Genomic DNA, 72,089 nt, shown 5'->3' on the forward strand with positions numbered 1-72,089 from the left:
CGTGCATTTTGTTCTTCGATTGTGTTATAGCTTCATTAGGAATGTGTGTGTGTGTGTGTGATTAATTTTTGGTGCTTTAGTTAATTTGTGATGTTTTGTATATTTTTTCCTAAATTTGTGAACAAATGACAATGTAGTTTTGTGAATCTATAACTGCAGAGATAAATCTAAAATTGTAGGCTTTTATGTAATGTAAAATAACTATAACTATAATGAAATATGTTTTAACAATAATAAAAATAATAACAATGACAAAGCCTGGTTGTGCGGTATGCATCGCACTGCCGATCTATTGTCTTGTTGGTCATGGGTTCATACCCTTCCCACAGCCAACCCCGTCGTCCTGGGCAAGAAAGTAAATTATTTTCTTCGCTGAATGAACATCCGAAACATGTAGAACATTTTACAAACAAACAATGACATTAGAGCTAAGCTAAAAAATATAATATCAATCTATAAAGTATCTAGTATTTAATGTCCTTTTTATCAAAATGTATTCATATATATGTTATATAATAATAATAATAATAATAATAATATAATAATAGTAATAATAATCTTTACTGTCGGTATGGCAATTTGCCTTACAATTTGTGCATTACACCAAACAAAAAACATTATAACTATAAGAAACCAAAGTGTACATTCACACCAGACTCACTCATAATTTACATGTGAAAAAGTTTATACCAGATTGTTCTTATTTAATGATTTGATTGCCAGGGGAACAAAAGAGTGTTTGTGTCTGTTTGTCTTTGCCATCGGTGTGTTGTATCTCTTTTGTGATGGTAAAATCACAAAATCCTGACACAAAGGGTGATTCCTTATTTCGAGGATTTTGTTACCTTTTTTATAGATGTTTGTCCCAAACAACTGCCCAAATGAGGTTTGTTTTTTGCCAATGATTTCACCAGCAGCGTTTAGGATTCTATAAAGTTTATTTTTATTTTTAATGCTCAGATTGCCATACCGGGCAGTGATATTGAAACTTAAAATATTGCAGATGTGAACGTGATAAGACATAGCCTAGGCCTTTTCGCTAACATTAAACGACGACAGTTTTTTTATTAATCGTAATCTTTGCTGCCCTTTTTTGCTGATATAATTAGTATTTGCAGTAAAATTTAGTTTATTGTCTAGGATAGTACCGAGGTATTTAAAGGTTTGCACTATTTCAATAGTCTCTCCCGCCACAGAAACAATATCATTTTCCTTCTTTTCCCTACGAAAATCAATTACAATTTTTTTTTTACATTTAATAATAAAAAAATATCTTTACAGTAATTTTCAATGTGTTCTATTTCTCTGAAATACTCATTTACGTCTGAGCTCACTGAGAGCAGGGCATCATCAGCGAATTTTGTGAAGGAGCAAAAAAGAAACACAATGGCGATGTCACAGCCCCCTGGGGCGCCCCTGTGTTAACTATGCGTTCATTTGATATAACATTGTTTACCCTAACCCTCTGCGATCTCTGGGTAAAAAATTTATTAGCCCATAGTATTATGTATGGACTAATCTTCAACGCTTTCATCTTTTCAATGAGTAAATGAAGTTGTATAGTGTTAAAAGCTGATAAAGAACAATCTTACATAAGTGTTCGGTAAGTCCAGATGTTTGTAGACACAGTTTAAAATATTTAGGATGGCATCGTCTACACCTTTACCCTTTTGGTAAGCAAATTGTAAAGGGTCTAACTTACTACAAAGATCATTCAGAAGAAACATTTGAACCAATTTTTCTAAACATTTAGACACAATGGAAGTAAGTGAAACAGGTCTATAGTCATTCATTTCCTTCGGTTTGGAAACCTTTGGCACAGGTACAATTATAGATGACTTCCACACAGGTGGTATCTCATGGTTTAGTAATGAAGTAGAAAAAATATCTTGGAAAGGTTCAGCTAGTTGTTCAGCACATTCTTTTAAGATTCGCCCTTTTATTCCATCAGGCCCACCAGCTTTCATTGGGTTGACGTTTTTGAAAATGTTGCAGACTTGCTCTTTAGTAATCGCCAATTCTAAACAGTTGTTAACATTGACATCCTGAAGGGCTTTCAGTCTTAGATAATTAAAATCTTTCGTGTCGAAGCGACAATAGAAATCATTTAGCTCGTTGGCTAATGTTTTTTCGTCTCTTGTAGCAAAATTATTTTTAATTTTGTGTTCCTGCCATTTTGTTCATGATGCCCCACGCCTGTTTCAAGTCACTTGTATTAATCGAGTCTTCCAGCTTGGTGCGGTAGTTTCTCCTCCCTTCCTCAAGAACGACGTTCAGATTTCGTTGAGCTCTTTTCCTTGTCTGTCCATCGCCACTCATAAATGCTCTTTTCTTTTTTATTATTTCCCGTTTTATTTTTTGCAGAGACCCATGGTTTATTGTTGGGTTATATCTTGATGCTCTTAGTACTGATACACATGTTTTCACAGAATTTGATGTAATTTGTCACTGCGTCAATCCATTCTTCCAGATTTTATGTAGTCTCTAAACAAATTCCAGTCAGTGCAGTCTAGACATCCCTGTAGTTTGAGAATATTGTCTTGAGTCCATTCTTGTACGTTTTTTTGAATGATTTTTCCTTCTTTAAGTTTCGTGCGGTAAGTAGGCAGCAGTTGTATTGTTTTGTGGTCCGATGATCCTAGTGGTGGCTTTTCACGAGATGTGAATGCTGCTTTGATGTTACAGTAACATAAATCCAGAGTTCTGTTCTCTCTTGTCGGACATGAGATGTGCTGATAGAATGTGGGTAGGTCTACCTTCAAGGTGCATTTATTAAAATCACCCAGTATAACTACTGGTGCGTCCGGTGACCTTGTCTGAAACTCATGCACTACGTCAGCGATGATTGCAGCTGCAACTTCCTTCTTGGCTGTAGGCCAGGATTATGTAAATAACACCAAAGTCTCGTGGCAAATAAAAAGGTCTCAATGAGAGCGCCAGTAGTTCTAGATCCGGACAGCACATTCTCTTTTTAACCGTGTAGTTGGTACAGTATTTGAGGTTAATGTACACACACAGCCCCCCCCCCCCCATTTTCTTCTTCTTTGACTCAGTCGTTCTGTCAGATCTAATACAATAGAAACCATCAATAGCAATCAGGTTGTTGTCATCCTCCTCTAACCATGTCTCAGTAAAAGCCAATAGACACATTTTCCATAGCGTACATGGGCACATATCTCATCCACTTTGTTTCTTATTGAGCGGACGTTAGCTAGAATAATAGTAGGAAGTGGTGGGCGAAAACCTCTTTTCTCAGCCTTAGCCGTAATCCTCCTTTTTCCCTCTTTTCCTTGTACTAACAGAGGAAGGGTAGAGACAATTTATATGTGCATAACATGGTGGAAGAGGCTTCCTCTTTGAACGAAAATTGAGGAGTTGATCTTTTCCATAATGAATAGATCTAGTACTAGATCGGCCGCCATCTTGGGTCGCCATTTTTCATCTTTTATTTATAACCATAGACATATATATATATATAGACTGGACGATAAAGTAAAAATTATTATGGGGAACATTTGGGAAAAGATAAGTTTGTATGAGTTATACAGCAGTTATGAGCAGTGTAAAATTAAAAGTATTTATAGTGTTTTTTTTTCAGCCATAACCTATATAATTGATAGAACCCCTTCTGTATTATTATATCTCTAATCGTGCATACCGAATCTATGTCAGGCGAGCATTCGGATTATCTTTTGTTATAAAATGTTTTCATTTTAGCTTATATGGGTCTTCTGCTGAAACAAAATGCATTAATAGATGTATTCAGCGTTAACTTGAATATGAATTAACAAAATTACTAGCACACAATTATAAATAGTTTTGATTACTAGATTTAGATCTAGTGTATATAAATACTATAGTAAAAAAATACTACTTACTACTAGTACTATACTACTATACTATACTATAAACTATAATTGTAATCTGTATAGTCTAGTCTATAGTCTATAGTTGGTATATAAAAAGTCTAGGACTAGATTGTCACTAGATGTATAATCTATACTAATACTAGATCTAGTCTATAGTCTGCATGCATAGATGATAGACTGACTAGTTTAATAGTTAGTAGTAAAAAGTATGAAAAGTATTAGACCTGTTATTACAAATATTAGTCATATTTATTAGATTTAGATTTATCAATATTAAAATAGTCACAGTCACAGCGCTACTGAATTATCATAACTTACTGAAACTGAAAGTTATTGTGTATTATATTTAATTTTTTTTTCAACCTTTAGAATTTATCCCTTGGCCTATCGTACTACGAACATTAGAGCACGTTCTGCTCATTTTCTTTGACTTTTTTGACTAAAAACTAATTTTAACAATTTGAATCTATAAGACGACTGCCATACATTAATAAAGAAGCCATGTCAACAAACATAGATCTACATCACAAACCTATATATATTTGCCTATGTCTATGATTATGAAACAAAGGCAAAATATTGGGAATATGGCAGTTTTGTACTTTTCAAAACGAAAGATCATAGTTATATATTGGCTGAAATGTTGGTTCTAGAATTTATAGCTCAATTGCCGCCATTTTTTTTTCACATAGATATAGTACATAAAACATATTTGAGTTCCCCCAAATAAAAATAAATTCCTACTGCCAGTCTATATTTATTTATGTCTATGTTTGTTTATAACCAAATTACCAAAGTTGAACGTAAATACTCATTGTGGAGCCACCTTGAAAACAGAAGTCTTCATCTGCATAACTAATTACAAAAGAACATTCAATATACATCCAGCAAAGAAATAATAATGAATAATGAAAGCACAAATTGCATGTCGCCACAGTGCAGCGCCTTATACGTATGTGTGAGTGGTATGTGATCACTCCCACTATTTATTATTTATTCTTCTCCAAGACTAGGGAGGCCTTTGCGTTGCGTCATGTTCAGCCATGTATGCTGGTTCAAGTTCTTAATTTTTTTTAACGAAGATAGATCAAAACATCTGAATCGATGTTCATTACTTTCTGATCTCATGTTTAAAGAATATGTAAACGGGTACATTGATTCTCTGATGCCAATGTTAAACATGGAATTAATTACATATGAGGTCATTATTATTCACAAATAAGTCGAGTGTTCATTGAAGGTAATACAGAGCTTCCTGACAAAATACCAGAGGTCAATGTAGTCACATTATTTAGTTTGAGTCAAGAGGATCAATTATACAACGAAATAAATATTAACATAATCAGATCGTTCTTCTGTATCAGAAATGTAAGGATAAATCAATTCCAGATTATAGACAACAATCTTTCCAGAATTCAACAAATCTTAGTTCCGCATGACAAATCCACACAGACATCCATAAAATAAACCCAGGATGAAATAAAAAAAAATACATTTTAAAAAACGCAGGTTAGGCTAAATTAAGTGTAATTCTATTAATTAGTTTTGATCAGTCATGTAATTAAATGTATAATACATCTAGACTAACAATTATAAATCTGTGCGATTAGAAATATTTTTACCAATTGTTTTTGTTTAGCACAATTTCACGCATAAAGCTGAAAATAACTTGAATAACCTCCTTTATGTACAAAACAAAACTAGATATACCAATTATCACAATATAAACTAAAATAAATAGCTATTAACATATACTTTTATTATCTTGACTTTCCATTTCATTTAGTAGAAGCTTTCCCCTTCAACTCCCTTAGCCTTAGACCTTGCTGGGACACACACAAGGCAGTGCGGCTATTGACCTATGGTTTGTGGGCAGCAGGACATATCCGCACGCCGACGGGCTATGCCTGCTTCACATCTTGAGGCCAAACCTCCTCCAAAACACTTGCAGATTAGCTTGAGGCTTAACAGCCTCAGTTTCCATGAGTCACCACGAGGAGGTGCTGCATATGACTTGCTGTGGAGAGGCTATGTACTGGCAAGAGAGACTTACAAAAATTGCTCCACTTTTACAGATGCTAGCCAGCGGTGGCTGCAAGTTAAGCTACCACACTAGACGCTTCACACATCCTTTGGACAATAAAGTGCTATCCCGCCACAGCTTGCCGCACCACTGGGTGCTTGGTGCTAGACAAAATAAAAAGCAAGCTGCTCACCCGCACCTGACACAGACTTCCCCTTCAACACTTTGCTGTTAACTGACCCCTTTCTACACAGCCATACCTTACACACCTAATAGCTGTTTAGTAACCAAGTACAACAATAAAGGTAAACAAGTTTGTACATACACATTTACACACATTACAACACTAGTCACAACGACTTCGGACATTATGTTCTTCAAGAGTTTAATAAAGTAATGTTCATGACATAAACGAAAAATAATAAGAATATTGTAACGAGTCTAGATATCAAGACTCTCTGCAAACTACTACACACGACACAAACAATTCAAAGAACTTGACAACTCAGGGCTTAATAATAACGAAGCACTTTTATGTCCAATAAATCACGGCCAATACTATACAATTAGCAGCACGTAACACACGACTGTATAAATATCTGTGCGTTAACAACCTTACCGACGTATCAACTTTTCACTGACCTCTTCGTCTCGTCCCGGTCTTCCACTGACCTCTCCATTTCGTCCCGTACTTGCACTGGGTTCAACTGTTCAACTCACGTAAATCAAGTAGGTCAAGAACAAGACGTCGTCTCGTATTCATGAGGTGTCTTGACAGTACTCCATGGTAAAAAATAAAAATCCCTAAAAATTTTCCTCTTGAAAAAAAAATCAAATCTTGCGGGACACCACGTTGACTTAGTGGTAAATTAGCGTTAATATTTTAGTAGAAAAAAGTCTATTTGCTTAATTTTAATTTTCTAGGAACTACCTTATATAGTTCATGAATGAAAGGGTTATCAGCCAATTTTTTTTCTCACAAATATAAGAAGCAAGATCAACCATAATGATATTGAAAAAGAAATTTTTAACCAACATTTTGGTAGCCAGTTTGACAGATACTTATTATTTTAAAGAGAGGTGGGAGGAGGGGGGCGGTGCGGAAAAATAATAATATCTTCTTCTTATCTTATATGATACAGACGTTACTTCAAAAAAGAAGATGATTACGTCCTACGCGTCATGCATTTAGTCATGCATATAACTAATGACTTAAATTCTGCCAAGTCATTGGTTTTCCTGGCTAGCTCAGGCAACCCATTCCTTGCTCTAATAGCACTAGGGAAGAAGGAGTATTTGTACACATTTTTCCTAGCATATGGGACGAGGAATGTGCCTTTATCTTTATGTATTTCTGAGTATTTTATTAAATTTTGTTTTTGTATTTGAAGATTATGGTTCAGTGTTTTATGTCTGTCCTGAAGGCTTTCTAAATTTAGTGATTTTACTAAAGATATTACTCTAGTCAAATGTGAATATTCGTTTGTTATGAATCTCACTGCTCTATTTTGTGTCTGTTCCAGTTTCTTAATGTTTTCTTGAGTTGAGGGGTCCCAAACGGAGGATGCACATTCTATTATTGGCCTAACCAAGGTTAAATAACATTTTAGTTTTATGTTCTTATTTGATTTATAGAAATTTCTTTTAATAAATCCTAATGCTTTGTTTGATTTTTTTATAGTTTCATCAATATGTGGATTCCATGACAGTTTTTCATTTATTAAAACACCTAGGTATTTTGCGTTTTTAGTCTGTGTTACTGGTTTGCCATGAATAAGATAAGTGAAATTAATTTGTTTTAGTTTTTTTGTTACTCTTAACAACTGACATTTTTCTGGGTGGAAAGACATGCTCCAATTTGATTCCCATTTCTGTAATTTATCTAATTCTTTTTGTAAAATATCTGTGTCTTGTGTTGTTTTTATTGTTCTATATATTATGCAATCGTCTGCAAATAATCTGACTTTTGTTCCTGAAGTAATGCAATTTGGTAAATCATTTATGTAAATTAAAAATAGTAGTGGACCCAAGACTGTTCCTTGAGGTACACCTGAGTTTACTGTTATCGGTGTTGATTTAGAGCCATTTATTATTACAGTTTGTTCTCTCCCTATTAGAAAATCTTTAATCCACTGATGCAGTGGACCATTAATGCCGAAACATTTTAATTTATTAAGCAAACTATAGTTGTGAACTTTGTCAAAAGCCTTGGAAAAATCTAGTAAGATAGCATCTATTTGTTCACTATTATCTAAACCTTTTGAAAAGTCATCAATTAGTCCTATTAGTTGTGTTTCACATAATCTATATTTCCTAAAGCCATGTTGGTATGGTGTGAGGAGTAGTGAGGACATTATGTTTGTCTAAATAGTTTATTATGTTGCTACATATTAGATCTATGTGTTCTAGGATTTTACATGTGATGCTGGTAAGTGATACTGGTCTGTAGTTTCCTGGGTCAGATTTTTCTACTTTTTTAAATAGAAGGGTGACGTTAGCTTCTTTCCAGTCCTTTGGTACTCTGCCCTGGTTAAGAGATGCCTGAAAGAGTATTTTGAACACTGGGGCTAGCTCATTACTTAGTTCTTTGAGTAATCTAGCTGGAATACCATCAGGTCCAGAAGCTTTATTTGGTTTGGTGTTGGCTAATAGTTTTTGGATTACATTTTCTTGTACTACTATATCTTCTATGTTGTCTACTTGGTTCAAATTAAGTAATATGTCTTTGTATCCTGGGGCTGAGAATGCTGATGCAAAGTATTTGTTTAGGATGTTTGCTTTAGTTTCATTATCATTATGTATTATGTTATGTTCATCTTTTAATGGCGCTATGCCTGTTGTTTACATTTTCTTAGACTTAATGTAGTTCAATAGATTCAAATAATCTAAAAAAAAGTTGAAATATAAAAACATTACTATATATTATTAGCATATAATATAAATTCGTATCCATATTGTGTGATTTCTATACTAAAATTCGTCCGCCCTCCCCTAACGGGGAGGGGCGGGAGGGTGCAACCGAGGGGGGGCGGGCTATTGCCCCTACCAATTCCCACTTGATCCGCCTGTGCCTAGATACGCACCTCTTACAAACAATATCGCCACCACATTGTTTGACTCCATCAAAAGTAAGAGTATTTTTTTTTTATTAAAGTTGCTACAAAGTTACGAACAGTTAAAGACATATGAATTCATTAAGAATGATAAACTGAAAATACTTTAAAGGAATTAAAAAGAGTTGAACTATTTCCGGTTCTTCTTTAATTAGTCATAAAATATAAATATTAGAATATTTGTAAAAAAAATAGAATGAGTACAATTGTTTAGATAACAATATAACTTTTATTTAGTCTTTGTGTATAATGTTTCAAACGTGATTAAACTAGAAGAAAATATGGCTTGGATACCCACAAAAGCAAGTATAATTTGTTTAATTATACTTTTTTATGAAATTATCAAGAACTGTCCACTTTAATCAACTAAATAAATACAATAATCTTTTTTAGTATTTAAACGCATTTATTTATTAAAAGCCCTTATAACATTAACAACTAATATGATTTGATTCTAATTATTAAAAACTTTTTTTTTATATATTATTATATAATTAAATATACGAATAAAAATATTGAAACGATTCCTGTTGAATTGGTCGCAAGTTTCATCCTTTAAATTTGTACTGATGGTTTCATTCATGCAAAAAATATTCAATGTAGAAATAATTTATTTAAGCTTCTGTGTAGGCCACTAGCGGATCCAGAACTTTGGAGTGGGGGTGGGGCATTTTTTTTCCCAAACCCTAACCCTAACGCCCAGTAACCCTAACACTATAACGATCTATATAAGAATAAAAAAAAGCATTGTTTTTCAACCTTCGTCGAAAAATAAACCCCAAACATCATGTTGAGGATTTTCTTTTGCACGCTTGGGGGCCTTGGGAAGCGCTGTAAGCTTCCTCAGTGGGGCTCGGGGCTAGGCGCATTCTCTTGACATCTACAGCTTATTATTCATCAGTGAGATTCGGGTCAAAGCCCCGACGCCAAAAGCGTTTTCTTGCATAATTCACAGCTGTAACACATTCTGTTGATATCTACAGCTTATTATTCATCAGTGAGGTTCGGTCGAAGCCTCGATGCTAAAAGCGTTTGCTTGCATTCTCACTAAAGAAACGCATTCTCCTGACCCAAAGCTCATTATTCATCCTATTAAAAAGTACCTTTTGAATAATGTTGAAAAATATTCTAATATGAATTTATAGGCTCTTAATACATTGCTAATAAAACCAATTTGTTTCTTGAAGAGATAAGATACCCTACATATTTAGATTCAGGCTTTGAGGATCGCCGCCGAAAAAAAAAATATTCGATAAATAATATTTAGTAAAATTCATGCATACATTTATTTAACTAGTAAAATATCAGATTGAGGAAATGTTAAAAAGGCGACTAGGAAAAGATTATCTGGGTTTAGAACGTATCTTAATCGTGACTGTTATACTGAAAAATTTCGTTTGAATTAAAACTTTTCCAAAGCAAAGTCTTTTCCATTTTATATTTACTAATCATAAAATTTGAGATTAGATTGTGGTGCGATATAATATGCAATGGGTTCATTACTACGTATTATTATATAGATATTCGACTAATTTTGTTCACATACTATGATTTCTCCATAAAAATAGGACCGCCCCCCACTCAGAGGGCTAGAGTGGGGAGGGTAGTACATGCGATCGTCCCCCCTTACCCCACCGAATCGGCCAAAATACCAGAAGGGGAGCGAGATAATATAAAATTTATATATTGATTCAATTTATTTTGTTCACAAACTATGACATAAAAGTAGGATGCTCCCCCACTCAAAGGTTATAGGTGGGAAGGGCAGCAGAGGTAGTCGCCCCCCCCCCTCCAATTGGCCAACAGGGGAATGACATAATATAAAGAACAATTAAGATAGCAATGACAAGTTTTAATCATATAGATATTTAATTGATTCTGTTAGCAAGATGAGATTTCTACAAATAAATTGGACCGCCCCCCCACTCGTAAGTTTAGGGGGGGGATTAATGCCATCGCACCCTCCCGACAACACCTTATCGGTCAACATACTAGAGGGGGGGCGAAATAATATAAAAATATGTTTAAATATAAATAGTTAGTATATATTATTAACATAAGTAATACATTCGTATACAAATTGTGTGAATTCTATACTAAAATTCGTCCGTCCTCCCCCTTTTGGATGGGGTCGACCGAGTGGGGGCGATCGCCCCTACCGCCCCCCCCTGGTTCCGCCAGTGTTGTAGGCTTATGTTGCATAATAAGAGCTATTATAAAACGAAGGAGCAGATCGATTAAGTGTACATTTAACACAATATAATTTAGTATGAAATTAAAACAATGCAACCAGAACGAGATACAGTAATTGTAGTGCACTGTAAAAAACGACTTGTTTTAATGTAGATGCTAACGCTTCATTTTTACAGTTGCGTAGATGGAAAACATCATTAAAAAAGCATCAAAAAATCACACGCACATACCATATTTAAAGGAACTTTTTCAACAGATATGTCTAAGAAAAATCGCAGAAAACTTGGAAGATAACAGTCACCCGCTTAATATTAACTACGTCAAGTTGTCGTGAAGTGGGCGACTACTGTCAATCAACACAAAAACAGAGCGGTACAAAACTCGTTCGAACCTTACTCGGTCAGACTTTATCAAAACAAAGATGTCTGTGTAGTCGTTGAACGAACTCTTTATGTTGTGTCTGTTTTATTTATGTGAATGTTTCTGTTGTGTTGTTATTATGTGAGAAAAGAGTCCTTGTAATCACAACAAATTTCCCTATGGATCAATAAAGCAGTCTTAGTCTTAGTCTTAACGAAAAAAATGTTATTAAAGTATAAGTTGAAATGTCAGACCTCTAGACGTATAAACTATAGATATTATTCCAATAAAATGTTTAGATAATACGTTATTTTTTTTGTGGGCTATAAAAATTAATAGATTAGTTTTGTGATGTTTAATACCTGACTCATAGACTTATATTTCTATAAATACAATTAACTTAAAACCTAAAAACAAAGGGTTATTTTAGTGATACAGTAGGAAATATTAAACCTCTAGTCTAGAGACTTCTTATCATTGTTCCATTTCTCCTTTTTCACTTACAGATTTAAGAGATGCAAACGCTTCAGAATATATATTTTGCTATTATGGCCTTTCACTTTATTGTCAGTTGGATTAGTAATACAGATGGATCAGGTTAGTTCTAAAAGTTTTTGTTGAGACATTTTTAATTAAATTTTCTTTATATAAGCGTTGTGTCATCAGAAGCAAGCACTTTTACACCATAAAATGTTATTCATTGTAAATATACTAAATATAATATCATAAAGTGAATACGATAAGCACATGTATGTCAGGGTTTTAATTGTAAAGTAGTCATGATTGAAATTTTCAACTTCAAAAAGTCTATGAGATTGTCAATCCCATACGTATATGTGTATAGAGGGGCGGTGGCTGAGTGGTAAAGCGCTTGGAATCCTGGTGATAACTAGAATTTTTACTGTCTTGATCTTAAGGACGCCTCTGAGTCCAGCTCTAGTGGGTACATGTTGGGGAAAAGTAAAGGGGTTTGCCATTGTGTTGGCCACATGACACCCTCGTTAACCGTGATCCACAGACACTGATGACATTTAGATCATCTGTCCAATAGATAACAAGGTCTGAAAGGGGAATTTATTTTACTTACATATATGTATTGCAAGTACATATTTGTTGTAGATATACATCTTAATTTTTTATATTCCTGTTAGCGAGCTATGAGACTGTCAAGCTTTTCCCCTACAAGCAGTCTGACAGTATTACATTATGCGTCAAAGGCCTGATAAGTGGACAGGATAGACTCATTTTGTATGGAGAAGTCCTAGTTAATGACGAAACAAAAGATGAACTTTTAGGTTTTACATTTCAACTATCACAGGTACACAGGTTTAGAGATGTTTGTGAAAATAGCCATTTCACACTTGTTTTGTTATGTTGTTTTTTCTTCAGTTAAAGTTTTCAATGACTGTTTTTGATCATGATTTAATTCTTTTTTTTTTAATCACCTTTCAGAACAAGGTCATTGGGCGCTGTGTAGTAACCTTACGCCTGTGCCATTGGTATATCGATCGCAAGTGTTATTGTGTACGCAACAATAGCAAGAGAATGCTCATTGTATTAAACACTACAGCGGAATTATCTTTGAGCGAGCAACAAGTATATCTACACTTATGTACATCTAACACGGAAGTAGAAACGCCTTCAATAAAACTGCCTTTTATAAGTGGTAAGATTTTATTCTTTTTTTTTTTTTGCTTTTGCTTTGTATAATCAATCGCTGGACATAAATATAAAACAAAAAAGCAGTCGCCAAGAACAGGCGCAGACAGCAAAAAGATAACTTTTAAAAGATCGCAGTCACTAAATATCCTGGTTTAAAGTTAATATGGCTCAAGTCTGATATTACAATTATCTTTAATTTTCGGTAAAATAAACAATTCCTTTATATTAGTTCGTTTGATTATTTTTTCTAATATTATCAAGCTATGTTATATCTTAATTTAATTGGCATTTTTAACAAGTTGAGAAAGAATTCTTAGAAAAAAATTTAATGCCATAGTTTTTTTATATATTTTTTTTTATTAATAATTTAAACATTAGTATTTTAAGTAATATTGTGGAAAACAAAATGTTATTTAAGTACGTAAAATTATACAGTTTTAAAGCAAATATTAGACTTTTTATTCATCTTCGACCACGAATAAGGAGCTATATACAGTGAAATAACTAATTATATTGTTTATATAACTTATCCTTTAATTATATAAATTTCTTATCTAGTTTTTGAGAACTAAACGGGAATATTTTAATTGTAACTATAATTAATTAACATTTATTGCTACACAATAGAAAAGACTATTTTTAGCTAAGTTACTCTTTTGGTAGAATTTCGACCTTGCTCAAAACTAATACTAGACAACTGCTCCTTGGTTCTAGAAGAAGGACAAAATGTTTCTTGTCATTGTAAACTGGTTTCAAACACACACGTAGAATCAACGATTCATTGGTCAAGTAAATCGTTCAAATCTTTTAATTCTACACTCTCTTTACTTGCTCGAAGACCACTGTCAGGTAAATGTTTTTCATCAATATTTTCTTTTGGTTTAATTTTATAAAACTGGGGAAGTATTTCTTTAGAGTAATTTATTTAAAAAAAGACTCCGTCCATTATTATTTACCATTATATTGAAAAAGATTAAACAACACATAAAATGTATATTTATCATGAAGTTTCCCAATATATTTAAAAAAAAATATGGTAGGCTTATAAAGGTTGTCATGCTAGCATACTTTTAATATCATCTTCACCTAACCCTAAGTGTGTCACCACACAATATTTTTCCACAACTTTCTCCATTTGTCTTTGGTTTTTGAATTATATTGAGCATCTTTCAATGCTAAGCTCAACCATCTTCTCATCGCTTTCTCTGTCTGCCTCTTCTACATTTTCCTGGTACTGTTCGATGAAAAAAGGTCTCTGCAAGCCCCGAATACCTCGTAATATGGCCATAGAGTTATAGTTTGCGTTTGTTTACAATAGTTAGATCATGGTGTGGTCCAACCGCTGTAGTAACCATGTCTCTTATGTCTTCGTTTAGAATGCAGCTTTTACATGTGATACTTTTGATAAAGAACTACTTTCATTCACGTTTTCAGCACCAGAAAACTTGCAAATTAAAAATTAAACATTAATAGTAATAATTATAATTTAAAAAAAAAACATATATGAAGTCAGCGTAGTCTTTCAGAAACTTGGAATAAAGCTAGTCCCTTTTAAATGAAGATAAATATAATCCAAGACATTATATACACTAGCAACTACTGTACAACACTATAGCACATAATGTGTATCAAAGTTTAAAATAATTCACTACAACTTCCTATTCCTACTATAAACTAACATTACTTTAGGCGATTAATGTTAGTTGAAGATCGTTTAATAAGTCTCGTAATGTTTGTGAAAAATCATTATGAAGTTATAATAAGCTGGCGTTAGCCATTGATTCTACATTGGTTAGCTATGTAATATCATACAGCGGCATTATAAAAGATATTATATGGTTTAGAAATTGCAACGAATTAAGCAAATACGTGTAACATGTGATTAATAGTTAATTGCTGACTAAAATGGGTTTTTGTTTGGTATTAAATGACTTTCCATTTTACAAAGTAACTGTTTCACTAAATAAACTAAACACAATATACTTAAAAGCATGGGCGAAGCCAGGATTTTTTTTCGGGGGGGGGGGCGGTTTGGGGGCGTGGATTTCCCCCCCCAGAGATTTTTTTTTTTAAATATGTATTTATGTGTGTGTGTGTGTGTGTGTGTGTGTGTGTGTACATATTCTTTTTTGCATTCTGACCCTTCATTCTTTCGGAAGACGTTTATTGTGCCCTAGAATAGGTTTTTCCATGAATTAGTGGAAAAATTGTAGATTCCTCACCATTACTAGCAAGGGGGCCCCGCCGCCAAGCACTATTTCTGGTATTGAAAGCCAACAAAATGCATATTCTGAGGTATCTACACTGCATTTTCCTGCTATTAAAAAGTTTTATTTCAAAAACTTAATGTGCTATTCTTTCTGACTTAGACCCTCCCGCGCCGTTCGGAGCATTTGACGTCAAGCTGTTTCCATAAAAATCTGTCACTGGTAATGTCTGAAGCCTCTTCCCACCTGCCATGAGGACCTCCATGAATGTGTGGCGTCAAGTTGTCCTAGGATATCATTGCAACTCTTCCTATGCGTAATTCATTTTGTCGGAGAACATGTCCCGCAAACCTCATGCGTCGCTCTCTCACAATCTTACTAAGGGTTCGACTACCAGTTCGGCATAGGATTTCCTTGATTTAAACCCGATCACTATAACTGACTCCTAAAATCTATTTTAGCCATCTTTGTTGAGTCACATTTAGTGTTTTTCAATTTCGGCAAACGACTATTCACTGCAGTTTATTAAGGATGCCCTGCCACTGGTAAAAATGTGTAACCTCTCAGGAATACGCTCTTGGAATTAAGTGACTGTAGTTTGCGTTAGTATTTATATCGAAAAGAGAAGTTTTTTCGTCAAAATCATCTAAAGGGGTTTTAAACTTTAAAAAAAAACGCCATCTGTAGAAGAGGGGTTTAAACTCAAAACCCCTGATTGGATTGGCTACGCTCAAATAATTTTAGTGTGTAATTTGCTTTTTTTTTATATATTAAAGAGGTCTTTTTTAGCATCAAACCCCGCTGAATGGGGGTTTAAACTCAAAACCCCTTTTGGCAACGCTCATAGCATTTTGAGTGCGTAATTTGCTTTTTTCTTACACTGAAGATGTTTTTTTTTTGCCTCAAACCCCCCTGGAGGGGGTTTAAGCTCAAAACCCCTTTGGCTACGTTCATAGATTTTAGAGTGAGTAATTTGCTTTTATTTATATTAAAGAGGTACTTTTTAGCTTCAAACTCCACTGGAGGGGAGTTTAAACTCAAAACCCCCTTTGACTACTCTCGTAACATTTTGAGTGTATAATTTGCTTTGTTTTTATTATTAAAGAGGTATCTTTTACCTTCGAACCCCGCCGAAGTGGGGTTTAAACTCAAAACTACGCTCATAACATTTTAAGTGCGTAATTAGCTTTTTCTTTATATTGAAGAGGGGGTTTATCGTAAATTTTGGAGGGGGTTTTAAAATCAAAATCTCCCTTAACTGTGCTCTTGGAATTAGGGGATTTTCGTTTGCATTTTTTTTTTTTTTGTTTTATAGAAGAGGGGGAATTAACTGCAAAAACCCCTATTAGGGGGTTTAAAACTCGAAATCCCTGGTAGGGGTTTTTAAACTCGAACCCCCCTGGTAGGAGTTTTAAACTCAAAACACCATTGGTTGTGCTTGGGCAAGTGATGGTTTAGTATTAAAATAAACAAAATCAAAGCAAAAAATCATTCAATAAATTCAGATTCCCCCAAGGGGAGGGTTCATTTCGGGAGGGGGGGTTAAACCCCCAACCCCCCCCCCGGCTACGCCCATGCTTAAAAGTATTTTTGTCATACAAAAAATAATATGTTTTTTTTCAGATGAGTTCCTATGTACTGCTACAATCAATATAACATCTGAGACATTTACAGCAGCATATAAACCCTTTGTCATCGGTAAACTAAAGTGTATACATTCTTTTATAGTTTATGCATTGATTCAATAAAACTAATTTAAGTGTAGATCCTTATTCTAGGCATTAACACAAATATGTTTTTAAAACAGAAAATGTTTTAATAACCATTTAAATAAGGTTTTTAACGTAAAATTACACCATTTTCACAACTATTTACTATTAATAGTATTAAACAGGGAGACTATTTATTAAGGGATATCACTATTCACCACATTTGAAAAACGTTAATGCAAACATTTTACATTTTTTGTCAAAGAAATATTTAAAAAAAAAATTGTATTACTAAATTAAGTAATTCCTGTCATATTAGTTATTAAAATAAAAAAAAAATGTTTACTTTTTGGTTTTAAGAGAAAATGTCTATTTATTATGTAAATAAGTGGAATATAATTTTAAAGAATTAATAAGTAGTATGTAATAGCATGCACGTGAATTGTGACACGTGCCCCACGCACTGTCGCTGAAAAGAAGGGAAACGTTTTATTTCTGTTTTTTTAGAGAAAAAAAAATATTTGTTGAGGATTCGACTTAGAGATTCACAAAAGCAATTACATTTATTAGATAATCATTGAGTTAAACCAGGTTCACGCGTGGTTTCACCCATTCCTTAGTCTGTTGGAGCGCTCAAGATCTGTCTAACGTCTTTCTCCATTTCTCTCTTTCCTTTGTCTTTAATAGATTTTCATTCACTGCCTTCCCACGGCCTTCTCTGTCTTCCTCTTCATATGCTTCCTGGTACTGTTCTCTAAAGAAAGGCCTTTGCGAGCCCTGAGGACCTTGTGATGTGGCCATAGAGTTTGAGTTAAATTTTTTTTCACAATGTTTAGCAGGTCATAGTGGGGTCCAATAGCTTTGTTAATCCTGTTTCTAATCTCTTTGTTTATTATACGGTCTTTGTAAGTGATACCTAGGCTTTGACTTTATCGTTATAATTATTAGTTCATCGAAAACATATAAATATTGTTACGTATTTCTGATCTTCTAGCTAAATGTACTAGGCACACAAATTAAAAAAACACTGCAAAGAACTTGACGACTCAACTTTCAGCTTTATATAACTTTATTGAATTATAACTATAACAATTCATCACTGTAACATGTAGCGTATACGTCTTACATCGACTGTATCGAATGTAACGGCTCAAGTCCACTCTCTTCTACTGTCTCGCACAGTAGACAACAGTAACGACGACTATACTGACTCTTTTCACATCAACTCTATGGTTTATATACAGTCCCTAATCGCTTGTCTATTGTTGCAAAAACACTGCTAGTATCCTCTGGAACAACATGGGAGGAAACATCACATCCTGTCGTTGTTTATACATGTCGATTACAGAGAACACCTGCTGCAGTGTCATTTCGCTGAGGTCACACTTAGTGATATCTAACTGTCACTGTTCATTTGTAACACTGCCCCCTTCGTAAATCTGTTCGTCTTCTGGAACAACACGTGAGGGCACGTCACATCATGTCTTTGTTTACACACATAGATTCCAAAGAACACTCGGTGCTGTGTCATCTCGCCGGGGTCACACATAGTGACCTCTACCTGTCACTGTTCATTCGTAACAATATTAACAGTGTAATAATAATAACATTAATATCTCAGTATCATTTGGTATCAAGTTGTTAGTCGAATTAACAATACAAAAGCACATCTTTTCCTTTTGTATCGACGGGTTGTAGTTGTTGATAGCTTGTAGTTCATAGATTCTGATATTCTTTCTGAAAATATTAAAACCTGCTTTTTTATCTGCCTGAGCGGACCACTTCGGGGGCCGATTTTCTGTTTGTGTTTCCTGAAAAGGATGTATGTATAAGTTGCACTTTATGTATTTCTTCAGTACCTTGATAACAATGCTTGGGTATCATGTAGTAGTTTATTACTGATGCAAGTTCTATTGCTAAGACATACACCTTCAGGTATTGCAATAAACAATTGGATAAATGCCCAGTAACTAAGTTCACTCAAGATGAAATAGTATAAAGAACTTTAATACAGAATCGGCCACAGTCGATTTAATCACTAAAATGATGTTATCCCTTTCATTCTAACCCTGGAGGACCAACACAGACAACACAATACTAAAGGAAGCTTATCATCGTAGAGGTTTCAAGAGAAAAAAAAACCTTTTCAAGAATCAAGACTTAAGCTCGAGCCTCCTTGGTAGCAGAGTTTTGATTGGTGAGCGCAAATTATCCAGGTACACCTTCCTCAATCTTCCAAGATAATCTTTTTCCTGGTCTTGTATTTGCGTTTTTTCGACAGTAGTTAGCAGTTTTTCGTGGGGTCCATCACTGTTCTAAACCTGTCTCTAATCTGTTCTGTTGTGATGTCGTATTGTATTTAATACCTAGAATCTTCCTCTAGCATCTCAGTTTCATGTCTAGTATTCTCCTATCTGGTTCGACTGTCATCGTCCAATTTTCGCCATCGTATTAAAATGTAGCTATGACCAAAAAGCGCTTAGGTCTGATTTTTTATTGGAACAATGACTTCGTCATTCCTTATTGTTTTGAGTTTTGAAAGGGCTGCAGTGGACTGTGCAATTCTGGCCCAGTAGTTTGGGTTTAAATCCTTCATTTAAGACGATAGCTCCCAGGTATTTTAAACTACTGACAATTGTCAGCTTTTCACCTCCAATATGGATGTCCCTTTTTATAGCATAAGATACGTTAAGATGATACTGTACATGAAAGTATTATGGTATGTACAATTTGTTGGATTAGTAGCTTAATGATATTTAGGTTTTCTAGTTACACGCTAACAGCTTTATAAAGTCATATAGCAGTTCATGGAAGAAGAAGCGTTGGAAGTTGTATTGATAGCAATTTCTCTGTAGTAATGCTAGACTAATTTCTTAACAGGCAGATACTACATATAAATTACAATCTTTAAGCACAAATTTGAAAAACAAAATAATGAACATAAATCGTATTTTTCAGCTAAGCCCCAAGAGGTGTCTTGCTACGTAACAGTATTTCAGAATCAAGGTGTCAATATTACATGCAACATAAACAACGTTTATCCTAAAGCAAAATGTGAATTCAACTTCGATAGAGTAAGGTGATGGGTTGTCCTTCTCGTTCTATCTCTCTCTCTTTATATCTCACTCAATCTTATTCTCTTTCATTCACTCTTTTAATTATAATACCTATCTGTTTTTCTGACTATCTGTCTATCTGTCTATCTATTTATCTATCTATTTATCTATCTATCTATCTATCTATCTATCTATCTATCTATCTATCTATATATCTATCTTTGATATATACATATCTACAAAATCCTAGCAAAAAACACTCACTTACTGATTTAATAATTTTATTCAGAGATCTCTGTAACCGCCAAAAATTACAATCACTAATCTAAATTAGCTAAAAAAAGTTATGAGTTTAACCCACTCAAACACACACTCACACAGAAACTTCTTTTGAACCCAAAAACTGATGGTAATCATATTCCACAATAGTAGCCAAATGGCTACAAAGGATCCCTCTTTCAATAAAAAATGCAAGTAAAAACTATTTAATATTTTGTGACTGTACGCACCAGGTACGGCGTACCGTCACCTATTTGAATGTTTGGAAAATATATTACCTTCTTGTATTTTAACGTATATTATCAATTTATTAGTAGTTAAAGTTACACTATTAATTACAGAGTACCGGCACCTATTTTGTTTTACAAAAAAAAAAAGCACTATATATATATATATATATTTAGGGGGGAGGAAAAATCATCTCACAATCCCCATCCCAGAAAACAAAATTTGGCTACGCCTATGTATACATTTAAATTATTTTTCTCATCTTAAGCTACACGTCTTCTCAACAGCATTCACATGATGAGCAATCGACTAAGCAGCAAGTGCAATGAAAATACATCAATAGAACCGAAACAAACAACATTGTTTCTACAATGGGCTTTTTTGCGTTTATGCGTTTCGTTTCTTTGGTTTCAAACTAGTATTTGTAAATTTGGTGGAAGTGCATCTTTCCTTATATATCTTTTGAATTTTTTAGTGCTCATTTTAAATTAAACTGACATTATAAGGCTGTGAATTTAAGTGTACCCGATAGAAAAAAAATTCGGCAAAAACATATGGTAGTTGGGAACAAACCTGATAAAGGCTTTCAAAAACATAAACCTGAAACAAGCATGTGAAACTAAACATTTACAGTACTTTATTAGATGAGTCTTTTACCCAAGATCTATGTACTTTTTTAGGACTTTTTACTTCAAGTACACGGCATTTTCCGATACACAATTTCACACACAAAAATAATTGTAAAAAAATATTGTCGTGATTTTAAAACTTTTAATGATTTTTAAAAGGTGTTTTTAAAAATGTGTTGTTGTAAACAATTGTGAATATTACTTTGTTATGAATGTCACTGTCTATTTTGTGTCTGTTTTAATTTCTTGTTTTCTTGAGTTAAGGGGTCGTGTTTTCTCTCAACGTTTAGACCTGATTTCTCTTATCAGCTGTTGTAAAACATTGGCCCAAAATAATGCTAGGCTTAAAAATATATAAAAAAATTGTATGTGGCTATATAAATAATCTAGATAGTAGATGTAGGCCTATCCTAATTAATAAACTTTAGTTAGGTAAAGCACTAAGATCTAGACTAGTGAGAGATAGTGACTAGTTAGAATCTAGATTGCTAAATTACATTCCATCTGAAATGTAGATATACAGTCTACTCAATGACGACGCCATTAATCCAGAAGATTAATGATGAGTTTACTTTTTTTTTTTAATGTTTCACGAATCGCATGTGCCCATGTGGTGATATGACTACGCCTACGCGTGAACGGTATACGCAAAAACTATTGCAACTTGACGGTTTTTGTAAGTTTGTCTGTTGTGCTGTAGGATATGCTACAAAAATATGTAGATTATAAAATTCTAGAACAATAGATCTATTCCTTTTGCTTAATTTATTAACATAACTCTACTGATCTCATTTATAATATGTAGCTTGAGATCAATAGTATTACTAACGCACTCATACAGATTTTAATATATAGATTTAATCATACAAATAAAGAGATGTAATTTGGATCTATACTATGTTAGCAAATAGTGTTTTTCTCAAATCTGATACTTGGTGTGTAATAGTAAAACAGCACCTACCTAAATAAATCGTAAATAGAGAGCAAATACATATATTTATTAGAGTATATATAGTTCTGTGGTTTTATATTGTTACAAATGACCAGTGACAGGAAGAGGTTAACGTGTGACCCCGACGAGATAACACAGCAGCGGGTTTTCCCTGGAATGTACATGTATAAACAGAGACAGGATGTGACGTGTCCTTACGTGTTATTCCAGAAGGTACTAGCAATGTCCAGTGACAGATAGAGGTCATAACTTGTAACCTCGGCAAAATGAAAATGCAGCCGATGTTTTCTGGAATCTACATGTATAAACAAAGACAGGATGTGACGTTTCCTCACATGTTATTCCAGAGGATACTAGGAGTGTTTGTACAACTTTGGACAAGCGATTAGGGACTCTATATAAGCCAGAGAGTTAATGTGAAAGTCAGTCGTATGGAGTCGTGAGTGAGCCGTTACAGTCGATACAGACTATGTAAGACGTGTGCGGCTCTGTGGAAGAGAAATGTGTAGGACACGATGCAAGTTAACTAGGGTAAAGTTAACTTGAGTGGACTACTGTCGTTAAAGTCTATACAGCGAACTACAGTGGACTTGAGCCGTTACAGTCGATACAGTCGATGTAAAACGTGTGCGGCTCTGATTCGGTAGACTTGAGTACGACTTGGTTCAGCTTTGGGAGACCTGGAGCGACACTGGGAAGTGTGTCGTTGGTCTGTTCTGTGGAATACGGCTCGATGCAAGTTGAGAAGAGATGAATTGCAACGAAGTAAAGAGATGAATTGCAACAAAGTATAGCTAACTGTAAACTGACAGATATTGTACAGTCTTCTACGCTACATGTTACAGTAACGAATTGTTAGAGTTAATAGTCATTTAAGTTATATGAAGCTGAGAGTTTAGTCGTCAAGTTCTTTGCATTTTTTTTATTTGTGTGCCTAATAGTACATTTAGCTAGAAGATTCAGAAATACGTAACAATATTATATAACTTTCGTAACTTCTTCTATAGAGAAATGACTTTTGTATTTTCTGTTACTGAAAATTTGGGCTATTCGCATCTGACACATATATAATTTTTTTATGTGCAGCTACAAAGCCCATTAAACATTTTTTTTCTTTTTTTTTCTCTCAATACAGTTCCAGAACATCTTTACTTGTAATCTTTCGTCTCCGCCCAATACTATATCATTTAGTGTCCGTTTGAATTTTTATAAATGTCAATACTGACCATTATTTTAATTGATTTCAAATTAATAGGGTTTTTAAACATACTAAATTAAAATTTTAAGCAAAAGCATCACAAGTTTAGGTTACTTTGATTGTAACCTAGTAATATGAATTAAAAAAAATAATTTAACAAAATTGTAATCATTTTTTTTATTTTTCAGAACCTTTATACAAATGAAAGTAGTGTATCTTACAATCATGAATTAATAACAGAAAGTCCACAGTACTTTAACACAACGTGCATTACTTTCTTAAATCATTCTGACATTTCTAACGGCATCAATAATGTTACAATAATAATATACCCGTATGTAGGTGAAGTCCATGAAACATCAAGATATACTGTCCAAGAGTTTGTAGTATTTACTAAGGGTAAAATATTTTGTTTTATTTTCCTACATTTTTTTTTCTGTGTAGACACACTTATATTTATTTTTTTATTTTTAGTATAATTCGTCATTAACTTTAAAATATTTTTTAATGAATTTTTTATTAAAAATAAAAGTAACCAAAACTTATAAGACTTTTAGAAGTATATATATTATTAGATATAACAAAGCACAATTCATTTTTTATACTTTTACTCTTAATTTTATTAGATATTTTCAACATATATTATACGGTTATCGTTTCATCTTTTAGTTCAGTATTATTATAATATTTTAATTATAATTTATTATTATTAGGGTCGAAATAAATGTCGAGAAAATACTTTGTAAAATAATATATTTATAATTAAGTGTTCAATATGTTTGATATTTTGGCTTGTGCAAAAAAAACAACAAAAAAACTTCAGCACTACTAAAATTACAGCTATAAACATATTTTCTAATGTTATTTCATAGAAAGTGTCAGATTATAGACGAGCCCATTCAATAAAATAGAAAATGTTACATTAATTACATTTGGGTCACTTTTCACATCCTAATATTTTAATTTCAATTATCCATAGATAGGATGATTGCTCAATAATTGTTTCTTTACAGCTGTTTTTAAAGACTCCTTTTGTAGATCCGCCTCTTCATTTGAAATAAACATAACGTGCGATTGAAACGTAACTTATCCCAAGGCTGTTTGTTGTTTCAACATTTTACTAAATTTGGTAAGTTTCACAAAACTGTTACAAATTATTCTTTGTTACAAAAATGTTTTTAAATTTCTTCTAAGGAGAAAAATTAAAAATAGTGTACCAATATTTGAGAAAAAATAAACAAAACATTTCTTGCCCAAATACATTATGTATTATTAAACTGCTTGAAATATCAAAGCTTAAATAGTAAAGGCCTACTTTAATTTTCTTTTTCACATTTTTTTGAGAGTTTTGAAGACTAGATATAGTTCTGTACCTAATATAATTTTTCTTGAATTTTAACTATTAAATATGAATATCTTTTAAAATATCACTCACATAGGTCAATTTTTGTTTTCTTGAGTGACACTTGCAAATTATACGTTTTAAATTCAATCTACCAAACATTTAAATTTAAAATCATTATTCAAAAAAGTTCTTACAAATTATACATTTTAATTTCTATCTACCAAACAATCTCTACTCATTTTTGTGTGATAAAATGGTTGAATTTCACAAGAGTGTCTAATATTCTATTCACGCCTTCTTCTGGCCCAAAATAGATGTCGTATTTGAGATTACGCTTTACATGAATATGCCAAATAAAGACACACTTATGCTACATATGCCTCGATTGTCAATCACACATCAGTATCAACTTTTTCTCCAGCTTTAATTTAGTTAGTTTGACCTGCCCTTTTAGGAAGGTTGGATAGTCAAATAAAGAGAAGAAGAATGCGTTTGAGCATGGAAGAATGCAAGATAACGCTTTGGCTGTGTGTGTGTGTGTGTGTTTTATACCTAGGCTACAGTTTACATGACGTTACTGTTAGTGTTTGTAAAAAAAAAAATTGCTCCCCCCACTAAATAGGCTTGGATCCGCTAGGGCGCCAACCTTTACTAATGGTGTCATATGAGTAACCGCCCTAACACACACGCACACTATATATATATATATATATATATTGTTACGAATCTCACTATCCAGGCTCTCTGCAAACTGCACCATACACCACCAACTTAAAGAACTTGACAAGTCAGGGCTCCAAAATAACGTAAAGGTTTAATGTCCATAAATAACAGCCAATACTGTACAATTGGCAGCACGTAGAACAGTACAAAAAGCTATGCGATAACAAATATCTCTCCGATAACACCGTTCCGCCGTATCAAGTCTTGCACTGGCCTCTCCGTCTCGTTCGGGGCTTGCACTGGGTTCAACAGTTCGGGACTGACTTCACACACTTGGGCTCGTTGTGTCGGACTCGATCACAGAGCAAGATCAAGACGCCGTTCGTCTCAACTGCACTTGACAGTACTCCGCACTGAACCGTCGTAATGCTCCGCACAGAACCACACAGTAGAACTGTGCTGTAGTCGACCGTGTTCTGAACTCCTGTCGTGAACCCGCTTTCTGAACCGTCTTGACTGCGTCACCTCCGCTCTTATATAGGGTCCCTACTGGCCTTCTCGAACCGGACAGAACGCCGCTCGAAGTTTCTAGGTGGTCAGATGACTACAATTCTCGTGACGCCTCTGAGCTCTGTTCACGTCGGCGATCCTTCCCGAACTGCCGTCGATCCTTCCCGAACCACCGTGTTGACACTCGTCTCGGCTGATCGTCGTAACTCGTCACGGTTGACCGCTTGTCTAGCGCTGGCCTGGGGCGATTATCGTCTGCTGACTACACACACACCACTACCCCCATCTGTGCCACCACCAGGTTTATAACATTATATATATATATATATATATATATATATATATATATATATATATATATATATATATATATATATATATCCTATACTATTAAGCGAGCAATTCTTGTATGTATGTATGTATGTATATATATTTATATCTATATAAATTTTATTTCGAAAACGGCTCTAACGATTTTCTTTAAAAGTTCACGGTATGTGCATAATAGTTAGAAAAAAATTCTCAACTCATTGGCCACATCGGGAAAACTCGAGGTCGACCGTTATATCGGTTTTAAAATGCCTCATTATCGAAAAATTAATTTTGGCTAGAATGTTTTATGAATGAAAATTTTCCGTGACGTGAACGGGAAAAACGCTGCCTACGTCACTAGGCTTACCGCAGTACACTAAAATATTTCTTTGCAAACAAGAACGAGTTCTCAAGGATCAATAGACCTAATTAAACATTTGCTCACCATCTTACTGTAGATTGATTTATTATAGAACTATGAAAGAGAAGTAATGAAATTAAATGTGCCGATGTACGATTAGTTATTGTGTTTTAAAGGCTTTATAAATTGATAACACTTGAAAGCGGTATAGATACCTTGTACTTTGTTGTTTATTTTGCTGGTGACCTTCAGCTGTTCTATTTCAGTTCAAGCAAGTTGGCGCCTGTCTTTTAAGCGTTTCGGTATAACGTGGTCCTCTTTTTTAGCTCACCAAAAAAAGACTGCCTTTGGCATGCGTTCGCCTGAGATTCGTCTTCCATACAGGATACTGCTCTGTCCAGCGTAACTGACGGACTTAAAGAATTACCTCTATTCAAAGACCCGGATACACATTTGAGACCAAAGAAAATCTGCTGCCGAGAACAGAGGCAGACGCGAAAAGAAAATCTTAATCGACCACTGTTTGACAATGGTTATGCTTGCCCTGGATGTGGCAAAATTTGTAGGTCACAGCAGGGGCTGCGTAGCCACGGGAAATACTGCAATCCACATTAATCTTAGGAATCGAAGACAAGCCTTATTATTATTTTTTTTGCTGTTGAATTATTACCATAAGTTCGTGCTTTGTGTCTACTGTCCCGTACCAAAACAAAGGAAATGGTCATAACACAGCTTCTCTACGCCTTACTTGCTCACACTGAACATGATATCTAGCCAGCGGCCAACGAGTTTGCGTACGCTGCAGCCTCTTTTTATTTAACTATACACCTCGGTAAAAAGCTTGGGGTTAGGGCTTGGAGATGGAAGGCCCAGTTGAGATCTGAATGGAGGGATGTGTATAAGCAGGCCATATCCCTCCACGGGCTGTAGCACCACTGGGATGTATGGATGGTATGAACTTCTTATAGTCCAACCGTCAGGCTGGGCAGGGCACGTATCCCGTATGGGTAACGAGCATATTGTTTGGCGTAACAGAGGTGTCCCATGGAAACGTTTCTTTAGAAAACTAATGCAATGATTTAAGTCTATTAAGAAAAAATGCGCCATTTTACTTTGTCACAAAGTGCCTGTTTTACCCTATAAAGTAGAGATTTGCGTCACTTGATGTTTCGTACTAAAGCCATAATGAATGTATACTACTTCCATAATTAAATGTCTGAACGCAACCATCTAAGAAGTTACACTGCAAAGACTTTCTTCTAAGCCAGTAATAGTAGGCCTACAATAGTTTTACACAAAAAATGTATTGTAAAACTATAAGACGGATGTGAGCTGTGGTTTGTCTAGACTATAGAAGGACTTAAGACACTTTATATTTAATCGCCATGTATAATTACATTTAGAACTAACAGAACACTAAATGTAACTCTTCAGATTAGTAGTATTTATATGATCGTTCATTTTCGTAATTACAAAAATATTCCCAAAATGACTTAGGAAATTATTTAACCGAGCTAGGATCGGTCATCCAGGTACTATATATATAACGAGCTATTCTTTTTGACAAATCTGAGTGTGTTGGTCTTTCTTTTAAAAAATGTAATGTGTACTTAAAGTCTAAAATTCTCTTATTTTGATTTGGTCCAGGTTTCCATGTAACAACTAATGCGTAATGTGAAATAAATAGCTTTATTCCAAGTCTCAAAATTATTTTTTTAAATGTATACAATCTTCCCTCATAACAAAGTACCACATCCTAAAGCTGCTGTGAATGATTATTTTAAATCATATTAAATACAACTTTCAAAGAAATATTTCTAAACAAAGTCTTTAAAAAAATTGCTAAAGAATCAATAATATATGCTAAAATAAATTTTAATTCTAATTTTAATTCATTCATAGCTAAGAGATTGAAGTGCTTAGCACAAAAAGAGAAACGTGTTAATTGATCTAGCTTCTTAGTCCTTTTGTTATTGTTTTTCAGAACAGTACGGTAAAGGGATATGAAGCTTATACTCACACAACTCAGATTCATGGCTACTTCACTACAAGATGTAGTCTTTTTTTACCTTACACTGAACTAGAAAGTGGGTTGTATCTAATTAACGTAACAATGCATCCAAACATAACAGAAAATATCTTAATTCTCAATCACCATTTTTTATTTTGGTCTTTAGAATACAAGCTAGGTAAGTTTTAGATATTAAAACAAAATAGATAGATAAATTAATAAAAAAATAAATTATATTATGGCTTTATATAGCGCTACTTTCATGCTTATAGCATGCTCAGAGTGATTTGGTCCAATCTCAGTTGTGGACCAGTGGGGGGGGGGTATCTAGGAGAATGTTTTTCCGTGCTGCCTTCAGGCGCTCAGTAAACAAAACTCTGCCCAAGTCGGGTGTCGAACCTCGAGCCCCCTTCATAGGTAGCCAAGCCAAGCCAAGTTCAAGTGCACTTAGCCTCTCGATAGATAGATAGATAGATAAATAGATAGATAGATAGATAGATAGATAGATAGATAGATAGATAGATAGATAGATAGATAAAAACAGATAAATAAAAACATAGACAGATAAAATCATAGATAGATAGGAAGAGAGTGAAAGAGATATAGAGAAAAATGTTGATTTAGCTAACCTTTTCGAATTTCATTTTTCAGATAAACCTCAACTCATGCTAGAAAACTGTAGTCAAAAAGCAATAGAAGGTCAAATGATCATTTGTAAATGTAAAGGAAATGTAAACATTTTTGACAGAGAATCGTTCCAATGGTACAGCAGTTCCTACGAGCTTTTTGCGTACGGATCTTACATTGTAGTATATGCTTTTGGAGAAACGAAAGGTAAATACATAATTAAGCAATTTGTTATAATTATATCTAGGTGTACTGATTAAAATGTGTTGAACTCTTTTACGCCGTAACCACTCTCCTATCGTTCATTTTACCCAGATATCGTGTCCGGATCAATGCTGGCGACGTTGTTGCTTTATACTTTTTTTTCCCGTATATGTTTTAATTGCTTAAAACAGTGATGCCCAAAGTACGGTCCGAGGGCTAATTCCGGCCGCGACGTAGTTACATCCTGGCCACCGAAACTTCGGCACAATATGTAGAAATTCTATCCCTTTCCAAAAAAAAAAAGGTTGAAAAACATATCTACTTTAGGGTCCTCTCTACTTCCTCTGATAGATTTGTACATTAGCATTTGACATTTGTAAAATTGAAATCTGAGTATAGAATCTACCAGGGAATAAATTGACTTTTTTGTAGAACAAGATAATAACATATGTGTTTTGTAGACAAAGTGTGACTGTTAAAAAAAATAACTTATACAACGCAATATAAATAAAAAAAAATTGGCGGCATGCTTGGTTTCAGTCACAAAACAAAATTACTAAATACGCTTATAGATTAGAGAATCGATGGGAATATTTACAAAAAAAAAAAAAGGCCAAAAAATGAGCCAGTGGTAAAGCTAGCTACTATGTTGCTTACATTTTAAGTAGAGAAATGAAGCCATTCTCCGGTTCGTAAAGAAAAAACAATATCCTATTCAAATATCCTATTAATCCACATAAGTACTAGATCCATGGGAAAAAAGTTATCTTATTCAAATATCGTATTAATCAATGTAAGTACTAGATCCTTCGGTTGCTAATAAAGTAAAGTGATTTCAAGTTAATTACATTCATTTTTGTACCTGTTTAATGATGTGGCACGCAACACGAGTGTCTGAAATTCTAATGGTTCGCAGGCAGAATTATGTTGGGCCTCACAGGCTTAAAACATTATCTTGAAAAGTTTCCCTTTGCATAGCATCCGAATGTTCCATGTTTTAGCGTGTTTTTACAGAGAAATATTGACTAATTTTGAATGTTGACAACACACTGCTAAACTTTAGTCAGTACCTCTCCCTCCCCACAAGGCAGGGTAGAGCGCTCGACAAATGCTACGTAAGCATTAAGAAGGATTACAAATGTTAAAGTTTGTTCCCACTTGGAGAATCTGACCATACATTAGTCTATCTGTGGCGAGGTTTTAATATTGTTAAAATGATTTTGGTTCGTTACTCTAGGGGAAGTAATTTTGAGTTTCCCCGCTCACATAAGTAAATATTGAACAGGCACACTACGAATAACAATTAGAACAAATCAACTGACTATAGGTGAAATAAAAAAAATACAAGTTTATTTAACAACAACAATATCACTACTAGCTTGGGTAGTGAGTCAACAATGATTAAGGTGGATTAATTTCATCATTTATTGCATATGAAGGAGTGGATAAGTGTTTCTATTTTGTGTAATTAACTTTCTTTGCTGGTCGGTTGGAAGCTGGGCTTGTCTGGTAGATGAAGGAAGAACTTGGAGCTGACTCTTCTTGTAGATGGACGATGCTTGAGTTGAAAAGGAGTATGTCTGTAGCGAAAGGTGGGAAGGGTATTCTCAGGACCATAGGTAGTGGGCAGTGGATATTGGGCAGTGGACAGCTGGAGTCTGGACTGGGCAGTTTAAGCTGGGCAGTAGGCGCTGAACACTGGGCAAGTATCTGGGCACTGGACCGTAGGCAATTGATAGTGGGCACTGGGCTTTTGGGCCGTTTGTAGTGGGCACTACTGAGATTCCTTCTCACTGACAGAAAGGGAGGGTGAGTTCAGACGTTGTAGGCTCAGGTTTGGTGACGCTGCAGATCCAGTCGAAGCTGACGATCTAACAGGTGTAGACAGTGCAGATCTAGTGGTGAAAAGACTGGAGTCTAGTGTGCGTAATATTTCACCACCAATAACAACCAGGCTGAAAAGAAAGAAGCACTTACAAACTTCCTCATGGCAATAGGTAGGAGCTCACGTATTCCATGAAATCAATCAGATTGGGCATGTGCGGCATAGAGCTCATTCCGTTCAATGAATACATTTAACTAATAAAACAGGGGAAACAACTACATAAGCAATACGTGAGGTTATAAGTAAAATAAGCCATGATGTTATTATCATACAAGTAACCAACAGGTTTAAACTTCGAATTTCAACATTATATAAAACAAAATAATTAAGGGAGATAACCCAAGTAAAATGTTTACAAGTGAACAAGAATATATGCTGATAAAACCAGCATAAAAGAAGAGAGTTGCATACATCTCTAGTGGGCAACGTTATATAAATCATTTATGATTTACGGGGAAAATATGTAGATATACAGGGGGAGGGAGTGATATGATAGTAGATTAAATCTTAACCCTTAAAATGCTGAGCTGTTTTACAAATTAGTGCAGACAAAATGGAGTCTCAATTATGTTGTTTAGAGGCTAAACTACCACACGCGTTTTAAGGGTTAATCACAACATAGCGGGATTGAATAGAAGTAAATTATAGACTGTAGATGCCATAGACAGATTTGGTGTATAAAATAAGCTGACATGTTACACAGCAAAATATATACATGGATCTAGTTAGAGAGACCCGATCGCTGTAGCAGATCTAGATTAGAACATCTCAACGCTAGGTTGAGGAAAATAATAAAATAATTAAAATGGGCGAGAACATGGACCATTGATAATAAACAATGTTTTGAAGATAGAATAAAGTTACATACTTACATAGTATTAATAAATGCACAAAATAATACACATATTCAGATTTATATAAATATAATCAACCTACCACGGTTGTTTAAATTATAGGCGGCTTAATGAGAGAAACTTAGTTCCAGCCTCTCGCCTATTAACTGTAGAAATCTGTCTGGCGGGTGTAAGCGTGGGTTGGAGTTCGAGCCCCCTCTTATATAGACTGGGACTCATTTGCATAGCCAGAGGTGCCGGTCCCAATCGATTTGTGGGATTTTGAATTTTAAAATAATATTTTTGCTAGATCCAATGGGATTAAAGTTATTAAATTTCTAAAATTACCGCCGTCCAAAACGATGTGCGCCACCACCTGTTTATGTGTGTGTATGTGTGTGCGTGTGAGTGTAGCAGAGCGATAGCAGTCCACGTGGGAGAGGCAGAGGAATGCTGACCTGCTGACCCCAACCTGCCATGTAGGCATGAGTCACAGTGGAAAGTTCCGTCCCTTCCATATCACGCGATCCGGTGACTCAGCCCATACCAAGGGCGGGGTGACCTGGGGGGGATTTCGGACTGGCCTTCTGTCTCCTTTAGTTCACCATACTATTCTAATTTCATGAAGCGAGACACTATAAGTTGTAACTATTATTAGGGTGTTGAGTTAATCATGTCAATTGGATCTAACTTTTCTCTTAAGCGTTTAAGCACAAATGAAACTTTTACATGCAAGCGTTTCCGTATAGTCGCACCATCTTATACCTAATTACAAACCTATTCTTAAAACTACAAAGAGAGTAATAAAAACGGTCAAGATGTAGTCTGAAAAGTCGGTAGAAAAACTACGAGAGTCATTGAGAAAACTAACTGGGAAATCTTCATTGAGAACTGTCCAGATATAAACGATCTAACAGAAACTGTTAACTCGTATCTATCATTCTGCGAGGAGTTAACAATTTCAACAAAAACAATACAATTCTATGGAAACAGTAAGCCCTGGATGACCAAAACAATCAAACATCTTATTATTGAAAAGAAAACAAAGTATAAGGCTTGCAACGAAGGGTTTTAAAATTCTAAAAATACACTGAAAAAAAGCAATAATTGAAGGGAAAAAAACATACAAAGAAAAAATTGAGAATTTCTTTGGAAATAACAACTCAAAAGTATGCTGGGAGGGATTCAATAAAATAACAGGCTGCGCCTCAAAACGAGAACGACATTAGTTGACGATGAGGAGAAATTCGCGAAGGAATCAAATGAGTTTTATTTTCGTTTCGATAAAGAAGATTTTGTTGACCTACAAAAAGAAATGTTCAACACTTTGACCAAAGAAAAACAAGAACCCTACGTCAATTTCCTAACCGAAGATGAGGTGACCTTATTATTTAAAAGAGTAAACTTAACAAAAGCTTCTGTGACCAGACAAAATTAGTGGCAAGCTGATCAAGCTATGTGCGGAACAAATCTCTTTTATCTTATCTCACATCTTTAACTACTCGTTACAAACGTGCGTAATTCCAAACATCTGGAATCTTCAGAGATTGTACTAGTACCAAAGAAACCACAAATAGATAGCTTAAATGATTTCCTCCCAGTAGCACTAACATCTATAGTTATGAAATGTTTTGAAAAATATATGCTTAAATATTGCAGCAAAGGTCAATAACAGCCTAGGCCCTCACCAATTAGCATTTAAAGCAGCCAGGGTAACTGAGTATGCAATTCTATTGCTTATGGACCAGCTTTATAAGCATCTAGATACACCCAAAAAATATGCACAAGTCATCTTTGTAGACTTCTCCTCGGCTTTCAATACCATATAGCCACATCTAATGATAAACAAACTGAGTAACTTAAATGTAAGCCCTTACGTACAAGCATGGGTTCTAAACTTTTAAAACCAACGTCCTCAGTAAGTTAAAGTCAACAACACCAAGTCTTCTACTCGAGTACTATGTACGGATGGTCCACAAGGTTGTGTACTTTCTCCTGTACTTTACACTCTCTACACTAATGGCATAAGAAGCACCTATGACTCAGTTAAACTCATTAAATTCGCCGATGATACTGCCATAGTCGGCCTTATTTCAAAAAACGAAACTCAGTATCGAAGCTTGATAGAAGAGTTTACAAACTGGTAAACTGACAACTTTCTAGAACTGAATGTCACAAACACTTATAATAGATTTCAGTAAGAAAAAACAAACTATATATGAACTGCAAATAAACACTGCATCTATACAATGAAGTGAAGTCTTAAATATCTAAGCGTTATCTTTAAGAAGATCATCTTGAAACTCTGACAAAGAAAACAGCCCAGCGACTTTTTTTTCTATACAAACTCAATAGTTTTAAACTAAATAAGAAGAACCTAAATACTCTTTACGGCGCTACTATACACAAACTGCTAACATACTGAATAACTTGTTGGCTCAGTGTAGAAACCACCATAAAAAACATTACCAGATTTGAAGGAACTTTTTGAAGAAAAGTTTCTAAGGAAGATCGAAAAAATCTTGGAAGACAACGGCCACCCGCTCCATCAGAACTACGTCAGGTCGTCGCGAAGTTGGCGACTACTGTCAATCAAAACAAGAACAGAGCGGTACAAAACTTGTTCGTACCTCACCGAGTCAGACTATATCAACTCCACTTGTTGATCAGTGTCGGTGCGTAGGTTATAGCATTCTAGCAACAATGAACGTTAAGTGCACAATTTTTGAACTCACTTTCTTTTTGTTGCCTTGCTTGTAAGCTGATGGAGGGTTTTTGTTATTATGCTGGTGAAACGTTTTCTTTGAGATTTTTCTGTGTTCCCCTGTTTAGGGATTGGAGTTCTACACTAAATACTAGATTCAGCAGTGTTTTGTTGTGATCGCGAGCATTTATGTGTCACGTTGTCGGACAGCAAGGTGTAGAATTACTGTTTAATTAATATAGCCACAATATTAGAATGTTTCAAATGCAATGTCATTACTCCATCAGTTGTCATCATAACTTATATTCATATCATTAAACAATTACATTGTCAACAGTGAATCTCTTATTTATTTGTAAGCACGAAGGTGCCTGTTGAATGTCAGGGGCCCGGGTAAACGAGCTAAGGTCTTAATACAACCCTGGCAATCAGGAAACATAAAAAGGACCAAGATGCCTGTGTGTAGTCGCTGAACGAACTCTTTATGTTGTGTCGGTTCTATTTATGTGTATGTGTTCTTTACATGAGAAAAAAATCATTGTAATCATATCAAATTTCCAAAAGGATCAATAAAGCAGTCCGAGTCTTAGTCTTAAAAAGCGGAAGCTGAATAAGGTTCTATTTTCTTTTGAGATATATTCTGAATAAATTATTTTGTGCCTTATAAAAAGGATGTGCATCTCTCTTTCATTCTATACCAAATAGATCATAACAAACAGTAAAGCGATAAAAATCCAAAAGGACGAAAACATTATTTCCATTCAACTGTGGTAAATAAGTGCATTCCCAAAGAGAAGAGCATGCCAGGGGGGGGCGATTGCATCTATCACTCCTCCCACAGTCTAACCGAAAAGTCTTTTTCATTTTATATTTACAAATGATTGAATTGGGAAATGGAGGTGTTATCGACCTAGTTGATACCGGAACGTTTCTGCTGCACAGGCTATCCCAGCTCGAGCTAGTGCTCTTTGCCTTGCTTTTTTTCTCTGACGCTTTTCTTCTGCCAGAGCTGTTCTCTTGTCCTCTGCTATTTGTGCGCCAGTTTTCATCGCGCAACGCCATGATGCTTTATCATGCGTTGCGTCTCACAGGTTGCAGGGTCATGCTGAAGGCTTTTAGAGAAACTCTAAATATGTCATTGAAGCGTTTTCTTTGCCCCCCCCCCTTGTGGTTACTTCCCTTAGCTAAATTGGCCATAATGGAGCTGTTTAGGGATGCTGGAGTCTTACATTAGGCAGATGTGGCCTGCCTATTGCATCTGGGACTGCATTAAGATTGTGTGGATTGGTTTGCAGACCCACTCTTTGAAGAAATTCAATATTACGTATTTTTTCTTGCCATTTAATATTCAGTATTATTCGGAGACAGATCATGCGAAAGTGGTTCATTTTTTTGCATTACATCAGTTTCCCCCATCCACGCCACCACCCTGATACATCCTAAGAAAAGGCAAGGGCTAATACAATGTGCGGTATGCGGCGTCGCCATGATCTAGCACTGAGATGCAAAATGTCTAAGGGTCGCCAGCATCTGATTTTTCAGCAGGGTTGACTCCCGAAGACTTTCCCATGATTGGGTATAGCTACAAAGCAGCAGAAGTTTGAATGAAAAGTTATCTTCTCGTAGGTGGGTAGCAAGCAATGGCTAATGACCCTTTCAGCCCGGAGTTTGGTGCCTGTACTTTGCTTTGCTCATTCTGTTAGTTGAAACAGTTCAGCCAGACTCAATATCTGAGTCATACGTGTAGGGTAGGAGTTGAACTGGTTGTCAGAGGCTATTTGAGACGCATGCCATTAGGAAGCACGATATAGGTAGTAGCGTGCTTCAATCCATTGCCTCTTCCGGCAATGACAATCTTGCGGAACTGCAATGTGCATTCTTGATGCGACGATAAAGGAACTTATGTAAAATTTGAGTTCACAGCTGTGTTTTGATTTACTAAAAGAGAATCTCGTGTTTTAACATTACACTACAAAAAAAAAACAGTTAAAGTAGATACATTTGCCCTAGTCCCCAAGAAGATGTGCTTGGACATGTTCGCCGGTTGAAGGACAAACGCATCCCGAAATTCATTCTTTATGGGCTACTCGCACTTGGCTAAAAAAAAATCAGGTCGTCCCCATCTCCGTTTCGTGGATGGATAAAAAACGGGTCATTGAAATAGTAAACATTGATACTGACCATCGAGAAGACATAGCTCTAGACCGCACTAGATGGCGAGAAACGGTGACAAAGAAAGCTATAGACATTACAAAAACGAGGGCCTGACCTCTGGAAAAAAATGCTCCTCTACCACCAAAGCGAAAGCCACCTTAATCTGCGATATTTTTTTTTCTCTCCAAAATAGTCACACGAAAAAGTGTTCGAGATGAACCATAGTCGCTCTTCGACTGAAGTAGGCCAACAAAGTAGTTCGTAAAAATAAAGGGGATGGGTAATGTTTAACATAGCAAGAAAAAAATACAAATCGACATGTCAAAAACAAATTTCTATGAGTTTTCATTCTTGATATTTTTTTTTTCTCAGAGTATATCTGTCAAGCATATGATATCAAATACAAAAAACTTTTTAAAATATCATACATTTTGAAAATCAGTAAGTATTGTATTTTTATCAATCCAAAAAAAAAAAAAAAATATTCCATACAGTCTCATAGAAACGTGTCATTTTTTAAATAATATTTTAGTCATTTTTTAGTTCAGAAATAGTTTTACTTGTGTTTTTAGCTTCATCTCTTAGCAATTATTAATGGAGTTTGTTTATGTTTATAAAACACTCTTATAATTAAATTTTGTAATTTTAAAATAAATACAAAGTCTCAAAACTACTCTTTTTGTTATTTACTTTCAATAATCAAACCTTAGAATTGCATTGGTCAATGGTTCTTTAAGCGTCATAAGTTGTGCTTGCATTTGTTAAAAAGAAAACCCACCTAATATTATATTAATTTTACTTGTTTACTTAGTGGCGATATCTTTTTTACATAAATTATATCAACACTGTCTGTCTGGGAAAAAGTTTATTCATGTTATTTTTCCGTCGTCCAATCTCAGATCAAGCTTTGCACAACCACTTCTTTTACCAGACAACACAAGAATAAAAAACATTAATCAGTTAATTAACTAAAGGTAATGAATTATTTAGTTTGGTATCTCGAACAAGGGAAAGAAATTGTACTTGAATGAACCTGGTGGTATAAGCCGAGTTTTTCCCCTTTATAGGGCTCTGCTTGTTAGTAAGTACGGAGCAAACAATAAGTAACTTTACAATCATCTATATTAATGAGCTCTTACTAGCATGGAGGTCAGAATGGTTGAATGGTTAGAATGTCGGCTTGAGGAGGCTTGAGCCACGAGTTCTAATTAACATGGTTCCCCCTTTGTTTTATGAATGCTTTTAATATGATAGAATTTAGACCGAAATCCTTTTGTTTTTCTAAACCCATTAATTTTCCCATCTGGTTCAAATAAAAATAGAGTAGAAAAAATGTTTATTAATTCACAAGAAACGAAACGATATATATTTATTTGAAAGCCTCGTATCAAGTTTGAAAAAAGAACGACAAAGGTATGTCATTTTACCAGTTATTGGAAAAGTTAAATATTTTAAATGCATGATTATGTATGCTAATGTTAAAAATATAGAATCCTTCTATAAATAGTAATCTGTAAATAATCATGTAGCCTATATAAAGTTTATGTTTTCTTTTCTTTGTCAGATTCAAATCCAGCTTTATTGTTAAAATCATTGACATCACAAACGTCGGAAATGTTTATTTTGGCAGTTATATATATATATATATATATATATATATATATATATATATATATATATATATAAGTTGCTTTTTTTGCGTTTTTGTTGTACAGAATAAATGAAGTATTTAAAAAGTATGTATTTTTAAAGTTTTTTTATAAATTTCTTGAACTATGTTGCAATGTAAAAAAAATCCATAACAAAAGTATGAAATCGGAAAAAAATATTTCAAGCTGACTTCTTATCATTCAACTAAAGACCTATTTCCATTTTTAGAAAATCAAACAAAAAATCTATAGACTCAGTGTACAAAATACGTAATAATGGCAAGAAAAAAGAAAACCATTAACACAAAAGTATGTACATTGTTGTTTTTTTTATATTCTCGAAAACGGCTTTAACTATTTACATAGTAATTTGACAGTTTATGTATAATTTTTTACTAGCATACAAAAAACAACAATTCTGGTTTGACTGTTATAATTATTCTGAAACTGTAATAAAATATGTAAATTAGCTTGATCTCAAGGGTGTAGACAATCTACATCTTGAGCACACATATGTCAGCGGGTATGTCATTAAAAGTTAAATAAATAAACATTGAGAAACAATTTGTGCAGTGTCTTCTATCTATAGACCTATCACTAAACATAACTAAGATCTTTACCATATATCTAGATCCAGTACTCTAGTCCAAACTACTGTATTTTAATGTGGCATAATAAGGGAAAGGTAATTGTAACGTTATGTGTCTTTATATTTATTGCACACCTCTTCTGGTGTTTATTACAGTGTCTACAGTGAATTAGTTGACTGGTCTTCACATCACTTGTCGCGTATGGTTACTACTGAGTACTATAACAAAAAAAAATATAGAATCCTTCTATAAATAGTAATCTTTCAATTATCATGTAGCCTATATGAAGTTTATGTTTTCTTTTCTTTGTCAGATTCAAATCCAGCTTTAACGTTAAAATCATTGACATCACGAACGTCGGAAATTTTTATTTTGGCAGTTATATATATATATATATAAGTTGCTTTTTTGCGTTTTTGTTGTACAGAATAAAGGAAGTATTTAAAAAGTATGTATTTTTAAAGTATTTTGATACATTTTTTGAACTATGTTGCAATGTAAATAAATTTCATAACAAAAGTATCAAATCGGAAAAAATAGTTCATGCTGACTTCTTATTATTCAACTAAAGACCTATTTCCATTAAAAAAAAATCAAACAAAAAATCTACAGAATCAGTGTAAAAATACTTAATTATAATTACAAGATGGCATAAAAACCATAAACACAAATATTGGTACATTTTTTTATATTCTCGAAAACGGCTTTAACTATTTTCATAGTAATTTGACAGTTTATGTATAATGTTTTACCAGCATACACGAAAACAAACAAACTCTGGTTTGACCGTAATAAAATATGTAATTTAGTTTGATCTAAAGGGTGTAGACAATCTATATCTTGAGCACACATACGTCAGCGGGTATGTCATTAAAGGTTAAATAAATAAACATTCAGAAACAATTTGTGCAGTGTCTTCTATCTAAGGACCTTTACCATATATCTAGATTCAGTACTCTAGTACAAACTACTGTCTTTTAATGTAGCATAATAAGTGCAAGGTTATTGTAACGTTATGTGTCTTTATATTTATTGAACACCTCTTCTGGTGCTTAAGTGAATTAGTTGACTGGTCTTCACATCACTTGTCGCGTATGGTTACTACTGAGTACTATAACAACAAACATGTAGATTCAGAAGGAACATCGATTGTAGAAGACATCATATTTATTAAGTATAAAGTAACACATCACTGGCAAGTCCAGCCATATAGAATTACATGAAATACTTCACACATTGACTTATAGAATCCAAAAGATTATAACAAATGCATAACATATTAGCTATTAGTAATAACTTTTAAACAAGAAAAATTCATACCTCTGTTCTCTTCTATGACCATGGTAACTAATGATATCTGACCATGTGGGCAGCTCCCTGAAAGAGACTTTTGCCCATCATTCCTAGCAAACCTTCGCTTTTCACGTGAAAAATGTTAATCCTGAATTATAAGTGTCCTCCGTAATTCCCGACTAGTTTATGTCACAATAACTATCAAACAATGATGTGACAGTAATCGCTCTTATAAAAAGCAAAGGATCAATTGTGTTAAAAATTATGTTGATTGTTATTTTCAATATACTTTCTCAGTTTGACCACATAAAAAAATAAAACTCTATAAATCCATTAAAGTGTAAGACAAAAACATTTAGACTCTCGTTATCTTCACCTATCACTTAGCCTGTTGAGCCTTTTGGGTACCCTTCATAGCCTACAGTATTTCTCCATTTTTCTCTGTCTTTTTCAAGACAGGCCCGTTGTGCGTTTTTGAGGTTAAAACCCCAGTTTACAATAAAATAAAAAAAAGCGAACTACAGTAAATAAATTCAATGAGTATCGCCGATGGGGGAGTCTCTGATCATGGGGTAGTGAGTCTCCTCCTGTAATTGATTTTGAGGTTAGAACTCCACTCTTCAAATAAAACAAAATATGGCAAACTACAATTAGCAAAATTTATGACATTTTATGTAGCCAAAGGAGGTTTTAAAGTTTTAAACCCCTTCTAGAATCTTTTGAAGTTAAGCCCTCCATTTTGAAAAAAACTGAAGAAAAGCTAGTCTCCTAATTTAACTAATGCTGATAACCTCAAAACCTTCTTTCAGTAAACAGAAAATCTAAGCTATAATCACTAAATTACGCGAGTAGCTAAAAGGAGAATATGAATTTCGACCCTCTGTTTTTTTTTTCAAAAATAAATGAAGGATGACTAGAGCCTAAATTCCGTAACTGTAGCCAAATGGGATTTGTATATTAAAATTCACATTAAAAATTAGCAATGCGTAGCCAGAAGAGGTTGAAGTTGAAAACCCTCGAATAAAAGAATAAAAGAAAGATTAAGAACAACAAATTTTATTACCATAGCCAAAAAAGTTTGGAGGTTTAGATCTACATTTCAATACAATGAAAAACATTGTTATTGTTACCAAATTCCATCCAAAATTAATTTTGAGATTTCAGATAAACTGAAGCAAAAATATAGTAAACATATCAGCCTAATAATGAGTTCGTTTGTTTTTTCTGCCAGTCGCTGAAGGCCATTAATACAATAACTAAAAAAAAAAAAGGAAAATTACAGTCATTCGAGGTTCAATTCTAACCCTAAATAAAACATTTCACAGTGGATGTGTTTTAGTTACCAGTTACTGGTCTACATTAATGAAGTGCAGTGACTAGCAAATTTGATATTTGACATACACTTTTTAATCGGAGGGTAGCTGAATATTGAACTGTATGCACCTCAGAAAATACATTTTTAAAATTTCAAAGACTAAGTACCAATTTCGTGTTAACTTCATTTTCAATTTTAAATATTTTTTTCAATATTTTTTTTATTTTTATATGTAATATAAATATTCGTTGACATAAAATTTTAATTATTATTCTCGTTTTTTTTTCGCTACTAAAAAAAGACACCGAAACATTATAATGATACTTTTTCTGTCTACATTTCTCTTTATATTTGTATAGCATTATTTTTTTTTCATTATTTTCTCTTTCTTTCCCATTTTTTTTCTTGCTCTCTTTAATTTTTGCTTTATCTTTTGTCTCTCTTTATGTCTCTCCCACGTTATCTTTTTCTGTTCCCTTTCTCTCTTTCCTTTTTACGCTTTTTCTCTTCTCTCTCATTAGCTTAAACTTTCTCTTTCCCATTTTCACTTTCTCTAAACATTCTAAACATCTTTCTTCATTCCCCATTCGGTATATCAATATTCAAATAAAAATAAAGCTCAATGAATAAATCACTGTATGAGTAAACACAATTTTAATAGCACACGGAGCAATGTTAATGATACAAAATCGAAATCATTAAACAGAATCAAACGAATAATTCATTTAAAGGAAATGTACTTATCTTTAACTGTCACATATATAATGATTTTTTTAGTTTATTATACGTTTAAACATACTAGCATTCTACGTTAATACGTAAACCTGTATAAATTAGCTCAATCCTCCTTTAAATAAACTAAATATACATAACTATATGCAATCGGTAAAGTGTGATTTGCAGACATTCTTAAGAATTCTTGCATGGCGTTTTCAGACAAAGTTAAAAATTATTCTCCATTTCTTACTTTGCTTAGGTATTGCATAGACGAAAATTGTCTGTTTTAGAGAGATGTTTATGATAAAAGAATTTTAAACTTTAAATTGATCTCTATAAAAAAATAAGCAAAGTGTTCCACTAAATACTCAGTATGTGCGAAGTGTCCATGTATGGGAAAAAAAAAGGAAACATGTCTTATACTAATTACAATTTCATTTTGAAAGTCATTAAACAATGCTTTAAATCAATGTATGGTAATTTTAATCTGTAATACACTTTAGTATATTTTTCTTTATTTCTTTTAGTCTAATCTAGAATGAGAATTTAAAAGAGTCATGAATATTTGGCTTAGTTAGCGTGACAAGTCGCGAAATGACATAGTAATAATCAGTTCCCTCAAAATTTTTTAAATAATCAAATTTTATTTATTTATGTTTAGTGTTGGTCGGTCTGTCCGTCATGTTTAGATTTTAAAATCAACAACACTAAAGGCTATTGTAAATCTGATACAACCTTTAATGTTCCTTCAGAAATATTTCGATAAGTTTAAGTATCTATAATAGATTGTTCTGGATGTTTTGAAAAACAAATCAATGCCAACGAATGTTTGTTTGCTCTTCCAACTTATTTCAAATTTAATTTCCATACTTAAACGTTGCAAAAACACATGATCTTTAATATGTTGTTCCTGTTTTTTTAAAGTAAATAGCATATAAATGCTAAATGAAAATATCTATAATGACTTATTTTTCAGTAACTTTAAAGTTTTTTTCGGGTATTATTATATTATAAAAAAAATATCACAAATGATTGTTCGCCATAACCAAGTTGCAAAGTTAATACACCAACATGTCTACTGATCATCTGCTGTACTGGGATAGGCCTATTCTGACCGACAAAACGGTAGATTTCAATCGCCCGGATCTGCTGTTCATCGATAAAAAAGAAAAAACCGCTACCATTATCGATATCGCCGTACCACTGTCTCATAATTTAAGAAAAACTGAGATAGAAAAACAAAGAAAATATGGGAACCTAGGCTTGGAGATTAAGCGTCTTTGGAAATTGTTATATCAACCGAGGGGATAATAACAACTGACCTCACAGACACCTTCAAGGCCCTTAACATTCCTAGGAACATCTTCGTTGCCTGTCAGAGGGCGGTACTGCTGCAGACCTGCCACATCACCAGAAAATTCCTCAGTGGAAACTGTTAAAGGGACTACGATGAATTTTGTTTCTCTTTAGCGAAACTCGACCCTGGCAGCGCCAGAGAATGACTACTCGTTCATTTCTAACATAATAATAATAATAATAATCTTTATTGTCCGTATGAAAGTTTGTCGTACTAATTGTGCATTATAAAAAACAAAAAACGTTATAACTATAAGAAGCAAAAGTGTACATTCACACCAGACTCACTCATAATTTACTCATGATTGACTAATAGTACACTTATATTTTTGACAATACGTTACTATAGTTTATTTATTGATATCAGTTGTTCCGTATTTTTAACTTAAAAGAAATGTTTGTCAAATGACTCTACTTTTTCAAAAATATCGACAATAGGTTGTTCAGGATTTTAAATAAAGAAAGTAATTTACTAGAAACGATTATTGAAAATCTTTTAGACCAAATAATCTTTTTTTTCTCATTTACGAAAATTGTTTGTTCCGTACTGTTTAATGAAAAATATTACAACTCTATTTATATAAAATCGCACTTCTCTCTTACACTACATTTAATTTTCTAGCTAAAACGTTAGAAAATCTAATTATTGTTAATATTATGTTCCGAATTTTTAGGAAAATAACTTCCTAACACCAAAGTATGGTTTAAAAATCTCTCCACAAGACTATGGTACATCTAATTTTTATACGAGACCACCCAAACAATTTATTTAACGGTATTTGATTTATATGGAATTCTTATTTTCTCTCACTATAAATATATACACATTTGGAACAATCTATTATAGAAACTTAAAACTATTGCGATGTTTCGGAAGAAAAATTAAATTTTAATCAGACTTACAATAGCTTTACTATAGCTTTTAGTCTTTTTTTTTTGTTTTGATGTTAACAACACGGACAGGCAAAACAAAAAAAAGGGTCTTTAATCCTTATATATATATATATACATATATACACAGACACACATATTTAGTCTAACTAGCCCAGACGTAATGGATTTCTTACTTTTGACGTAATATGTTGTTAATTCTTAAAATGAAATGCTAAAAGAACTCATTCAATGCACCAATGTCTATGAACCCTCGATAAGCTTCTTGTAAAGATGACACTCGCCGTGTGAAGTAGTGGATTTTTTTCCTTCGGCATCATATGGAAATAATTATTTAAATGAAATGTTAAAAGCTCAAGCAGATGAAACTACACATAGATACAATTTTAGAGTAAGGAGAACTAGGCCTAATTACAAAGAGAAAAAGTTTATCAGCTAACTAGAACTCGAAGTTTACTTTCAATTTGTCAATACTAGTCTCCAAAATAACATGTGTTTATTTTACAACCTTCATTTTGCTTTGTTACTTGACATTTATATGATATTTGAGCTATCATGTTATATTTTAATAAGCTATTAGATTTATCATGTTATATCAATACGTTACAGCATGTCATGCTACTCTACATTGTTAGTTTACTTGAATCTCCATTATTGTTCTGCGTATACTTAATTCTTTCATTGTCAATAATAAAGCACAATTTGAACTGGGGGTGAATGCTATGAAAATTATATGCTGTATCGGTTGTCGTTCTTATGTTTACATGGGCTTGTAACTTGTCCGTACGAATGTGTTCACGAAATGTGTGTTGTGTAGTCATTCAGTACATTAAAGCTATACCAAGCAAACATGGTTTTTTACTCTGTTTATATTATGTTCATAACAAAATCTTATCTTAATTACATTTACATTATTAAAAATTGATATTTTAGATCTAGATTTAGTGGATAAAGATCTTAAGAGTGCTAAATCATACGTTTAATTTAGGTAGATCTACATCCTCATTCTAGTTCCATTTAAATGAATATACCAACAGCTCTGTTGGTTACTGTGCTGGGACATCGAGCAGACGTTGCCGAAGTACAAGCTCGATGCCTTGTTCTTTTTTCTTTTTTTATTTTTATTACAAATCAATACCAAATGATTATCTAAAATCGCTCTTCTGACATATTGTACATATCCGGTAGTTGTCATGCCGTAATGTGTAATATATCTCTTTATCAATAATAGGCTATTAGTTTGTTATTAAGTTAACAGCAATGCCTGGTCATGCTGTTAGCGCGCAGTACTGATTATCTCGAAGGTCCCGGTTTCCTACCCTGCTAGATGTCATCCCCCGTCGTCCTGAGGGAGATTCGGATAAGGAAGTAAAATATATTTAACTTTGAAGTAACATACAAAACATGTAAAACAATTTACAAAAAAAAAAAAAAAAAAAAAATTTACAACGCCAAATTAATCTTTGAAACATTATTACTTTTGACAATCCAAATAAAATCACGTCTTGAATATTTCATGCGAATATGCGGATTCGTCAAAGATCCGACTCCAACAGGGCAGCCTCTGAGTTTGTGTAACAACACAAACTCTCTTTGTAATCTTGTTTGATTATTGGTTTTTCTTATTTTCCATTACAGTTACAACTGACTGTCTCCTGTGGAGTAAATTTATTCAAAAGATAATTATAAAGAAAGTAAATAATGACAAATGCTATAACATGCATTATCTAGAAAAATTTATCAAATATCATTTTTTCCTAACTGTAACATCTAAAATATTTTTTTTCCTCTTTCACATCTTACTTACGATCTATTGTATAGATAATGTAAAGGGCGTATTTTTCTATGGCCCACATTTAATGAGCATTATAAAATAATATATAATTTTAAAAAATATAATAATAATTCATTTCTTAGGTCAAGAATTTTCTTTTCGGAAAGAATAGCAACAGGGATTATCTGTCGACAAAGATCTTAGTTATAAGTTTGATTTTAGTATTCGAATAACTGAGCCAGATAGATTAAAAACATATTTAATTGTTGATCGTTAGTCTTAAGCCTTTTAAGTAATAAAAAAAATGAATAGTAATTGTACCTTGTAATCTATCTGATAAAATAAGACTTCTAAATTTTAGGCAGCTCAGTAGAAAACAACTCTGCTCAAGTGGGGAATCAAACCTCATGCCCCCTTTATAGACAGACTAGTTCAAGCGTACTTAGCCTCTCAAAGACACTTCTTACTTTAAAATTGCAAATATTGGGCACTAAAATAACATTATTTTTTCTATTTTAAGATTTAAATCTTTCAAATAAATGTTATCAAACATAAGAACTTTTTTAAATCCCAAGTTGTGTTTATATATATATATATATATATGCCCTTATATTTTTTTTAAATCTATATATATAATTTTCTTTGTCGCTCAAGAGTTTAGACTAGAAGAAGAAGTAAAGGAAAGATCACTCTCTTATTTCTGCGGATAGTCACACCAAGATAAAAAAAAGGGGAGGGAGAACAAGTATTCAATGGTTACTACGGATGGCTACCTGGTCTTGTTGTTTGCGCGCTGGAATGTCGTTTAGATTTATCGAACACTCACCTCTCCCATCCCCCTTTGTCCTTCAACTCTAAAGAAACATTCGAAACATATACACATTTTTACAAACATTTTACAAACACTAAATAGCAGCGCCGGACATAGCCATTGTGACCAAGAAGTCATGGAAAGAGAACAAGTAATCTGGACTTAAACATGGTGAGGCCCTATGCGAAACGGATTTCGCGGATCCAAGTTTAGGTAGAGGCGGATAATACGTGAAATTTAATAGTTTGTGTTAGAAAATATATTCGTCTATGCATTTTATTCATTCTTTACTACGTACAGAATTACTTTACGAGCCTTGCGTGTAGCAAAGTCATACAGTATATCATAATAATTCTGTTTCCTGCATAGATCACGCTCAATAGCAAGAATTACAAAATGTTTCAATCTATCTTTAAGAATTGTTGACCTCAAGTAATTCTTCATTAGTTTGAGGCGCGAGAAGCTTCTTTCATCAGATTACAAAATAACGGCTAATGTATAATGCCGTTTTTATATATCGCGCGTAGGATTGGTGTTCTCCATATTGAATGACACCCCAAAATGACAATTTATGTCTACATATTCCGTATATTTTAAAAACTTTTTTTGTATCTTTTGCAATTTGGGGAGATTTCCAGAAGCTCCTGGTAAATCGACAGGATGGCAGTTGAAATCTGTTTTAAGTTAATAAATGGTTTAATTTAATAATTTATACACCTTGAATTAGCGTGGGTCCTTCAAAAGTGCGGGGCCCACTGCGGTCGCATAGGTTGCAGCGGCCTAAGGCAGGCCCTGCAAAATAGCGGCGTATGCTACGGGTCGACTAGTAATAATTATTAACCTTATCCTCACATTCAGAATTAATAAAATATGACATGTGTTAAGGACTCCGCGCGGTGTTGATTCTTGGCAATATGTCTAGTGTAGATCTGACTGGAAGTAACGCTGAACTAAACTACTTCAGTAACACCGGCGAAAGGCCGAAACAATCAAATATTTAGTCGACGCTGATATGTTGTTCTATAACGATATTTAATACTCAAAAAGGGAATCGTCCGATGTCAATTATGTCGTACTCAAGTCTACTACTCTACAAGAAGCGTCTTCCTTTTTGCGTCGCTTAGAGCGTTCTTCTTTTTTAAAGATCTATCACGTCACTTGTCGCTAATTAAAACTTTCCCCTTATTCCCGAAACAAATAACTAATTCCTAATCCTGTCATAACAACTCCTCTCCCTCCCGCTAAAAAAAAATAGCCTGTCAATTTTTTAATCTACTGTCTTAGTCTTACAATGTGCAAGGGCCAAAATGTAGGGAAACATAAACTTGAGTCTTGATTGCGATTTCAACTTCTCTTTCTGTGTCCACAATCAAGTTCCTCAGAACACATATTTCCCTCAAGTGTCACTAACTGATACTGTCCAATGTGATGTGCCATAGGTGACCGCAGACATAGTTCGTTTGCGCTGACACTATAGGTGTGTCTATCTATACTTCATCACATCACGTTCCAGAGGTTACACCGCTTTCCCTCACACGTCAGGACAGACAATTTACCTAATATGACAAATCGACATTTATCAATACTTGTTCTCCCACTATACACCTAACGTTCTTTCGGGCATTTACAAGTGTATTTTATTTCCTCTCTCCACTTACTTGTCCCCACACGACCTAATTCTTTACTGATGTATGATCATGATCAAATACAAAGAATAAATTATAAAACTTACTTTTTCGTGATGTAACTACATCCTCGCCTTATAAATGCCCTTTCTATTCATACAAACATACATACAATTCATACATTCTACCCAAAATAAATAACCAACATGAGCTAATCTAATAATAACGTAATAGCATTTATATTATAACATAAATATCCTATTCAAAAATACCTTAACACAACCTAATACCCGTCTAGTTATGACTACTAGTTAAGTCAATCAATGAAGAATGAAATAATTGAAATAACATCTATTTACATATTTATATACATATAATGGTCGTATAGCGTTATGTCATATCCGCTATCTGCCCGAGCAATGCATTTGTTCTCTCCAACTGGAGTTTACATCTCTTCTTACTCGACTATCAAACTCATATGACCTTCTACCTGTGTAGTCATCTCTTCTTTCATCACAGTCGGACCTAGGCCTGCGACTCCTATCTAATTCGCAATCTTTTGTTCATACTGTTCTGCTCTATTCCAAAAATCTCTAGCGACGTGCCCATGTTTATGGCAGTTAAAACAAATTCTGTTCTTTCTAGGTTTATTTCGCCTCATGTTGCCATACCTGCTTTTCCAACTTCTAACCTGTTTGTCAGAAGCGGCGCTGACACCTGCTACATTTCCAAGTAAAACATCTCTAGATAACCTCGGCATGGCTACCCCTTCGCAATACCCTGTGTATAATGGAGATCGAAGGAACACTTTGCACGCTTCGAATCTCTTAACTGCGCCGTCTGCCAACCTGACTGATTTGGTATAGCCTAAATAATCCTTAGATTTAACTAATCCTCCTCGAACTGCGAGTGTACTGCTAGCTGTGTCCCGGATCACATTTACCTGTTCATTATTTATCATGCCTGGATATAGTTTAAATCTATCTTCCCCACAATCAACGTAATTAATTTCTTCATCTGGTTCACTATGTCCACTATCACGATCCCTGTCTTGGATGTTCCTTACAAAATTAACCCTATCTGGTGGCCGATTATCCCTCTCTTGTCTACGGTTTCCTTGATTACCTCTCCTATCAGTAGTGCCACTATTATCCTGTGTATTCCCATTGCCAGTTCCATCCCCTCTATGTTTCTTACACTGGTATGCCATGTGTCCCTTTTTCTGACAGTTAAAACATGTAACATCCCTAAGGTTTCTTTCACCCGCTTTAGGTCTATCTATTCTCCTATCATAACTTTCCCTGCCATTGTTTTCATTTTCCCAGGATCTATCCTTTTTGCCATAATAACTATCCCGACCATTGTTCCCACGTTCCCTGGACATATCGTTTCTCCTACCATACTCCCTATCATTACCATCATTTCTCTTTACATAATTTACCAGGTCAATAACTTTTGTATGGTCGCTAACTGAAAGTGGGTTGTTTGGGTAAGCATTCTTAAAGATCCTAATAATTTCTACCAAGTCTTCAATTACCGCAGGGTTTCTTTCTTTTACAAAGGACTGTAGCTGAGGGTCACACTTGTTGATAAAATTGTCAATCAGAATAAAGTTCCTCAACCCCTCGTAGGTGTTCTCTACATTCTCGAATCCGAGCCATTTAGTGAAGAAGTCTTTCTCTGAGTTGATAGTTGTTTGTGGATCAACTTGGCTGGATGGAGTGTTTTCGTAATACTTTTTCCGGAATGTTGCCGCGTTGTGCCCGTATGCGTTTAGCAGTTCCTTCTTTAGCACCTGATAGCTGTTTTGCATCAAGTGGTCATGGTTTTGGCAAATCGTGAGGGCTTTCACATGTACGAAGTCCAACAAGATTTCGGACCACTCCTTCTCCTGGACATTAAACTTTGCAAGTTTAATTTCAAAACGTTTCAGATAGTCGCCGATGTCGTCCTTGTCTTCTGCAAAAGGTTGGATTTTCTTTTTCATCCATGCGGCGCTACTATGGCTTTCTATGTTGGCACTATTGTTGCTGTTCCCTTCGGTGGGCACACTTACACCAGCCTCTATCCTCATCTGTTCTACTTGAATTCTCACTTTTCTGTCCGCCTCTTCTTTCTTCTCCCTCTCTACACGTTCCACCTCTCTAACCTTTTCCCTATCCAACATTTCTGCCTCTCTAACTTTTTCACGCTTTATGCGATCTGCTTCTTCTTTCTCTTTTTCTCTGCCTCTAGCTTTCTCTCTCTCCAAGCGTTCTGCTTCTCTAATTCTTTCCTTCTCCAAGCCCTCTGCTTCTGCCGCCACCATCTGCTGTACATAAGCAGTTAGTTCTTTGCCGCGCAGTTCTAGTTCTGTCTTAGCTTCATGAATTAGCTTTTTTCTAAATTCTTCCAGGTCGTAACCTGAAGTAGCTGCCATATTACCTTTACGTTACTTTACCTCGCTTTTTATTTAAATTATCTTACACACAGGCCTAATAGCTTCTATTACCTATGTTCTATAAATTAAATTACCTTTTGAGCGTAACCTCGCTCCGCGGCTTCCTAATATCTCTTAATTCAAATGAATTAAATTCGTCACTCTACCCTCGGCGTCTAGACTACCAAATCCGACTTATAATAACTTCTGTACTTTCCAAGATACACTTAGTATCCTTGGTACCAATGTGTAGGCTACACTCTGACCCGACTGAATACGATGTGCGACACACGCACACTCAACCGACTACGTGTTACTCACACGAGTCGCCGGTGAATAGACCAACCTGTCTATTTACAAATGCTAAAATTACAAATGGGCAATCAGGCTTCACCTCGATTGTTCCCCAGATCTAGTCTAGATTACGCTAGATCTTAGTTACTTGTTACCTGCTTTCACAGCCAGGAGTGTATATAACTTACTCATACAAACAAACTATGCTCATACAAACAAACTATGAAAATTAACCTAAATGCGATAAACACCAAACTATAGATCTAGTTCTAATGAATGAGACTTTCGTCTGACAGTAAGACTTAAGACGGGAGTATAACAAACAATCAATACACAACTTTACTACAAAAAAACTTAACTAAATGATTCACATTCACATACGGGACGAATTAACAGCTAAACGTATATCTGGACCTCTTGCTAGATTACACCTAATTTTTAAGGATATCCCCAATCCACCATGATTTAACCTGGTAGTGATAATCTAGCGAGTGGTCACTTCCCTACAGACTCTAATTATTCTAATGAAAAAGTAGTTAAATAACACTTGACTTATCTGTCTAAGAAGCGGCGATAACTCCACAGTCAGTCTCGGGTCCACTTTTCCTACGCTAATGTCTGTCCCGGCGGCAAGGCTCACGGCGATGTCTTCCCTAGCGGTGAGATAAGGACAGCGAACGTTTCGGCTCTCCAAGGTCCTTCTGTACTGGTCTGCAACGGCTCCGGTTCTTCGGTGGTACGGCGTCTAGTTCTGGTTCACGGGGATCTGTCGTCTAGCTCCGGTTCGTCGGTGACGTAGAGTCTGGTTCCGGTTGCTGGTTCCGCCGCGGGTACGGTGGTCGTCTGTCCAAAGTGAAACTGGAACGGTCCAACAGTTGACCCAGCGACAAAGTCAAAGTCCAGTGCTAAAATACCGGCTATCTGGCTATCTAACGTGTAGCACAGATTCAGCCGAGACGTAGATCAAATTAGCACTACTGTACTTAAGTGCCGTAGGCAGTAAGATGGCTCCTACGTCAAAAGTTCTTTGGCGGTCGTGACCTCAACGGTCGATCTTGGCCTTGCAGAGGTGACCTTCACGTTCGTTCTCAAGATGCCGGGCAGGCGATATCTCTTCAGTACGGCTTCGACAGGACGGTTTTCTTCCCTTCCACAAACTGTAGCCTTCTCGATACCGAACTACAGGCTTCAAAACGATGCCCCAACGTATGGGCGTTTACAAATTACCAATGTAGATCTAGATCTATATTTCGTTACCTCCTAGGTCTACTAGTCCAGGATCTCACTGGCTTTCCTTCGCCGACGTGGCTGTATAATCAGGGTCTAGCTGCAGACTAGGCCGATGACGTTAACTTCTGCCTCCTCCTAACAGAGGGCTTCTATCCTTCTGGATGTTGATGCCAGTGAGCTCCGAGTCTGGGGTCGCCACGTTGTTAAGGCCTCCGCGCGGTGTTGATTCTTGGCAATATGTCTAGTGTAGATCTGACTGGAAGTAACGCTGAACTAAACCACTTCAGTAACACCGGCGAAAGGCCGAAACAATCAAATATTTAGTCGACGCTGATATGTTGTTCTATAACGATATTTAATACTCAAAAAGGGAATCGTCCGATGTCAATTATGTCGTACTCAAGTCTACTACTCTACAAGAAGCGTCTTCCTTTTTGCGTCGCTTAGAGCGTTCTTCTTTTTTAAAGATCTGTCACGTCACTTGTCGCTAATTAAAACTTTCCCCTTATTCCCGAAACAAATAACTAATTCCTAATCATGTAATTCCTAACACATGTAATAAAGAGAAACTTGAAAACAAACAAGAAAACATAAAAATATTTTATAATAAACAAAGCCTATATTAGACTTGTTTACTTCATTAGTTTGTGTCAGTTATGTTATTAAATTTGTTATAGATCTAGACTAACAATAAAAAAGTATGTATAAAAATAAAAAATAGAAAATGACCTTATTTCGAATTTGTTAGCTAAAGCCTTCTATAAACATGGAAAATTCTATAGTTATCTATTTGTAATAGATCTAGACTAACAATAAAAATTATTTATAAAACTAAAAAAAAAATAGGGAACGAGCTGGTTTCGAATAATAATATTTCCTTGAGGCGCTTTCTTAACATAAGAAGGAAAAGATAGACCGGATGCAATTATAATCGAGTTAAAGGCGTTGGTATTGCGAAATAAAATTAAGTTAGGATTTTACTTTCGCGACATAAACCTAACATTCAGATTTAGGGAGACTAAAAAACAAAACCAAATTGCAAAAAAAATTAACAAAACTATGAAAGATTTCATATTACCTGTCGACAAAGGATGAAATATTGTCTTGTGGAGGGAAACCTAATGGCCTTTTGGTTTTTTAAAACAACATAAATAATTGTATCTTTTTATTTTAATATTTTTGTAATCAACTAAATATATATTACTTGCTAAAAAAGACTATTAATTTATAAAGAATAAAAAGGAATAATGAAAAAGAGATATAAAATATGCAAACTCAGGCTGACTGTTTTTAATTTGTACAAAATTATTCATTTTATTATATTAATTTTTTTTAAAGTCCGGTAAACTACTTATGCACAGTTTTTCCCCTTTAAAAAATTCCGTGCTATGATCAATCATCATTGTTGTAATCAATCTCCATTTGAGTGAGGGTTCAAATCCTCTCTTCCAAAAAGTAATATGACCTCTTTTCGGAAAGAAGTGCAACACGGATGATATGTTGACAAAGATCTTAGTTATAATTTTGATTTTAGTATTCGAATAACTGAGCTTGATAGATTTAAAAGCTAGTTCTTTGTTGAACATTATTCTTAAGCCTTTTATATAATAAAAAAAAAATGAATAGTAATTATACCTTGTAATCTATCTCATAAAATAAGACTTCTAAACTTTAGGCAGCTCAGTACAAAAAAAAATGGTCAAGTGGGGTATTGAACCTTAAGCCCCCTTTATAGACAGCCAAGATCAAGCGTACTTAGATTCTCGAAAACACTTCTTACTTTAAAAGTGCAAATACGGGGCATTAAAATAACATTAATTTTTCTCTTTTAAGATGTTTATTATTTAAATAAATGTTATTAAACATAAGTACTTTTTTCAATCACAATTTATGTTTTATAGATATATAAGCGTACACTCATATTTCTTTAAATAATAATTATTAACCTTATCCATACATTCAGAATTATAAAATATTACATAAAATAAAGAAAAACAAACAAGAAAACATACAAAATACTCTGTAAAAAACAAAGCTTATATTAAGCTTATTTATTTAATTACTTTGGATCCCTTATGTAATTAAATTTTTAATAGATCTAGACTAACAATAAAAAAGCATTTATAAAAATAAAAAACAACAGGGAACGACCTGGTTTTAAATTGGGTTAGCTGAAGCCTTCTATGAACATGGAAGATAATAAAGTTATTTCTTGTTTTTTTTTTTCATTTTTGTGTTCATTAAGCTTGAGACGGAAGCCTACTAGTTCTAGAACTCTTGATGTGGAACTCTAAAACTAGATTTTTCTAGATTCTAGATCTAGAATTAATATGTCTTACTTTACACGTTTACTTGGACAATTACTAGAATAATGTTTTGTTTAAGATTCGGCCTACTAGTAAACAATATGCTATTAACGTCCGACCTTCGTCTTATTTGATATTACCGCATCTGTGGCATTTTACGTCTTTACAATCCTTGATACACAGCTGCGATCGCAGGTTGGGCATCTGTAATCACCAGGCGCCGTTGCCTTAGCACCCTTCTTTCTGCTTACGTAGTGTATGGCATCTGCAATCCGAGACACTTTCTTTATGCTCTCTCTCCATGTGGATCTATTTAGTGCTACTTTTTCCAGCTGTTGTGTCGATTTTGAAGAGCATCATGTCGCGTTAGCATACATCCGTATAACATAAAAGTGGACGACCAGCGGCTCTCCTGCCTTCTACTAGTTCGCCATACAGAAATGTCTTGTGGAAGTCGACATACTGGTATTCTACAAATGTGGCCAAGCCAGCCAAGGCGTCTGCTACTGATAACAGAACAGATGTCCTGGCATCCGAATCAGAAACCCCATTAGTAACGAACCATGCTGAGATTACTCCCTTAGAGCACGAAAGAGGAAGCGGGCAGTGAGTTGTAAGGTCGCCTTGTCCCCGTACAAAGAAAGACCTTTTGCCACACATGGACCAGTATTCTCTCTTTCTTTCTTAATTCCTTGTCACGATCGTCCCCCATGCAGAGCTAGGCATTCATAAAAAATGTGTTTTATTGTCTTGTCGTCCATCATATTATTTGCACGTTGCCGCCGCGGCCTTCGCTAAAACGTCAGCCCTCTGATGACTAACAAGACCACAAGGGGATGGAACCCACTGTTTGAAACTTCCATCTTCCCGACGCCTGCAAGTTGCCTTTCAGGGGCATTGAGGGAAGAGATTGAATCGGTAAAATATAACCACGTCCGCTGGGGCCGTGGATCCATTTCCGACGCTTTCCGCTACCCACTTCAATGCTACGAGCATTGCTTCCATCTTAGCTTCCGTGCTGCTTTTCCCATTGCAGGGTCCACTCAGCTCCACACTTTTAAGTAGGCTCTTCTGTACCCTCGGCATGCCGAAAGCTTTGTCAAAATGGGAAATGGATCGAACGGGGAAAGAGCAGCCCGCTCTGTAGATAGGTTCATCTCTCTGACCAGACCACGCGCCACATGCATGAAGCAGGGCCGGTTTTTGAGACGTCTCTAGCCCTCCCAGTTGTCAACCAGACTTCTGAGCGGGTATCCCGCCTCCAGTTGTCCGTATCTCTAGTGAGCTAGCAGGACGGCTCGCTCTCTGCGCTAACGGCGGAAAATTGGCCATAATCTCGCCGGCGGTAATGGGCGTTGTGCGAAACGTGCCACGTATGAGTCTAACAGCTTGGATCTGAACAGCGTCTAGTTTCGCTAGAGACATCTGCTCCCTACTTTGTTTCAGCTAGCTTCTTTACGATGTTCAGCCTCTCAAAGACTGTCTCGCGTACATGCTGGATATGTATATATATAGAGTGTTGTTGGATATGATGGAGCCGAGACAGCAAAAGTGATCCACAATCTATAGTGGTTGGCCTTTAATTTATACTTGAGGTGTAGTATTTGGCCTAGTATCTTAGTCTTGCTTTGACTAATGTTTAAGCCGAACTGCTACAAGCAGCAGATAGTTTGTCAACCAGGAGCTGAAGCTGAATATGAGAATCAGCCACAATAGCTGCATCATCAGCATACAGGAGTTCCCTGATAAGTATCTTCCTAACCTTGTTTTTTGCCCGTAGCATTGATACATTAAATAGTTTTCCAGAGGATCATCTATGGAGAAACACACCTTCGTTTATGTCGTTGTACGCATAATGCAGTAGAAAAGAAAAAGAATATGCCAAACAAAGTAGGTGCGATCACACATCCATGCTTGACACCACTGCAAACCTCAAAAGGTGCTGATTGGGCTCCATTGAATTTGACAGTACATTTCGTTTCCTCATGAAAGCACTCAATGAACTTCAATAGTTTGGGAGAATAATCTATTTTTCTTTAGAATTTTGAAAAGGCCTTTTCTGCTGATCATGTCAGAGGCTTTAGTAAGATTAACAAAAACGATGTGAAGGGGTCTGTCTCTCTCTCTGAATTTCTCCTGCAATAATCGTAGAGAGGATATCATGTCTATACTGGATCTACCACTCCTGAATCCACACCGAGACACTGTGTAGACTCTAGAAGCTATCACTTGCAGCCTGGAAAGTGCCACTCTAGCAAAGATTTTGCCAACTATACAGAGGAGAGAGATACCCCATTAAATGTTGCAGTCACTGCGATCCCCTTTGTTTTTTGTATATTGTGACTATAGTTGCGTCACGCATGTCCTGTGGGACTTCAACTGTTTACCAGTAGCGGCAGAGGGAGAATATAGAGTTCAGGGAGTAGGAGTGCTTTGTTGACTTTAACTACTTTCGCTGGGATACCGTCACTCCCTGGAGATTTTCTATTTAGCATGCAGTTATTTGCTTTTTTTTTAGATCAATAAGACTTAGAAGCTCATCTAGGCATTCCAATACTGGAAGATCTGGTAGGGAAGCCAGAGCGACATCGTCTACTGTATTTTGTGTGCCATAGACATCGAAGTAGTCTTCTGTCCATCGTTCTAGCTGCTTTGTTTGATCAGTAATTTTTCTCCAGATTTTGATAGAAGGGGGGGGGACAGGCTTAGACACTATTGAACCCAATGCCGCTTTAATGCCATCAAACAGAGCTTTACTACATCCTGAGTAGAGACTGTTCTGGATTATGTTGCAGGTATCCCTCCAAAAGTTGTAAGCACATTGTCTAGCCAATTGTTTCGCCTCTTTATTAGCACTTTTGAAGGCTTGCAAAGATTTTGGACTAGGCTTTGTTTTGTGAGTGAGGTGTGCAGATCGATTTTTCTCGATGCAAAGTTCCATATGTGTTAGATACGCCTCAAACCAGTCTTACTTTGTGTGTTTTTGAGGCCCAAAGGCGGTGATTGCTGAACTGTAGATTACATCTCTTAGTTTCTCCCATCTAATAATCACTTAACGAGGGCATTGAACTGTTCAGAAGCTCGCAAAAGAGTGCAGACTTCTCTGGGTCACCTATATGGTTTACGTTTATTCCCCTAGCTCTAGGTTGAGTGGTAGTATAAGCATTCCTGTCTGTCTAAATGCTGTGTTAAACGTCTAGTGTGGTAGCTTAACTTGCTGCCACAGCTGGCTAGCATCTATGAAATGGGCAGAGGGCAATTTAGTAAGTCTCTCTTGCCAGTACATAGCCTGTTCACGGCAAGTCCTATGCAGTACCTCCTCGTGGTGACAGATGGAAACTCAGGCCAAAATGGCCAAAATGTATGGGCCTCAAGGAGGTTTGGCCCCAAGGTATAAGACAGGCATGGAATGCCGGATTGTGGACACGCCCTTCTGCCCACTAACCAACCCCTAGCTATAGGTCAATAGCCGCGCTGCCTTGTGTCTGTGTCCCTGTAAGGTCTAAGGCTAAGGGAGTTAACCCTTACAGAAAATCCGGTCCTGGTAGGGGGACAGTAGTAAGACTACTGCTCTCTGGCAAACTCCTACAGCCACATGTCCCCAAATTGTGATGGCTTGCTATTCCTTTGGACCCGATCAGTATGGAAGAGAAGCGTGTGCTGACGTGTGGGCAGCCCAGCACTCACAAATTTACCGCCCAGGCTTTCCCCCAGCAATGGAGAGATCACTCCATCTCTGACAGTAATGTGTCAAACAGCTATCATTGACAGAGAACTCAGCAGACTAAAATTTGGTGAGGCCTGTTTGCAAGAAACCAGACTGGCTGACAGATGGGAACTATACATTCTACTGGCAAGGAAAACCAGAACAAAGACCCAGAATACATGGCGTCGGCTTTGCAATAAGAAACAGTCTCGTCCACTACTTTGCGATGTTTACTTTTTGTAATGAAAGAGTAGCACACATGAAATTCGCATCACCGGAAGGCAAAGTTAATATAATATGTGCTTATTCACCAACACTTGCTGCACTGGAAGATGACAAAGAAAGATTCTTTCAAGCTCTAGAGAACATAATTAAAAGTATTCCAAAAATCCGAGCACCTCTATATAAATGGAGACTTTAATGCCCGTGTTGGTGATAAAATGATGCATGGCCAAAATGCTTGGGACCTGATGGTGTTAGCAAAATCAACGACAAAGGCCAAAGGCTACTCGAGTTCATTAGCTATCATGAACTGTGTAAAAAATACATTCTTCTCTGGCAAGGAACGCCACAAAGTCTCTTGGCAGCACCCACGCTCAAAAAGGTGGCACAAGTTTGACCTTTGCATCACCAGAAGAATAGAATTGAAAAGTGTCCTCCACATCCTCTCGTACCATAGTGCGGACTGCAACTCAGACCATTCACTAGTGCTAAGCATTCTTAATAAAGATATCTGCACCTCTAAGCGTTCAGAAGCTAAGCCAATGAATTAATAATTTATAGATGTAAATTTATTTTTTTATTTTAAAATGATCGTATTTTTTATACAAATACTCTATTAAAAATTATCAGTTCTTTATTAATACTGATATTTATATTTAAATATTTTCATTTTTATAGCTATGCTATTCTATTTCCATAAGTTTAATAATATTAAGCGCATTGATAATGGGTAAGGAATGATTGTAATATTAAACTTAAAGTTAAAGTTCCTCTTTCAGACCTTGTGGGCAGATAATATAAATGCAACTGTTCCTGTGGCCTACAGTCATCGAGGCTGTCATGTCGCCAGCACAAGAACGGACTCAGAAAGGGTTTAAAGATCCCGAAATTTAAAATCCCAGTCTTCACCAGTATTCGAACCCGGAACCTCAGTTTGGAAGCTAAGTGCTTTACCGCTCAGCCATGGCGCATACTGAAATATCAAACTTAAGGATACATAAATCATTGTTGAAAGTAGAAAGTAATTTAATCAATAGACTGAATCGCTGTTAAGCATAAATTGTTAAAATATACCCTTTTATTTCATTATAAAATTTTTAGCGGCCCCCGAAAGGGGAAAAGACGCTATTAGTTTTGTGTGGCCTATCAGTCCGTCTGTCTGTTTGTTTGTCCGTTCATTCATCCGTCCCGTTTAATATCAGAAACTAGAAGAGAAAATGAAAATCAGACATCATGATATTTTAGATAATTCAAAGTTCTGATGCAATGGCTACATTTTTCTTTTTCCGAAAGTGAACCATCTAATTTTTAAAATTATTTATGCAAGCAGATTTTTTTAAAAATTACACAACTTTTCAATGAAAAAATTAAGGGTTGGTAAATTTCCTTAATATGTCATGGACTTCTTCATTAATTAAATCAAGCTTCATTTATAGATTGATTCAAAACATTTGCATCTAAGGTCACAATGGTAGAAGGGTCAATGGATAATTATAAAATATATTTTCCATTTATTAACCAACTCATTCAATAGAATACTTATATAAATTTTATTAAAAAAAAAAAGAATTTGGATACGAACTTCGTTATGGTTATAAGTTTGATATATCCTTACTATAGGGGCCTATACTTGACAGTGACAGTCTAAATTTGACTAAATAGACCCCAGATCTACATAATTAAAATACGAGTTCTAGTCTAGATATAGTAGATTCTATATCAAGATTCTATATCTAATTCTAGATCTAGACTTAGATATAGAAAAAGATCTAGATAGAGATATAGAACTAGACTTAGATGTTGAGTTTTGATTTAGATCTAAAACTAGGTCTAAATCTAGCTAGATCTATGTCTATTTTGTATGACTAATGACAATGGAGATATTAATTTTTATTTGGGAGGGGAAAGTCTTGTTGTCATTTGTACACATCTGTAACTTGAAGTACGTCAAGAATTATTCTTTTTTCGTGTTGCAAATGTATCAAATTTTGTTAGAAGAATACATATTTTTTAGTTTCTCTTTATTACAATGTAACATGTTATTAATTTTGAATGTATGGATAAGGTTAATAATTATCATTTTTTAAAATATAAGTGTACGCCAAACGAATATATAGAGAAGCTGTGGCTGAGGGGTAAAACATTTGGAACTGGATGTCCTGTTTGTAAATCTTGGTGAAAACTCTGGGTGGACCACTTAGGGGGGGGGGGACGATTTTGTGTTTGTGTTTCGCACAAACTGTCTTTGTAACCTTATTATCTCTTGGCTTTAATTTTATTTGATTATAACATCTATTTCACTTTTACATTATTTTTTCAAATTTACATTCTTAAATCACTAAGATTTTTTCGAATCGAATAGAGTGTAAAATCGTATAGCTCACTCGCTAGTTATTCAAATTTAATTTATATGCCATGATCTTAGAACACAACTTAGATCTTCTGTCTCAAGTCGCGGGCCACGACCTAAAATCTACAAAAACTAAATGAATTTCCCCTGAAACTAAGTCTATAAGAAACGAGTGGATCTAGAACTGACATAAAGTAATGAGCTATTGAAGCCTATAAGAAACGAGTGGATCTAGAACTGACATGAAGTAATGAGCTATTTGAACTCTATTTTATACGCGCCCGAAAATGGCTTTATTTTTCTACTTAAATTAAAGGATTAATGTATATCTATATAGCTAGCTTCATCACCGATTTAGTTTGTCTCATTTTGCTAAAACCTCTAGGAATTATGGAACAGTACCAGAAAAAAATGAAAAAGAGGCAGACAGAAGTATGTAAAATCTATCTTGAGTTTAACAATGTATTTGTATCACCTTAATGATTTCAATTCCATTTGTTGGTACATGATTGACACGACATCGGTTTTTTTTTTTGTTGATACAGCATTACATAAAACTAAATAAGATAAACCAGCAGAATATAAGATACACTGCCACATGTTGGAGTCCAATGTCTCTGTTTGATGATGATGTTGATGGTTGAGTTGTTGAGTTGGTAAGTGATATTAAACCCAATCCAGCCATTGTTGAAGTTATTTTGGGATGTAGGTCTTAGTTGTGTTAGTGTTGAAGTTGTCTGAGTACAAGTTCCATCTGAAATTGTTTTAATTGCATTCATCTTTCATTTCACTGTTAGATTCGGAGTACAAGAGATGGTTTCTATTATCCATGTCTGAAATGTGAGACAAGCTTTATGTCCAAAAAGTTCAATATATATATATATATTCATTAAGGAAAAAAGGAGAGAGAGAGTGAGAGAGACAGAAAGAGAGAGAAAAAGAGATACATACATACATACATACATACATACATGCATACATACATACATACATACATGCATATTTGCATACATGCATTAGCTTTCTCTTCGACTCCGAAGAATAATGTGAAGTGCAGTATTTTTCCGTGCTACGCAGCTTCATCTGTGACCTACATATTTCGCCACAAACAAACAAAGCATAACCATCGTCCACCGGTGGTCGATTAAGATTTTCTTTTCGCCGTCTGCGTATGTCTTAATGGCCGTGGGATACACATTTCGGACATACAAACATACATGCATACAAGAGTTATAGATAGATATAGATAGATAATTAGAATATATTACATTAGAAAGAAAGAAAGAAAGAAAGAAAGAAAGAAAGAAAGAAAGAAAGATAGATAGATAGATAGATAGATAGATAGATATTTTACCTGGAATGACTGTCGAGGTAGATGTTGCTGTTCCTGAAACAAAAGGATTCAATCGCACTATTTGACATTCATATATTTCTTAATCTGAACACTCCAGTCTATTTATAAAATGCAGCCTGTCGTTGAGGAATCTTTCTCGTACTTGCCCGTTGTCACGGATGAATGTGTGTATGTGTGTATAATCTATTTTTACACTCTGCGCGAATGACCGGAAGTGTGTTTTGCTGTCAGAGAGTGATTAGACAGAGACCAGCGTGTGTTATATGCAGTACAGATGATTAAAATGTATGTGTTAGATCTAGTGGTTTAATTGTTTATTTCGTTAACTAGAACTGAACCAGGGACACCTAGACGTATCGAGATCTAAGGTAGATTCTATCGAGTTTAAGTAGATAGAGTTATATAATAGGAAAGCTGTGACATATTTGGAGGCTCGTTTATCTAGTTACTTGACTTTGTCTTCGAAAACAATAGGCAGAACTGCGGTTCGCCATTGTTAAAAGGTCAAGGACCAAGAAGGCCGTGAAGTCGTGAAGAGTGTGCGCTTACGTGCAACGGCGGGAAAAAACTAAGTCAATCAGCCGAGACAAAACCAGTTAAAACACAGTGATAAAACTATTAGTGTTGTTTATATTGTATGCTAGAGATATAAACAAAATGTCAGAGAGATTAACACGGTTAATAGCCGCTGGAAAAGAGATGGGATTGTCAGGAACAGCTCTAAAAGAGTAGGTGAAAGAAAGAGAAGTCAAGCTGGAAAAGAAAGAAAAAGAAAAAAAAAGAGAGCGTGAAGAACGTGTTAAGGAGAGAGAAGAAAGAGCTAAAGAAAGAGAGTTGGTGGAAAGAGCTAAAGTAGTAATTTTGTTTATCCATCATAATAGTTATATGATCTGGTTTGTCGCTGACATTCCAGGAGCCTTCGAGCACTGCATTATCACCCAATAGTCCGTTTGTTATTTGTGATCTGATCACCAGGGCAGTGACACACACTTCTAGTGCTGAATGGAAAACAAAACAAACAAAACCCTCTTTTAATTGTATGAACAAGAAAAACATTGTAAAATCATATTTAAAAAACACTTTACCTCCATTATTAAACTTCAAAAACAAAAAATAATTATTTTAGAAATATGCTAACGTGAAAGGTATAATAAGTCGATTATTTATTAGTACGTTCATAATATGGACATCTAGATCTAACACTAGACCTAAAATTCTGATTTAGAATTCTTTAGATCGAGATCTTCTTCTACATCTAGAATCTAGATCTAATCTATATTAGATTTACATAAAAAAAAGCTTATAAACTTGAATGAAATTGAAGAAACTTAAAATCTACACAGTTATATGTTAATACGGCTGACTAGTTTATGCGGGCTCTAGACCTAGATAAAGTTTCAGAAGATGTTTAAGTTTCATGTACGGGTGTATTATACCCGTTTAAACTATATATGAACAAGACCTGCACACTAACAAGCAGTAAGGACCAAGTCCAGACTTTTAGATACTTAAATAAAGTTTAATGCATAATGTCTCTGACCGCAATATGATGTAGTCACCTACAATTTCTAACACTAACTGACTAATAATAATTTAAATAAACTAAAATCTATTTGTCCGTGACGTCACTAAATGTCGCGTTCAAGTTCGTCAACTATGGTGCGTCTATATACTAGCTAAGTGTCTAGCAGTTCATACCAGGACTTATAACTACAATGAAAATACATTTTTTTTCTTTAAAAAATAAATACATTGACCTGCCTAAAGTTGTCCGTTTGGCAAGATGTCTAAATATGTTTGGCAGGACGTCTAAATATGTTTGGCAAGATGTCAAAATATGTTTGGCAGGACGTCTAAATATGTTTGGAAGGACGTAGGAGCAAATTCCCCTCCCGAGTTTGAGAAAGCTGCATTAAAAATGTATGAGTGTTTTGGGGTTAGAATAGCAAAAATCAATCAATAAATCTTTTAATGGATTTAATAAACACAATTTTTGTCTTTAAAATTTAAAATTCTGCAATTTATGAGGGGGGGGGGAGGGAGATAATCTAAAGCTCATCTGTTTCGATGCCTGATTGTTTACGAGGGTATCTTATCGTCAACATAACGACCTAACGTGAATCAAGCATCTTTTTATATTTGGGGGCACTCATAGAAAAGTTCCCATTTCAGAACCTGTGATATATGGGGCAGATAATGTAAAGGCCTTCTGTTTCTGTGGCCCACGATTAACGTGGATGCCATGTGACTAGCACAAAGACAAACCGCTTTTACTTTTCCCCAATTAATGGCATGAATTAAAAGCGTCTTAAAATTTCCAAAGTTAAAAATTACAGATTAAAAACCATTGCTTAAGAAGCTAAGCGCTTTACTATTTAGCCACCAGTCCGCAAATGAACTTCTATAAAAATTCTAAAAATATTTCGGTGCTTTTTAAATAAAGCTGTAATAATATTTAAAAAAAAGGTTACAATTATAATCAAGAGTATAAAATTTTAACATGTGTATATAAACTTACCAAGAAATTAAAATGTAACAGCAGTCAACATTTCCTTGTCTATTGCCAGGATGTCTTCTGAGTCGAACAGGGAAAAGGGAAGTAATCTAGTGCAAATATTATGATTCTACTTCAAGTTGAAAGTGTAATTGTCTTCTCTTGTATAAACTTTGTTGTTCCAATATTTACTTGTTGATATAGATCTAGTTTCTTGGAGGACTTCATGTATAAAAAAAAATAAGGTTTCTATATAGAAAGTAAAATAGATTATCAGTTAGTTACGCAGAACAAGGTAATAAATGTTTTGACAATCTATGTACATGTTTATTAAAGTCTGACATGACAGGGTTAAACCATTCCAAAGATAAGGACCTAATAGATATACTATGGAGTCCCACTATAGGGAACAAAGGTGCTCGATCAGAAGTGTCCCATTACGTTAGAAAAAGAAAATTCCCCATTCCCATAAAAAATACTTATTGATTATATCGTTTTTTTAGGGGAGGAAGAGGTTTTATTTACCTTTATTGGTAATTGAAAAAGGAGGAAGTCAATAGTAAGAAGAGATGAAAGCTAAGTTTGGTCATATTGAAGGACACGACTCACTATCAAAAGCCATACTTCAAGGTACAGGGGAAGGAGCCTAAAGAATAAATCGGCTGGATAAGGTAAAAGAATGGACTGGCTTATTCAGCTATTACAGCTGTTGACCTGGAAAAGTTGAGGGATTTGGTGACGTGAATTGACACAACAAGAACGACAAAGGACAGATGAGATTGTAATCATACGTCACATCTTGACGTTACCGCGATCACGTAACTGCAACAGAACAAAGTTCTTATAATGTTTCTAACGTTGGTCTGTACCACTGCTGTTGTCTTATTTCTCTTATCTTATAAATTAAAGACTTTTTTAAAGAGAAGATAAAATACGATAAATGGAGTTCCCTGTGTTAATCTAAACACTTATGCTAATTAAACCTACACTTTGGTAAGTGTTTGGTTTTCCTGTCTGGATATAATTCATCCATGTCTTTTATCAGTAACGCTGTTGTGATAGTTTCATCATTGTTGACTTTATTACCTAGGCTTTGTGAGTTGGCAACTAAAGTCTAGTAATATGTGACTGTTAGCTGTTCTTAGGTTAGAAGCTTTGGTTATGTTACTTTCTCCAATCAGGGCCGGCCTTATGAATAAGAAAAATAGGCAGCCACCTGATACCTCCAATTAGTTTGGGCCAAGTACAGGACACAAAGAATTCTTTTTATAGAGAAAAAAATTGCGAAATATAAATCCAATCTCAAGCAAATCAGAACTCTATGGCTCTATACATATTCACCTAGTCCAAATAAGTCTGTACTATGATTCAAAGTGTGTTTACAAATGTTTAGATTTACTTGTTTAGAATACAAATGTTGGAAGACCATTGTTTCTTTCTTTAGGTGAAATGCCGACCCCGCATGCTAATTAGGCGTATTTCTATTCTGGTGATGATTGACCGTCCATTAAGTATATTTGTGCTATCAGCGCTAGGCCTATATGGATTTAACGTATTTGTTGATTTAGATATAAGCCTATATGGATTTAACGTATTTGTTGATTTAGATATAAGCTTATATGGATTTAACGTATTTGTTGACTTAGATATAAGCTTATATGGATTTAACGTATTTGTTGATTCAGATATAAGCTTATATGGATTTAACGTATTTGTTGACTTAGATATAAGCTTATATGGATTTAACGTATTTGTTGATTTAGATATAAGCCTATATGGATTTAACGTATTTGTTGATTTAGATATAAGCCTATATGGATTTAACGTATTAGTTGATTTAGATATAAGCTTATATGGATTTAACGTATTTGTTGACTTAGATATAAGCTTATATGGATTTAACGTATTTGTTGATTCAGATATAAGCTTATATGGATTTAACGTATTTGTTGACTTAGATATAAGCCTATATGGATTTAACGTATTTGTTGATTTAGATATAAGCCTATATGGATTTAACGTATTTGTTGATTTAGATATAAGTCTATATGGATTTAACGTATTTGTTGATTTAGATATAAGCTTATATGGCTTTAACGTATTTGTTGATTTAGATATAAGCTTATATGGATTTAACGTATTTGTTGATTTAGATATACGCTTATATGGATTTAACGTATTTGTTGATTTAGATATAAGCTTATATGGATTTAACGTATTTGTTGATTTAGATATAAGCCTATATGGATTAAACGTATTTGTTGATTTAGATATAAGCCTATATGCATTTAACGTTTTTGTTGATTTAGATATAAGCCTATATGGATTTAACGTTTTTGTTGATTTAGATATAAGCCTATATTGATTTAACGTTTTGTTGATTTACATATAAGCCTATATGGATTAAACGTATTTGTTGATTTAGATATAAGCCTATATGGATTTAAAGTTTTGGTTGATTTAGATATAAGCCTATATGGATTTAACGTATTTGTTGATTTAGATATAAGCCTTTATGAAGTTAACGTTTTTTGTTGATTTAGATATAAGCCTATATGGATTTAACGTATTTGTTGATTTAGATATAAGCCTACATGGATTTAACGTATTTGTTGATTTAGATATAAGCCTTTATGGAGTTAACGTTTTTTGTTGATTTAGATATAAGCCTATATGGATTTAACGTATTTGTTGATTTAGATATAAGTCTATATGGAGTTAACGTTTTTTGTTGATTTAGATATAAGCCTATATGGATTTAACGTATTTGTTGATTTAGATATAAGCCTATATGGAGTTAATGTTTTTTTTTGTTGATTTAGATATTAGCCTATATAGATTTAACATTTTTGTTGATTTAGATATAACCCTATATGGATTTAACGTTTTTGTTGATTTAGATATAAGCCTATATGGATTTAACGTTTTTTGTACAGGACTGTTTATAATTGCGTATTTTTCGGTCCCAGTTTTGAGAAAACTAAAAGCATGAAATTGCGCTTAACAAAAAAAAATGTAATGGACCTCATTCACCTATCATAAACAAACAGTATTTAGGTCCATTACATAATTAATATATTGATATTGATTTAATTACAATTTGTATAAGCTTGGTGATTTAAAAAAAATGTTTTTTTTTGGTTTTACTTTTTGTTGTTGTTGTTGTTGTTGTTGTTACTTGTTCAACTTTACCCAAGCATTAACAAGTTTGTGTTCTTTTACTTTTGGTGAGACGGAAAACGACGTCCAGATAACTGCTTCAGACTTCTCTTTACAACTAAGTATAAACTCTTTTACGTCGCTTTGTAAACTAACCATTTGTAATACAATTGTAATACAAGTTTAATGAAAAAAAATGAATTTACATGTTTTTATTCATAATTTTGGTCACGTGGTGGATAAGTGGTAAAGCACTTAAAATTCAAACTGGGAGTCCCGGGTTCCAATCCTGGGATTTTTCATTTCTGGATCTTTAGGGCGCCTCTGAGTCTACCGAACTCTAATGCGTGCCTAACATTAGTTGGGGACAAGTAAAGGCGGTTGGTTGTTGTGCTGGCCAAATGACAACCTTGTTAACCGTGGGCTACAGAAACAGATGACATTTAATTCAACTGCCCCGTGGATCACAAGGTCTATAAACTTAACTTATATTCATATTATCAAGTATTGTATTAGGCTGCCTGGTCGTGTGGTATGCGCTCTGGAATGGCATTTGATGGTCTTGATGGTCCCGGGTTCAAAAATGTCAGTGGCGTAGCTAGGGTGGGTGTAGGAGGATCACATTTGAATTTTCTTCCACGGGGCCTTACTTAAGTTGGGTCCCAAATGAGTGTCCTAAATTTCATTTTACATTAAGTATTACACCATTATCTCATTTCATGATGTTGAATTTCAAAATGCAGGAGCCTGTAAAAGAGAAAATCATCAGGGTCCCCAAATTTTTAACTACGCCACTGAAAGATGTAATTATTTATTAATATGGAGTAACATCTGAAACATGCTAACCATTTTAAAGTCTCCTCTGAAGTAAAAGTTAGCACAACGCTGTTGGAAGACAAATGAAAAGCACGGTAGTTAAGCTGGTCTGATTGCTCAATGAAAATACAATGTCATCATTTCTGTGAAGTAGATTATTATTGCCATACATTTTTTTTAATTTTTGAACAAATAACCGACTTTCTACTGTCTACTATCATAAAAGGAAAACTACTGTACGCTTTGAAGATTTGTAATCAAACTACAGTTTCATCCGGAAAGTTCTCTCAGTTAGACATTGTTGTGAGATTATTGTGAAATGTATTTAGTTATAAAACGTTTGTTTGTCGATCTTATGGAGGGGCGGTGGCTAAGTATAAAATTTCTTTGCTAACTAGGTTCGAATCATGTAATTTTAAATTTCATGATCTTAAAGCCACTTCTAAGTTCACCCAGCTCTAATGGATAGGCCTACTTAATGTTTGTTAAGAAAAGTAAAGGCGGTAGTCGTCGTGCCCTTGACATTTTCGTTAACATTGACCTCAGAAACAGATGACCTTTACATGACCTGCCCCATAGATCATAAGGTCTGAAAGGGAATTTTACTTTTACATACTTCTGATGTATAGATGAAGTTCTTGCAGTACAGTCAAGCATCAAAGGTTCTTGTCAAAATCTTGTAGAAATACGTGAGTTTCAATCAACCCATACATCATTAAAGTAGTCACTCAATGACTTTTGTAGTTATGTACATTTTGATTTTAATGGAAAAATACGTTTAGGTAAATCTGTACACGCTTATGGATCAATACAACATTCTTGATCTTAAGGATTTAGATATTGAAATTTAGTTGGTGTTGTTTTGATTTAATGGATTCTTTAGTACCATGAACTAATTATCACACATTATTTTTTTAGTTTCCTTACCAACATTGCCAACTTATCGACATATTTTTAATTACACTGTTAAAATATGATGCAGAAATTTAAATGTAAGTTGTAGAAGGTACAAGAAAAAACTATTGGGTTTTATTCTAAAAGTTAGTATCTATCAGTTATATCCTTGCAAAAACAAATACAAAAAACAAAACGTCGTAAAGAAACTAAAAATATAAATATCAAACAAAAGACTTTACTTTTTTTTTAATTTTCAATTCATTTTTTTTAATTTAAAATGTTTACTAAATATTAAATGGCATTTTAAATGAAAAAAATACATTCTAGATCTAGTAGGTTGTTTACTGCTAATCTATCGACATATTTATTATAAAACTTAAATGTGAGTTTTTGCGGTACATGAAAAGACAACTGATTTTTTTTTTAATTTTTATTTATCAGTTATCCCCCTTGAAAGAAAAAAACATTTCTGTTTAATAAAAAAAACTTTTAAAAAAATATTATCAAACAACTCACAAGAATTTTAATTCGATTTTTTTTTATTACTGACAACTTTTGTATTTGAAATGTTTGCAAAATTTTTAAATTGCATTTTAAATTTTAAAAAAAAACAACAACATACGGACTAAGTCTAATTATTTTTTCTACAAACCTTATCCTTGATAGCAAGATCTAGTTCTAGATCCACAGCTGGCAGATTTTTTTTGTATTTGAAGAGGTTTCAATTATTGTAAATGTAAATTACAAACAACAGCATCGATCAAAAAAGGAAACAAAACATTGCAAATTTATTTACATAACTAGAACAAAAGTTGATCTAAGACATTAGGAAGATTTTTATTTTCTAAGTCCAAAACAAAATGTATCTAGTGAACCAATCTATAAATATTTATCACAAAGTATAAATGTATTTATCTTAAGAATAAAGAGACATTTTGAGTGTGATGTTCAGAATGTCAAAGGTTCTCAAAGACATCTTCATGGTGGAGCTTGGCTACTCACAAGGGAAACAACTCACTAGACAAGACCAGCTCCACTGTAATTTAATCCAGACTTGAGACTTCCACAATGGACAAGGTCAGACCAAGTTAAGCAGTTATACCCCAGACAGTGTACATGTGCTCCACTACTTCCTGGACATGTACAAGTTGTATAAGTAAACTTAGATCTACCACCCACCTCTAGTCTGTCCTTCCATTGACCAACACTGACCTGTTTAGAACATCCATGAGGATGTGACACTATAAAGGTCAACTTGTGTTGAGATCTAGAGAAAAAGTATTTGTTATAGACTTCCATCCAGACATTGTTAAAATGTTTGCACATTTCCATCAGTTTATTTCCTAAAATTTTATCACATGTCACACATTTCAACCAACACCTGTCATCCTCAATGTTTACATCAAAGACACTGACATTATCAACACTGACCACTGGACTTTCATCTCTATCATAAAACAATCTCAAGGTTGTGTGATTGGCCTCAATGCCATCAAAAACCACATGTGTGGCTGTGGTCACATAAAACTCCCACCACACATTGCTGGGTGAGCCTGAATCTTTACATTTTCTACACCAACACTTTTTGAAGGCAGTACATCCATAATCACCATCTTGTAAGACTCCATCTTGAAACTTGTTTACATTCCTCACTATTCCACTTCCATACCTCAAGTATCTTCTCTCACTCATGTTAGAAAATGGATATGATTGAGTAGTCTCTGGCCAAAACTT

General features: G+C 34.6%; 2 protein-coding genes and 1 long non-coding RNA gene across 3 annotated transcripts in view; 2 read left to right on the top strand and 1 right to left on the bottom strand.

Annotated features, from left to right (window-relative positions):
* The first annotated feature begins 12,070 nt into the window (after nucleotides 1–12,070).
* On the top strand, nucleotides 12,071–17,129 carry LOC129922959 (uncharacterized). Its single transcript, XR_008774886.1, has 3 exons — nucleotides 12,071–12,155; nucleotides 13,884–14,069; nucleotides 17,051–17,129. It is a non-coding gene; the product is annotated as an uncharacterized LOC129922959 (long non-coding RNA).
* An 11,506-nt stretch (nucleotides 17,130–28,635) lies between these two features.
* LOC129922922 (uncharacterized) lies at nucleotides 28,636–39,657 on the top strand. The gene is made up of 5 exons (XM_056011151.1): nucleotides 28,636–28,858; nucleotides 29,332–29,514; nucleotides 37,460–37,528; nucleotides 38,652–38,716; nucleotides 39,640–39,657. Exons 1-5 carry the CDS (start codon nucleotides 28,783–28,785, stop codon nucleotides 39,655–39,657), a joined length of 411 nt encoding a protein of 136 aa, XP_055867126.1. The 5' UTR covers nucleotides 28,636–28,782.
* Nucleotides 39,658–70,918: 31,261 nt separating this feature from the next.
* Nucleotides 70,919–72,089, bottom strand: part of LOC106060695 (uncharacterized) — an 8,725-nt gene continuing 7,554 nt past the window's right edge. The window contains exon 5 of the mRNA XM_056011521.1: nucleotides 70,919–72,089. This exon is cut by the window's right edge and continues 224 nt beyond it. Within this exon, the coding sequence (XP_055867496.1) occupies nucleotides 71,373–72,089 (717 nt within the window). The 3' untranslated portion in view covers nucleotides 70,919–71,372.

Source organism: Biomphalaria glabrata, chromosome 14 (genome assembly GCF_947242115.1).
Source record: "Biomphalaria glabrata chromosome 14, xgBioGlab47.1, whole genome shotgun sequence".
NCBI lineage: Eukaryota > Metazoa > Mollusca > Gastropoda > Planorbidae > Biomphalaria > Biomphalaria glabrata.

What these genes read in the sequence shown, in the direction of transcription:
- LOC129922922 (XM_056011151.1), top strand. Translation starts at nt 28,783, where the DNA reads ATGCATCCAAACATAACAGAAAATATCTTAATTCTCAATCACCATTTT. An exon ending in TGCTTTTGGAGAAACGAAAG is followed by an intron (nt 29,515 to 37,459) that starts GTAAATACATAA and finishes TTTTTTTCTCAG; the next exon opens with AGTATATCTGTCAAGCATAT. An exon ending in ATCATACATTTTGAAAATCA is followed by an intron (nt 37,529 to 38,651) that starts GTAAGTATTGTA and finishes TTTCTTTGTCAG; the next exon opens with ATTCAAATCCAGCTTTATTG.